The sequence below is a fragment of the Cornus florida genome, unplaced genomic scaffold (assembly GCF_030987335.1).
Source record: "Cornus florida cultivar Cherokee Brave unplaced genomic scaffold, ASM3098733v1 CherokeeBrave_3.0.0_Hap2_Chr02, whole genome shotgun sequence".
NCBI lineage: Eukaryota > Viridiplantae > Streptophyta > Magnoliopsida > Cornales > Cornaceae > Cornus > Cornus florida.
In genome coordinates this window covers 23949194-24021282 of record NW_026775572.1, presented here as the reverse complement: position 1 = coordinate 24021282, position 72089 = coordinate 23949194, and the positions used below count along the sequence as shown (strand labels likewise).

Here is a 72089-nt window from a genome sequence, read left to right as displayed (position 1 = left end):
CTTGCTAAAGGGATCTACAATAAGTGAGAACATTCACTTTAGAGGAAAGTTCAAAAGGTTTACTCAGACCTTTGATGTGAGTATTCAATCTGTTTATTGAATTATGCATCATCTTTTATTTATCTTTGCATAAAACTTGTCTCCATGTAATGAATCAAGATCTATGATTGCAAATCCCTCAAAAGGTTTTAAAAATTTGCACGTTTCCCAACACAGACTACCAAGCATCCGATCGTTGGGCCCTCTGTATTATCCTCAGATGAAGTTCAACCTATTGTGCTGAACAATAAACCCTCTGACAGTCTGACTGAAGCTTCCCCAAATAGTGCTCAGAATGTTAGGGGTTTTTCTCAAAACGCTGAAGGATCTCCTCCAGCCCAAGCTGACATTTTAGAAAAAAGGCTAAGAAAAAGACCTATGCCTGAGGGTGGTTCTGATCAAAGTGACTTCCCTCCTGCCCGAAGGGCCCGGACTATCCATTCCCCTCAGCTATCCATTCCGGATGGTGAATCAGCTAGAACCTCTGGCTCTTTACCAATAGTGACCCCATGGCATCCCTTGCTTACTCGTGAGGATGGGTCAATTATTGCCCCCACAGATTCTTTGTTCAAAGATCCGATCACACATTTACCTTCTAAAAGGGCTTGTGGACCCCAAAGACATTGAGGTTCAGAACAAAATGACCTTCAATGAAATGTACCAACGCTTCCCAGCAGCTATTGTTAAGGTAATTCTTCCTTTCCTTTTTACTTTTTATTTTTTATATACTGATTATTTGACATTTGTACTTATCAGCACACCTTTACCTTTGTGCAGACTCTATTTGGGATGTTCCCTTTCCAAAAGAGCATTGAGACTTTGAATAAGAAACTCAAGTCCCTTTCTGTCGCTCTTAAAAGATTTGTTGACTTAGAGAGGTTAACCGAACGTATCTAAGAGCCCCTATCCTAGTAAAACGAACATGGAGGGCTCTCATGCCACCATCAACTCTGCTTATGACATTCAACAGAGCGGAGCGCTCATTTAAGATCTTTTTTTCAGAATTAGAACAGGTCAACCGTTCAGCGATCAGAGTGCTCTGAAGGTCCTCCTTTTCTACCCTTAGTGCATTTCTTTCTGTCTGTGCGACATTCTTCTCTGTCTTCAGAACATTAACCTCGTCTAGGAGAGAATCTAGCTCAGCCATTAGAGCGTCCCTCTCATCCCTTAGAGCGTTCCTTTCAGCCCTCAGAGCATCCATTTCATATTTGACTCATTCAGCTTAACCAGACGGTTTTATTAACCGTTCTCCCCCTGAAGGCGAATCAAGCTCCTACGCGGGTCCAGATGAGTTAAATACCTCCCTGGATATTAACCCGCCGAACATTTACCAAGATCCACCCCTTACTCCTGCTGAAAACATTTTTGTTGAGTGCAATGAGATTGCAGCTTCAGGTGTCATCCTACATTTTTGTCCTCTGAATGTTCCTCCTATCACTACAATTGTTCCTTCGACACCTGTTGCCTCTGATAGAACTTTACCGACTGAGGAGATCATTCATCTTGACTATCCCTCTAGAAACAGTGATGCAGCCAATGATGGAGAGAGAAACAGCGAACCAGCTAGTAATGAGGGGGCAGGCAATGAATCCGGCTTAGGAGAGGATACTGCATACTAGCGTTCTGCTGACTTTTGTAGTTATTTTCCCTTTTGTTTCAATGTCAACTCATGTACTTCAAGAACTATTTTGTGATGAATGAAATGACAATTCTGTTTTGCAAAGCTTCTGTTCTTCAACCTGTACTTGAACGAGTTGATAGTTTAATTTTTCTATTTGGTTATTTGGTTTTCATTTCACAAATGTTTGGTGTTCGGCACGTGATGCCATTTGCCACTTTAAGTGCTTGGTGCTCGGCTAGAATGCCACTTGCTAATTTCTTCTTTTTCTCTTTTTATTTTTTATTTTTGCGCAAGTTTGGCGTTCAGCTCTTAGTGCCATTTGCCACTTACTTGGCTAAGGCACTAGGCTGGAATGCCACTTGCCACTTTTTATTTTTGCGCAAGTTTGGCGTTCGGCTCTTAATGCCATTTGCCACTTACTTGGTTAAGTGTTTGGCACTCGGTTAGAATGCCACTTGCCACTTTTTATTTTTGCGCAAAGTGTTTGGCGTTCGGCTAGAATGCCACTTGTCACTTTTTATTTTTGCGCAAGTGTTTGGTATTCGGCTCTTAGTGCCATTTGCCATTTTTTAATTTTGCGCAAGTTTAGCGTTCGGCTTTTAGTGCCATTTGCCACTTACTTGGCTAAGTGTTTCGCACTCGGTTAGAATGCCACTTGCCACTTGGCACTTTTTATTTTTGCGTAAGTATTTAGCGTTCGGCTCTTAGTACCATTTGCCACTTACTTGCCTAAGTGTTTGGCACTCGGCTAGAACGCCACTTGCCACTTTTTATTTTTACGCAAGTGTTTGGCGTTCGGCTCTTAATGCCATTTGCCACTTACTTGGCTAAATGCTTGACACTTGGCTAGAATGCCACTTGCTACTTTTTATTTTTTTATTTTTTAAAGAAAAATGTTCTTTGCTCAATTCAATGTTTGAAACCAACTGAATTCCTTTTATATACCTTTGCAAAGTATATACATTTGTAAGAGCGTAATTCTGAATCAATATTGCTTAAAATATAATTCAATCTTCTACTATAGTACCTTTTCAGAGACGTGGCATTCCACGGTTTGTTGACCACTTTTCTAGCCATAGTTTCTAACACGTATGCCCCTTTTTCTTATGGCTTCTGCCACTCTATATGGGTCTTCCCATGGTGACATCATCTTTTTGACAATCTCCACCTTCTTTTTTAGAATTAGGTTACTAGGTGCAAAGTCTCTATGCTTCACCCTTTTGTTATGGCTATTCACAAGTGTCTGCTAATAAGACTCGAGCCTTATTGCTGCTGCATTTCTTTCTCTTCTAGCAGATCGAGGTTAAACTTCAACATGCTATTGTTCTGCTCTTGATTGCTAAACTTTGAACAGTTGGAACTAAGTGCTCGACCGGTATTATTGCCTCGGTGCCGTACGCCGTAGAAAATGGTCTTTCCCCGGTCGGTCATCTCGGGGTTGTTCTATAAGCCCATAAAATGTTTGGAAGCTCGTCCAACCACTTCCCTTTTTCATCTTCAAGCTTCTTCTTGATATAAACAAAGATTGTTCTGTTCGTGATCTCAGCTTGACCATTTACCTGCGGATGACTGACCGCAGCCAACTTCTGATTAATTCCATACTCTTCTAGCAACTCCCTCACTTGCTTACTGTCGAGATTAGTCCCATTGTCCATAATGATCGACCTTGGTACGCCAAAGTGACAAATAATATTACTCTAGATGAACTGTCTTACTTGAGTTTGGGTCACACTAGGATATGGTTCTGCCTTTACTCATTTGGTAAAATAATCTGTCGCTAGCAGGACGTATTTGTTCCATGACCTCGCGGTCAACAGAGGGCTAACCACATCCATCCCCCATTGCGCGAAAAGCTATGGTTTGGCCATTACGTACAAGTCTTCAAGTGGTTGGTGAATCAATGGTCTGAACCTTTGGCATTTATCGCATCTTCTAGAGAATTCCTCTATATCTCGTGACATGTTCGGCCAAAAATATCCCTGTGTCATTGCTTTGTGTGCTAGAGATCTTATTCCAGAATGATTGCCACATACACCCTCATGTATAGTTCGCAAGATCTTCCTAGCTTCTGTGGGGGTGACACATTTCAAGTACGGTCCGGAGAAAGACCTTCTATATAACTGATTGTACACCATAGCATACTTTACAGCATTTGATCTAATTTTCCTCGCTTCATCTCTCCGCTCGGGCAACACACTATCCCATATGAAAGTCGTGATTGGATCAATCCAGCTCGACTCGTACGACATGACATTAACTTGCCGAAGGTCTAAAACGGACGGTTCATCAAAGATGGATGGTTGACACAACACATTAACCGGTAGAACCCTAGCCAATGTTTCTCCAGAACTTGATGCACTACAACCCAATCGATCGGCATCTTCGTTGTATTCTCTCGGCAATTGGATGAATTTGATCTGATCGAAGTCTTTCGCTTCGCGCAGAACGGCAGATCGGTATGCCTCCATTATCTCATCTTTGGTTCCATATTCCCCAGTCACCTGCCAAATGATTAGCTGTGAATCACTAAAAGCAACTAGATTTTAGACCTTTAATTCTTTGGCCAGCTTCAGTCCAGCCAACAATGCTTCGTATTCAGCCTCGTTATTGGTTGCGCTGAACTCAAGTCTGACCGCTTGACTCAGCGTGGTGCCCTCTGGCGTTTGCAGTTTGATCCCAACCCCTGCCCTCATTTGATTTGAAGAACCATCCACGAAGAGCTTCCATGAAGAACCTCTAAGGTCTTCTTCTATGTCTTCTACATCACATTCCAACAGGAAATCAGCCACCACTTGTCCTTTGATGGCCATTTTGGGTTCGTATGTTATGTCAAATGAGCTCAACTCTATGGCCCACTTTGTCATTCTTCCTGACAGATCTGGCTTATGCAGGATTATCCTTATAGGAAGGGCGGTCAGAATGACGATAGGATGGGATTCAAAGAAATGTCTGAGTTTCCTTTTTGCATTTACCAATGATAGGATCACTCGTTCGGCCTTTGAATATTTTCTTTCCGGATCTGCCATTGTTTTGCTAATATAGAACACTGGGAACTGCTTACCCTCTTTGCAGTGCACCAGAATGGCACTCATTGTAATGCTGGACACACCAAGGTATATAAAGAGCTTTTCACCTGGCTCGGGGGCAAATAAGACTGGAGGGTTCCGCATATATTCTTTCAGGTTAGTTAGTGCCTGTCATTGCTCATCCCCCCATGCTTGCCTTTCATGGCCTCGTATTATATCGAAAAATGGTTTACAACGATCTGACAGCTTAGAAATGAATCGACTTAGTGCGGCTATTCGATCTGTGAGTGCTTGTACTTCTTTGACCATTCTTGGTTTTGCATTTTTTGTCAAAGCTTCTGCTTGGGCTGGACTAACTTTAATTCCTCCGTTATTAACCACGTGTCCAAGGAATTGCCCAGAACCCACACTGAACGAGCACTTGGTTGGATTAAGCTTCATATCATACCTCCTCAACACTCCGAACACATCTTGCAAATGCTCCAGGTGACTGTCCTTCTTCTTACTCTTAACCACCATGTCATCAATATAGGCCTCTACAGTTTTCCTCATTTGATTTTTGAAAATCTTGCTGACCAGCCGTTAATAAGTAGCTCCAGCATTCTTTAGTCCGAATGGCATAACTTTGTATCAATAAATTCCTCGTTAAGTAACAAAAGAAGTTTTCTCTTCATCATCCGGGTCCATAGGGATTTGGTTGTAACCTGAGTAAACATCCAGGAAGGTTCATCGTTCATACCCAGTGGTGACATCTACCGTTTGATCAATCTTTGGCAACGAGAAGCTATCATTCGTGTACGCTTTGTTCAAATTTGTGAAGTCAATACAGACTTTCCATTTTCCGTTCTTCTTCTGCATAACGACTACATTTGAGAGCTAAACCGGGTACTGGACTTCTCTGATGAACCCTGCACCTAGCAATCGGTCAATCTCATAAGCTATGATTTGATTACATTCTGGGACGAACCTCCTCTACTTCTGTCTTACAGGTTTAGCATTCGGGTCTACATTGAGGGAATGATAAGACACGGATGGACTGATTCCTGGCATATCTGAATGGCTCCAAGCGAACACATCCGCGTTCTGAGACAGGAAATCAATTAACTGTTGTTTCTCCACCTCTGCAAGCCCCGAACCTATCCTTGCTGTTCTATCTGGGTTATGAGGATCTATCTGTACATCAATGAGTGGCTCTTCGATAAGAACCAAAGACTCATCCTCCCCCCCGATTGCTTTGGGAGGAGGTCCTTGTAATTGCTATCTCAGATTGTCAGACCGGGCTGGAGCTTTTCCCTTACCAGCAGCTTTTATTGTCACAGAGTAGCATTCATTGGCTGCGACCTGATCCCCATGGATGTCAATCACCTTATTCCCATCCAGGCTCAAACATCTCATCACCTGGTGCAGAGTTGATGGGATACCTTGGACCCTGTAGATCCATCATCTTCCCATCAAGAGATTATAAGACGGATGGATCTCAACGACTACAAAGCTCTCTGTCAGAATTCTTTCAGCAGCTTGTACTGGCAATTCTACCATACCAATGGGCTCTACCCGTTTTCGATCGAACCACATCAATGGATTTCCGATGGGTTTGAGCATTTTTGGCTTGATCTCGAGCCTGTCAAACGTTACTCTCGGCATGACATTTGCACTGCTCCCTGGATCAATCTGAACTCTCCGCACCAAGCATTCTGCCACTGTCAAACTGACTACTAGGATCTTCATGTGGGACCTATACAAGCAGCAGATCCGTTCTGGCAAATTTTATCTGAACCGATGTGCTCTGCTGTTATTGAGCATTTACGCTGCCTATCCTTCTCTTCATTTGCGCTTAGTGGAAGCGCATTCGAAGTAGTTATTCTGACTCCTCGGTTGGCTCAGATCGGCCGTGAATTGTATTTATCATCCAAATAGGCTGTGCGTTATGGTAGCTCAGCTTTTGATTCTTCTTCACTTGTTCTACCGGTCTGTTCTGCTCTACCGCCGGCCCTTGAATATATCCCGTAAACTCTCCCCTTGCTATAAGTATCTCCACTTGCCTCCTTAAGTTCCTGTATTTATTATTCTGATGACCAAAATCACTATGGAAAGCACAATGTTTAGTCTGATATCTCTGTTTAAGAGGTTGCCTAATTGGTAGTAGAGAGCGAAACTTATCTTTGTTCTCCTAGTATAACCTTGCTAAAGTGACTTTAAGTGGAGTAACCATCTCCTCTTCTCGAGGCCTTTTTTCTGCTTTCCATGAGGTCTGACGCTGTGGCGGAGCTTGTTTTTACAGAATCTTGGCTTTGGACTTTTCCTCCATTGAGATAATCAACGTTTTCCTTACATTAGCTGTTTCTTCTTCTTCCAAACGTATGAAACCATCAGCTCTCTCGTCTAGCTCGTCTATGGTCTTCGGCGTATTTACCACCAAACTTGTGTGGAACGGTGTCTCTCGGTTCATTGCTAGCTTGAATGCTTGAACTACCAATGATAGATGACATTCCATTACCATGCTCTTGATGAGGTTGAACCTGGTGAGGAAAGCTTGGAGACGCTTATCTTCGTGCTGCTTCATTGTGAACAAACTTGAGACATCTTTTGCCAGGCACTTGTTCCCATAGTACTGGCTTATGAATTTGTCACACAGGTCTTGGAAGCTAGCGGTTGAGCCTTTTGCCAAATTCTTGAACCAATTGAGCGGTGGCCCAGTTAAGCTTGTAGGAAAACACTTGCACATCAAGGGATAATTCTCCGTGTTCAGAGCCATTTTCAACTGAATGTGGTAAATGTAATCGATTGGGTCACTCGTTCCATCAAACAGAATGAAAATTGGCATTGAAAACTTCCTCGGATTCGGAGCGTTCAGGATCTCGTCAGTAAATGGTGAAGCAACCGTTCTTACTGACGAACGAAGGGCTTCATTTTCTCTTGGATGCTTTGAAAACGCCTTCTATTCAATAGACTCCCTGTCTACCTCTATACTTCTATGTGGCCACTGATGGTCGATAAAGAGGATCGTAAGATCGTTCCTTTATTAACTCCCTTTGTCATGATGGTGTAGCTTTGTTGCGACCATACTATATGGCTTCCTCTTACCTCAGCCTTTCTTGATATGGATCGAATGCCATTGCTTCTTCTCGCCTAATCTGCTCACGATGCGGATCCAGATGAATAGATTCTTCTCGATCCTCCACGTGACGAGCATTTGGCGGTAAATCGCTTGGCCTGATCTCTTCACGGTGAAGATCCACATGATCGTTGCTTTCCTACTCGCCTTAATGAGCAACATCGGGTTGCAAGGCTCTATTTCCTGCTGGAATTGGTCGTGGAATCGTCGGAGCCTCCCGATGCTCCATTCCAGCTCATAATTCTGCATTCTCTCTTCTCAAGGCTTTGATCATGCTCATCAATTCATCAAGCTTAATCTGCTGGCCATTCTCCTATGATTAGAACTCTCGCATTCTACCATCGTTCCCGATCAGAGCAGAGTCATCAACTGTGAATTCTTGACCGGATCTGACTTCTACTAATGCGAATGCACTAGATCTGACCTCAAACTAGCTGAATTCCGATCTCTTTCCACCGGATCTAATCTATAATCTGCTGATTCAATTCTTGCCGTGAACTCGTCAGATCTAATCTCAGTAAACAGATCGAGATTTTTCAGATCTGATTCCAATCTCCAAAGATTAACTCAAACCAACACTTTATAAGACCAACTATGATCTCGCCGATCTGAACCAGAGATCAAGCTTCTCCTTCACGAATCAGTTTTGATCAAATTAATCTCCTTCGCTTCCCACAGACGGCGCCATTGAAGATGGAAGAAAAATGTTCTCTACTTAGAAAGAATAATTCCACACTTCAAATTTTTTCCAACCCCCCTTCCCTCTATTTTCAGTCTATTTATAGATTGTTACAAATCTTCTAGAAGCTTCCTAACTAACTCCTTGCACTTGGCTGATCTCCTGGGCCCTTCTTGGTCATGGGTTCAATTTTTTTTATCCGAGATCGGGCTTTCAACATGATTTCCCGGTGCTGGGCCTGACTAATGAAGATTCGGTTCAAGATGGATGCTCTTGCCCGACCCGTTCTAAACAATCTGGATCGTACCCGACTCAGGTAATTTTTGGTATCCTCAAGTAGTTGCTGAATTTAATTTATGTGAGCATGATGATGGATCTCACTATATGATATCATCATGACGTTATGTGATGAGACTCACCACTCCTTTCACATAAATTAAATTTTATAATTACTGGATTCAGTCTCTAATCAGACTCTAATTACAAATAACTTTTTTCAAATATATATATATTAGTAAAAGGGTAATTGTTATATGAATAATACTTAGATCCTCACTAGTTAGGATTTATAATATCCTCACCTCTTATGTGGTCCAATAAAAATAAAATACGTCATCTTTTGTTAAACAGGTTAAAAAAATAAATGGATCCTAACCGAATGAGATAGGATAAAAAGGGTTTTTTTTTTTTTTTTTTTTTTTTTTTTTGGGGGGGGGGGGGGGGGGGGGGAGATTTGTAGTGTCTGTAAATTAAGGGGCTCAATCAAGAGTTTACTATATTTTTCTTAAAGGAACACGTTCATTTTCTTTAAATAGGCACTCAAAATAGTGAAGTATTCTGTTTGCATGAAATTAGCAGTCCAAGGAAGAGGCAGTCAGGAAAGTGTGGGTTCACAAAGCAGCCGAAGAGTAGGTGGTAATGTTGTGGTGGCACTGGTAAGGTGTTTCAATATCATATCAAAACTGAAGAACATAATCTCAGGAGAAATCATGTTTTTGAGTTTTGTGTTAATTTGTACGTGAATCCTTAATTCTAACACATAATCGTTCATGGAAAAACTCTTTTTTAGAAAAAGAATCCTAAATTTGTATATATATATATATATATATATATATATATATATATATATATATATATATCATACCTCCTTCAAATATTCTTGGCAATTGAATAATGATGTCCATGACTAGAAACTTGAGAGGAAGAAAATGGTGGAGAGAGAGGGAAGATGGCTAGTGCTGGAAAGAGAGAGAACTGTTGAACCCTAAAAAAAATAAAATAAATAAATAAATAAATAAACCCTTCTTATCCGATCTCATTCGGGTATGATCCGGTTTGTTTTCTCTTTCTTTATTTTTCGGACATGTTTAACAAAAAATTGACGTATTTTATTTTTATTGGATCACATAAGAGGTGAAGATATTGTAGATCCGGTTTATTTTCTCTTTCTTTATTTTTCAAACCTGTTTAACAAAAAAATGACGTATTTTATTTTTATTGGACCACATAAGAGGTGAAGATATTGTAGATCATCACTATTGATCTAAGTATTGTCCTTGTTATATTTCAATATTTGAATCCAGAAATTTTTCTTAATTTAACACTGAAGGTGTGTTCAAGATAGAATGTATAAACATTTATGAAAATTAAATACTTAAGTTATTTATATATTAAAATACTTGGTCACTTTTAATTTCCTGGTAAAAAAATATTATTAATAAAAAATACTTAAGTTATTTTTTTTTTTTTTACTTCGAGACAAATAACTCACACCACGCCCCTATCATGTTTATACAAAGAATTGACTTTTTAACCTTCAATTTTTTTTTTATTATTATTTTTCAGTAATTGTTTTAACCTTTTATTTTAGGAGATACAAAAAATACCACTAAACTGCAATTCTCTATGTTATTGTCATTTTGTATATTACCTAGATATACAACGTGTATAACTATACACAACATATTAGTAAAATCTGATTTTTTATGATTATTAAAAAAAAATTAGAGTTTGACCAAAATAATGACATGGACATAAAATTTATTTATTTATTTATTTGTCACAATTGCGTTACTATTTTTATATATCACTTTTTGTATATATAAGTGTCACTCTTGTGCACCTACGTGTACAAAAATAAAAAATAATAATACATAAGAATGATATTTACATGTACAAAAGTGATACCCGAAAACAATGAAAGTAATTTAGACAAATAAACAATATTTTTTCATTTTGGTGCCACAATTTTGATTACTATTTTTTTGAAATAGTAAATAAAGTTTAAACACTAGATATATATATATACACACATCTGTCGTTTTCATGACAACTTTTAAACCATCAACATGTTATTATTACCAAGATTGCCACTTTAGTAATATTCCTGTAGTTAAAGATTTTTTTCCCCGAACGGCTAAACTTACTCATCAAAGCAACGTATCATTTTTGAAAAGGAGTGTGTGATTCAACCTACCAAAAATTGGAAACATATCCGAAGAAGCACTTACTAAATAATGGCTTGGATGGAGATTTCTTGCCACACCAAATGTAGGTAGATTCTGTTAAAAATAGATAGATAAATAAATAAATGACCGTTGATGCTGTGAATAGTCATAGACCCAATAGTAGTAGTAGTTCAATTTTCCACACCCGTCTCTATTTTTCGTTCCTAATTGGCGGCGTGGCGGGGACAGCCGTGTGTGTGCGTCTTTGACCCGATTATCTCTCTTTCCACACAATAATAGTTGAATTGTTATGCGGTTTAAGACAACACATATTACCATCGTGCCCACTTATTTATCAAAATATTACTACTTGGTACGTAGTAAGACGGATTTTTAATTCTGTTTAGGTGTGCTAGATAAATAATAATAATAATAAATATATATATATATATATATATATTATTATAGTTTTATTTTATTAATGTTAACTATGCAAATTAATGAGGTCACGCGCTCACACATTCTATAATGATAAAATTGTTCTCTTGTGACTTAGAGTTTTATGTTAGAAACACAGAAATAATCTTTTCAAACGAAAATAAAATTGCATACATTTTGACTCTTTCATTAGAATTGTGACTTGAGTAAAATTGTGAGTATCCTGAAGAAAGCGTACAAAGATTGTAGTAATTTTACAAGATGCAGAACGAGTCGTGACATATGATATTATACCATACGTGCACGCATTCCTTAATGGGGTAAGTCATGACACTCTCGCAAAGCTAATATTTAAGGTGGGGAGAGGGAGAATGTATTTAAAATAAATTGATAATTTAATTTTGTTAATGTAAATAAATTTTATCATTTAACTTTATTAAATATTATGCAAAGAGAATTGTGTTATAAAGTGAGGGAAAATTAATAAGAGAGATACCAATAATTATGACGTTACTGGTAATCTAGAAAGTACGGACACTTTTATGAAAGAGTTGTACTCGTATCGAACACCGACACTTTTCGGATATTCTTCGAATACGTGTCCGACACTTCATATACTTATTCATAAATAAAAATTAATTTTATTATTTTGGACATTTAACCAATACTTCATATAAATTAAAGTTTTATAATACTATTATTATGTATAAAAATAAAAATTTATATTTATACGTAGTCGTGTTCATGCCGTACTCGTGTCTTACTTTTTTAAAATTAAATGTGTTAACACATTTGTGTTGTATCGTGTGTTGTATCGTGTGCTGTCCTTATAGGTGATACGTAGCTGGTAATTTATTTAATACAAAAAACAATGGAATGAAATAAAATATAAAAAACAAAATTAAATTAAATTAAAAAAGTAATTGATTTCATTTTCAATACTGCGACAGTGGTTGTAGACTTTGGGCGAGGAGAACCTTTGACCAAGCCCCCGTGCAACGACTACACCCTCCACCCCTCCCATCCCAAGCACCGTTGAATAGTAAGGAACTCTCTCTCTCTCTCTCCTGTCCCTCTTCAACGCCGGTACTTTGACCTCCATCAAAACCGGGTATAAACAAAAATATTCCCGGAAAATCGAAAGAAAGTGCCAAAGACTTTCATTCCGGTATTCTCTCGTCAACTGTCAACTGATGAGCTCTTGCTTCTGCTCTGGTTGGTGTTGTTCTCAATTGAATTGATGACCTCAGTGTTTCGTAGCTAGGGTTTTGGTTTTATCTTTTGGTTGTTTGTCTCCGGTGAAGTGTCGGATTAGTGTTTGAGTGAGTGAACGGTTGATGAGGAATTAGGTTTTTAGCTACGGTAGTGATGGATCGGAAGATTTCAGCTTCGGATTTCCTGTGGCTGATTTTGGTGTTTTATCGGTTAGTATGGGTCTCCGGTAATGCAGAAGGTCTGTACCGATTCTATCAGCCTCTTTGTTATGTGATTCTAAAGTGTTAACTAGAGTATTTCTTTAAATATCGATTTGGAGGAATAATTGCATATTGATTGGTGTTATGTGGTATTGACCATTTCTTTGAATATGAATTTGGTGTTTTATTGCTTTGAGTGTTGCATAATTGAGATCAGCAACAAGTGCTTTATGATTCTTTTAGTTTTGACTTTAAACTTGACTCGTGGAGTTTGAAGGAGCTAAGAATGATTATGTAGGAGACTTTTGCTGATTTACTTATTTACTATCTTTTAGTTGCACAAACACAAAATTAGAATTTAGTATGTAAGGTGTGTTTGGATGTTCAGTCATCTCATAAATGATGTTGAATTTTTTTGAATTTTGCTATTTCAATAAATCCTGAAATGGATTACATATAACTAGAAATATGGTGAAGTTTTCCTATTTTTCTTAGGAGCCCCACGTTTAGTGATGAAGTTCTACTTCAAACGATATAGAAAGTGTAATTGGGCTATACAAATTTAACGAGACATCTAGACACTCCTTAAGGATTTGAATTCTTGATTTATTCCATCTTATTTAAGCCAGGTTTATTAATTCGTGATTATAAAGGTATAAGTTTTTCTTGTATCCTTACGTGTGCTAGTGCAGTTTTCAACTATGTTTTGCTAAAATTTTTATGGATAAGTGTTTGATTGCTCCTAAATTTCTGAAATTTTCATGAAATCTGTGCCTTAATTGATTAAAAATGGCATAATTTTCCAATTTATCGTCTTTCAGCTATATTTCTCCACTTTTAATTATATAAAATTCAATTTGTTGATCCCGCATAATTCTATATCTAGCTGACAGGCTCACTACTAAATACCAAGATTTTTACTGAACAGCATCTGCCAAACCGGTTGTGCGTTTGGCCCCTTTGTTGCCCTATATGGGCCAGGCTGTTGTACAACTTATCACCCCTTTGATATCTATTAGTTGATGATAGTAACTGCTATTAACCAGCACTTGATGATTGCTTCATGCATGTGAAACAGGTGATGCCTTAAATGCACTGAAGACCACTTTAGCTGATCCTAACAATGTTCTGCAAAGTTGGGATCCTACACTGGTCAATCCTTGCACGTGGTTTCATGTTACATGCAACAGTGACAATAGTGTTACAAGAGTGTAAGTTGCCTACTTTCTGTGATGATTTTAGTTATTTACATGCTTGTTATGTACCTTATTACTTGGTGTTAGTGCTGCTTCCTGGTTTTCATTCTATAGTGGCGTGATAACAAAGTTTCCATATCTACACAGTGATCTTGGAAATGCGAATTTATCTGGTCAATTGGTTCCGCAGCTTGGTCAGCTTTTGAATTTGCAGTACTTGTAAGTTCTACTTTTGTGCGGTGGAAATGTTTCACTTGATCTATAATTTTGTTCTCTGTGTATTGATCTCGTGTTCTTTTTTCTTGTTTTCTTAATAACTTTTGTTCCCATTACCTCCAACACCTAATTTGCCAACATTCCTCTCTCTCTCTCTCTCTCTCTCTCTCTCTCTCTCTCTTCCCGGGTGACAGTAATATAGTTGCATGAGCGCCTTATTGTTTTTCACGTTATTAGATAGGCTTTCTCCTATGAACATGGGATGAACTCCAATAAGACTATTGGTTAAATTTTTGGAAATTAAGTTTAACTGTTGGGAGCATGTGGTTCGATAATCTGGGAGGACATTTTAGCTCAAATGTTCCATAAATTTTAATCTAATTCCACAATCTTCCAAGTTCCTTCTAAATCTGATGTTTCTATCTAAATTAAGGTTTCAGTCATAAACATGTTTCTCAAGTCCCAGAATCTGCTGGAGTCAATTGCATAGGGCGTCTATTCAAATTCACGGCTCTAAATGTAACAGATTTGGCTTGTACTCTTCTTCCATCTCTGTACTTGGTTGAAAACAGTAAAATATACTTATGATCATGATTTTGGGTCAAATACATTTTATTTTATTTTTAAATTACAATGTGGGTGACTAAAATTACCTTTGCTTCTGTAAATTCCGTCACTATCCTTTCCTTTAGATGAGCATATTTGCATGCTGGTGTCTACTGTAGTTTAGTTTCTGATTTATTTTTTTTAAAAATTTTATATTGCACTATAATCATCATATTGGGGACTGTGGTTTCATTTCCTTGATTTGTTTCTATGGATGTATTATCATTTATGCATACAGAAAATGGCAAATGTCAGTAACATGTTCTTTATAGACTACATGGTAATGACCTATACTTCTTGTTACTCATATTTTTCTGGTTATATATGATCAAATGATTGAATTGGTATGTTGGTCTGTTTTGAGTAAGTCAATTGAGATCACTTACTTCTTCATGTGCAAGGGCGTCAAATGTGCTGAAACTTTCCTATGTATTTGCCACAGCATTCTTCAATAAGTACTTTGTTAGTTTGATGTGACCATGTATTCAAGTTCATGTGCATTTTAAGATGGCATCCTCTAAGAATAAACCTCTAGAAGAAAATTCATAATTTTCTAGCTGTTTCTTGTATTAATTTTACTGTAAAAATGTCGGGCGATGGATGTAGCTCTCCTGTTATCTTGGTATTCATTTAGCCATTGTTACAGAAATTCCTATAAAAAATTATAATTTATTCAAGGCTCTAATATGGGATGTGCATGCGGTCTCTGACATACCTATATTTCCAAGGATTAACTTTCTATCTACAATCTACCTCTGCATGGTTGTATATGTTCCTTTTTCTTATTCCTGGTAGATAGGCATGGTTGTTCATGTTGTAGAAACAAAGTTTATTGATTTGTAGGTGCTATTATGATTTTCTCTCTCTCTCTTTTAAATGTACAGTCGGCTCCTGTTGCATATCTTTTTTGGTCTATAAGTAATTAACAACATGTTCGTGTGACAGGGAACTTTATAGCAATAACATAAGTGGAAAAGTTCCTAGCGAGCTTGGGAATTTGACAAACTTGGTGAGCTTGGATCTTTACCTGAACAAGTTAGATGGTTTCATCCCAGACACATTGGGCAAGCTCCAGAAACTACGTTTCTTGTATGATTACACACCCTTAAGCCTTTTACTTCTATTACTAATTTTATTTAACTTCTGCTTGTTCTTCCTTGTTTTTCAAAGTACATAGCTTATGTGTTATGCTACTGTTGCAAATAGATGCTTGTTCTTCCTCATATTTCAAAGTAGGTAGCATAACACAATCTGAATGTAAAGAGAACTGTTTACACTTACCTGTATTTGTCAAGAGTAGTATCTAGTACTAGTACATAGAGATTATCAGGAAGCTATTGCAAACCAACACTCGATGGGATTTACCTAAGATTTTTTCTTGGAAAATTGCTGTGAGTTAAAACAATTCTGGATTTTTGTTTTTACATTATATTTTTTAAACTTATTCGAATACATGTCTTGAAAAATATGACCAATCAAGTGGTCTAGGTTCATATAATAGCATTGATTTTCTGTCTGCACCTGCTGGATTTGGAGGTGCACAACATGGTATCTAGACATTCAAATGTTCAAAAAGTGTACGCTTGAGAGTTTGAAAAGGTACAACTTAGATATTTGTATTTTTAAAACACCCCTTATGTGTGGCCAAACATTTCTCAGGAGTGGGCCGAACACGTTCAAGTATTATCGGGAAGATCTCAGAATTTGAGTACTGGACCTCCTGCTATTACACATGTTTAACCAACTGCACCAAATTCAAGATCGAACTTTTGGAAAGGATGGAACTTTTTTCTTTTACATCATAAACTTTGCAATATTGTCATATGTCTTATAGTGCTTGAAGACAAATGGAACCAAGCAAGACATCTAAGACAGCTGCTTAATTTCCCATGGATCTATTTTCTGTGTTCTCTAATTTCTACTGCTTGCACTTGTTAGGACAAAAAAGTAAAGAAGTAAAGCATTGGATGCTTGACTTACCCCATATTCTACTTTATAGATGACGACAAATTTGTATATAAAACACACTGCAACTGCACATAGCACTCTGTTCAATGTTATATTTGTTTGTTACGTGTGTATGCTAGTTATTTGCTAATTAATTATGTCCTTGGAAGTTTTATTGATGAGTAACCATTGTTGTTTTTTGGAACGTAACGGTGTCTGTTCCATGTACTGTCTCCACAAGGACAGGAGGCTCAACAACAACACTCTGAAGGGAACTATTCCTATGTCTTTGACTACTATTCAATCACTCCAAGTCCTGTGAGTACTATTGATTTTTTATTTCTTAGTTAGTTTTCACACATAATAGTCTTGCAAGAATATGAATGACATTATAACCTGTTGCCATGTGGAATGCAGTGATCTGTCAAACAATAAATTAACAGGACAGATTCCAGTTAATGGTTCCTTTTCAGCATTTACTCCTATCAGGTTTGTTGCAAGTTGTACCTATTTCATGCTAATTGACTAGGTGACCCATCGAGATGTTATACTGACTGCCATGTTGACATTTTCCAGTTTTAATAATAATCTGTTGGAACCTCTTCCAGCTACTCCTCCACCCGCACTCACTCCAACAACCCCAGGTTCTCCAGGTTCGTTAAATTTCCTTTTAGGCTCCATCTAAATTGAAGGATTTGAAACGAATAAATTTAGGTTCCATTATTTGACATGTATAGCTTAAATTTGGATTTACTTTTAACAATATGCATTGATTGGTTTGAGATCCTTCCAGGCAAGGTTTTGAAATAACAAAGTTCAAGTAGGTATTTGAAATTCATGCCGGGGATCTAGTGACACAAAACTTATAATAAAATGATGGTATCTAAGGAAGCAAGGTTTTTTTTTTTTTATGAACACTCAATCACATATGATGGTATCTAAGGAAGCCCTAGATTGAGTAATTTGAAATTCTAATCTCTCCCAAAAGTTCTCTCTTTTGGATCATTAAAGGCTTTAAACTCTTACCTAGAGTGATTTTAACCCCATATTTATAGCCAATATAGGTTTCTATTGTTTTAGTAAGTTGAATCCTTGTAAAGTTCTATCTTAAGAGAGTTTCCTAGAATATGCAGTTAAGAGAGTTTCCTAGAATATGCAGGATTTGATTGATCAACACTCTCAAGTGTTGCTTTCATTGATCGATGCTCTCAGTATTTGAATCACGCAATTCAAATAATCTCGATCAATTGGCCATTCAATCGACACCCTGGTTGTTACTCGATTAATCAACCTATTAGTCGAGTCACTCTATTGTCTATTAAAAACATAGTTTTGAAAACTCTTTAAATTCCTTACCATTGAAAAGCCATTTTTTCAAAAACTCATTTAAAATAGTTAAAGATGGTGAGATGGTGTTTCTAGGGTTAGTGAGAGAAGATGGGGAGAAGAAGAAGATAAGAGAGATATATAATCATGGAATAGAAAACTCAACTTCAGATTCTACACCACTCCAATATTATATAGAAATAACATGATTACAAAATAGCCCTTAAGCCCACAGGACAATAAGACCCAAACTCTCTTACTATCTCACACTCCCCCTCAAGCTGGAGCATACAAATTGAACATGCCCAGCTTGAAACACAATCGCTGAAAGGTACCACGAGCCAACGGTTTCGTAAAGATATCACCAAGTTGGTCCTCAGAACAAATATAAGGAGTAACAATCTGCTTCCACAACAATAAATCACGAATAAAATGACAATCAACTTCAATATGCTTGGTGCACTCGTGAAGTACTTGATTGCTAGCAATAAAGATAGCAGCCTTATTGTCACAATGCATGTGCATGGGAGTGGGAACATCAATACCAATCTCCTGAAGAAGAGAGCGAATCCATAACATCTCTGAAGCGGTGTGAGCCATAGCACGATACTCAACCTCAGCACTAGAACGAGCAACTACAGACTGCTTTTTACTGTGCCAAGTAACAAGATTACCACCAACAAAAGTGCAATAACCAGATGTAGATCGCCTATCAGAGCGACTGCCAGCCCAATCAGCATCACTAACACCTTTCACGGATAAGGAGGAAGAGGGCTTATACAACAGTCCATCCCAAGGAACATTTTTCAGATAGCGCAAAAGTGAGGCTGACGAGGAGCATGCATATATTGACTAAACACCCTAACAGCATAAGTAATATCAGGACGAGTAACAGTAAGATAAATCAACTTCCTAACAAGGCGATGATATCGCCCAGCATCAACAAATAATATTCCTTGTTCACCATCAAGTTTGATTGTAGAGTCCATGGAGGTATCAACAGGTCGAGCACCTAAGAGACTGGTCTCGACAAAAGATCGAGCACATATTTTCGTTGAGAGAGAGAGAGATGCCCTGATGAGAACGAGCAACTTCAATCCCAAGGAAATAACATAGTACACCCAAGTCTTTTGTATGAAATTGTTGACCTAAATGTCGTTTCAACTCTGCAATACTGACGGAATCACTCCCAGAGATGATAAATATCATCAACGTAGACAATCAAAACAATAATGCCAGCAGAAGAGCGACGAATAAAGGCAGAGTGGTCAGAAACGGAGCACCGAAAACCAATAGCAATTACCATGGCACTAAATTTATCAAACCAAGCACGAGGTGATTGCTTCAGACTATAAAGAGCCTTCCGCAAGCGACAAACTAAGTGCTCTTTACCAGCAATAACATAACCAGGCGGTTGGTCCATGTAAACTTCCTCTTGTAGGTCGCTGTGAAGAAAAGCATTTTTTATATCAAGTTGATATAAAGGCCAAGAACAACAAACTGCCATAGAAAGAAGAACTCAAACAGAATTAAGACGAGTTACTGGAGAAAAAGTTTCCAAGTAATCCACTCCATAAGTCTGCGTATAACCTTTGGCAACCAACCGCGCCTTAAGGCGCTCAACAGAACCATCAGGAAGATATTTGACAATATAAACCCACCGATAGCCTACGGTTCGTTTCCTTGAAGGGAGAACGGTAAGCTCCCAGGTTTGATTCTTGCGAAAGGCATTCATTTCCTCATCCATAGCGTGTTTCCATCCCGACAACGATAATAAGACGTGGTAATAGAAATAGAGGACAAGGTAAAAGCAAAGGACTGCAAGGAGGAAGAAACACGATCATAGGACACAAAGTTAGTTATAGGATGTTGAGTACAAGTACGCTTATTGCGATGCAATGCAATGGGCAAATCATTAATAGTAGAATTGGATGTCGGAAGAACAAGAACCTCTGGTGGAGAAGATGGCATGTTCGGACCATAATAAACAATGGGCTAAGAACTAAAGCGCTGATAAACCTGCAATGGTGGATTAGACGGTGGAGTAGTAGAAGGTGGAGCAGATGGCATCGAAAGAATCGGGGAAGCTGAGGATGACTCCCCCTCACCAACATAAATGAGATCATGAGACAAACTCTGACTAGATGATGAAAAGAAAGCAGTTCGACTCAAAAAAGGTAATATCGGCACTCACAAAGTATCGACGAGACTCAGGACTGTAACACCGATATCCCTTTTGTGTGTAGGAATAGCCTAGAAAAACGCACATTTACAAGCACGAGGGAACAGTTTGTCACGACCAGGATCCAAGACATGAACAAAGGCTACACAACCAAAAACACGAGGAGTGATATGAAAGGATGAAAGGGTGAGACACCAGGATATAAAAGAGAAAAAGGAGTTCGATTATTTAAAACAACAGAAGGCATACGATTAATGAGATAACAAGCAGTAAGACCCGCATCGGCCCAAAAATGTTTGGGCACCTTCATATTAAATAACAAGGTGCGAGCAACATCCAACAGGTGATGATGCTTTCGTTCAGCAACACCATTCTGTTGAGAAGTGTGGGCACAACTAGTCTGGTGAATGATACCACGATCAGCACAAAAAGAATTCATGATATACTCTGCATATTCCAAGGCATTATCAGATTGAAATTTTTTAATGCGTTTACCAAACTGAGTAAGAATTTCGTTATAAAATTTAGCAACAATACGAGGTAACTCAGATGTCTCTTTCATAAAAAACAACCATGTCATTCGGGAATAATCATGAACAAATATAACAAAATAAAGAAATCCATTCAAATTGGTAGTTTGAGAAGGACCCCAAATGTCCGTATGGACTACATTAAAAGACTCGGTATGACGACTATGACTACGACTCGGAAAGGAACTACGGTGATGCTTGCCCAACTGACAAGCTTCACATTCTAAAATAGATACATCACTCAACCTAGGAATAGCTAATCGCAACTTTGCCAGTGACCGGTGACCTAAGCAAAAATGCCATTGAAGAGGGAGACTGTAGCACTCAAAGCTAATGATGAAATAGATGGCGATTCACCAGGATCCAAATAATATAGCTCGTCTTTCTCATTCCCCGAACCAATCACCTTCTTCGTCCTGAGGTCCTAAAAAATACAGGAAGTAGGGGAAAAGGTTATGGAACAATCTAATGTTTTAGTCAATTGACTTACAGAAAGTAAATTAAAAGGAAAATTAGGCACATAGAGGCTGGATGATAAAACAATGAATTGGTAGGGTGACAAACACCTTTCCTAAGGACAGGCCTAGATGAACCATCAGCTAGAACAATACGATGTTTGATAGGTGTTAAATTAGAAAAGAGAGATGATGTACTAGCTCCAGAGTTAATGATCCAAGACTGAGGGGATTGGGCCACATATGCAATATTATGTGAATTGGCTAAGGTAGCAGTGAAATTGGATAGAAGAGTAATTTGCAATGTCTGAATCAATTCACTAAGTTGAGTAGTGACTGCATCACGAGAGCCAGAATTAGAAGCTACATGTCCAGAAGTAGTACGAGGTTGTGGTTGTGTAGCACTATTGGTAGCCTGATGCACATAATCTGGTTTCCATATTTCATCCAACAATAAGGTTCAGTATGATTTGCACCACCATAGTTATGATAACCCTGTGGGCGGTTGTGTCGCGGGCGAGTGCGAGACACTGGCAGGTTACAACACTGGCGAGCTACGGTGCACAATCCCACATCGCCTGGGTAAGGGAAAGATGAAGTGCTTATATGTAGGTGTGTCACTCCAATTAGTATGAGGCCTTTTGGGGTAAAGTTCAAGAGTAAAACCGTGCGGGCTCAGTACCAAAGCGGATAATATCATATCATATGGTAGAGTGGGTCGTTACAAATGGTATCAGAGTCTGACCCAGCCGGAAGTGTGCCGATGGGAACGTCGGGCCTCCAAGGGGGGTGGATTGTGATAATCCTGTGGGCGGGTGCAAGACACTGGCAAGCTACCACACTGGCGAGTTACGGGTGCACAATCCGACATCGCCTGGGTAAGGGAAAGGTGAAGTGCTTATATGTAGGTGTGTCACTCCAATTGGTATGAGGCCTTTTGGGATAAAGCCCAATAGCAAAATCGTGCGGGCTCAGGCTTAAAGTGGACAATATCATACTATGTGGTGGAGTGGGTCGTTACAACAGTGATCGCACCTCCTATCCCCACGTCCATTAGAACGACCGCCACCACGAAAACCACGACCTCCACGAGAGCTACCATGACCTTCGCTGCTAGAGACTAAGGGAGAAGACTCTGAAGGAGTTACACTAGAGTTCTGCCCCAAAGATGACCTCAATAATCGAGAATAGACATTTGCAGCGGTAGGTAACTTCTCGCTAGCAAGAATCTGATCTTTAAAGCCACAAAGATCAGAATCCAAACCAGACAACAGTGAAGCAATCATAAACTCCTCCCAATGACACTTTTGTTGCTCCAAATCAGCAGTAAAGGGTTGATGTTGCAATAGTTGATCCCGTAATTTTTTAAGTATGCTATAATACTCAGATAGTGGTTTTCCGGATTGCGTAGTAGTAAAAATCTTATCATACAGCTCATAAACCCGAGAAACATTACTCTGAATGCTTTGAAAAAGACTCAGCAAGAGAATCCCAAATCTTTTTAGAGGAATCACAAAATTCAACTGTAGAGGCAATATTGGGTTCTATACTATGCCACAACCATCCCATAACAATAGAATCCTCACACATCCAGTCCTCAAGCTTCTCCGTGTCATCAGGATGATTCTCAGTTAAATACTTCAATTTCCGCCGCCCACGTAAATAACTTGAACAACATGGGCCCAAGCAAGATAATTAACCCCATTCAATTTTTTCGAAGTAATCGACTTAGGCATATCATCATCCTTTACTGGTTGGGGTTTATCATCAGCCATTGGTAGAATTTTAACCAAAAATACAAGGGTGTAACAAGATTGTAGATTCTGATGTAAACAGAGCCCAAGCTCACAATATTGCTGATTCAGATTCAAAACAGAGTTCAAAACAAAATTGAATCTGAATGGATGGTACTTACAGAATCAATATCTGGAGCAGGAAAAAAAAAAAAGAAAAAAAAAAAAAGAAAAAAAAAAAAAGAAAAAGAAAAGAAAAACACAGCATCTCGAAAAACCAGGTGACCAAAGAAGTTTCAGAAGGGATTAGGAGTAGATGAAATCAACACAAGCAACCAAAAAAAAAAAAAAAAACAAGTGACAACAAAAAAAAGTCAAAGCCAAACCTCCTCCTTGGCCAAGAACTGATCCAGAAAATGCAAATAACCAACCAACAATCACTGCAAAGCCTCTTCCAAGTCTAAACGAACTCCTCCAATCAACAAAACCAGCCAAAAAAACTCCAAACTCCACATCACAACAGTTTGGGCAAAAAACCAGAAAAAGTTTCAAAAATATGAAAGATCAGTCAAGCAGCTTTAAAACGAAAAAGAAACGCTGCCATAATTCTCAGAAAATTCAGGTGAGCCAGGAGGCATGGCTCTTGACCTGCAGATGATGACGTCAGCATGACATCAGCAAGATGTCAGTGTGACGGCAGCGTACGGACGCTGACTTCAACCTTCTCCAAATACAGGTAACTGAATAAGAATGAGGTCTAAGGTTTGATTTGGCTCTGATACCAAGATAAAGATGGTGAGATGGTGTTTCTAGGGTTAGTGAGAGAAGATGGGGAGAAGAAGAAGAAAAGAGAAATATATAATCGTGGAATAGAAAACTGAACTTGAGATTCTACAACACTCCAATATTATATAGAAATAGCATGATTACAAAATAACCTTTACGCCCACAGTACAATAAGACCCAAACTCTCTAACTATCTAACAAAAATAAAACTTTAATAAGCCTCTCTAAACCCAATCGAGGTTGATTTTGGTCTTACTAAGGTCAATTTACTTGTGCTCTGGATATGTGATTGAGAGTGCGGGTTTCTCGTTGTGTTCTTCATAAATCTCTGCCTGCATTGTCTTCAACAATGGTACTCATATGACTCAAGACTAACACTTTCGAATCCAAGTTTTGAGTAGGAAGCTGTCAACCTAATGAAGCACAAATACTTGGGGAATGTACCCGTATCGTTTCTGTGTTGAATATCGGCACTCCTCAAAAACTCACGAATAAGTGTCTGATACTTCCTAAACGTATCCATACTTTTATAATAATTTCTTTTAGTTCTAGCACATATTCGGTACTGTTCAGATACTTTCGCAACGCGTCTGATACTTCAGAATACATATTTTACAAGTTTGAACATTAACAAATAATTTAGTCCAAAATGTATCTATTCATATAACTCTCAATTCTCAACTTTTTTGTCATGTTTTTTATAAGAAAATGTTAGTAACGATATATAATAACATGACAGACAATTATTATTTAAATTTATCCTTATATGCATATATATAAAATTTTGAGAAAATTAGCACTAACTTTTCTCTATAAAAGACAAACAAGTTCCTATAAATTTTTCATAGGACCAATAAGTCATACTTTTGAAATCCTTTTCCATTTAAGTTGTAAACCACTCAACTTTTAACTAACTTATACCCTTACCAATTTACTATTTAAAATCTCCATTTTCAAAATCATTATTCTTTTTTTCAAAAAGGATAAAATTTGTATTCAAATTGTTTCAATAAAAAGGAATTATAAAATTTTATTATTATTTTAATAGAATTTTTTTTATTGTATGTTCAAAATGATTGTTGTAAAATTTCCAAAAGATTTTTGGAATTGAACTTTAATTAACTTAATTAAAATTAGATTATAATATCATATTCATTAATTAACTAAAACATAAAGGACGTAGAATAAAAAGAGTATTACACAGTAATTTTAGAATATAAATCATAATTATTATAGCACTTTAGTTCTATTTGATACGAGTATAAGTGAAAAATCGAGTGGTTTATAACTTAAATGGAAAAAGGATTTCAAAAGTAGGACTTATTGGTCCTATGAAAGATTTATAGGGATTATTTGTCTTTTACACGGAAAAGTAGAACTCATTGGTCCTATGAAAGATTTATAGGGATTATTTGTCTTTTACAAATTCTACATTTTTTTAACCATGTTTAGTTTGCTTCCGGTTGAAAATTTAAGTGGTAGTGGGAATGCACAAAAAGAATTAACTTATTGCATCTGTAATTGTCTAATGTCAAAACAGTAAGCAATAGTGCAACTGGAGCGATTGCTGGAGGAGTTGCGGCTGGTGCTGCGCTGCTGTTTGCTGCTCCTGCAATTGCGCTTGCTTGGTGGCGACGGAGGAAACCTCAAGATCATTTCTTTGATGTACCTGGTTAGTGGATTTAAATGGAAAATGGTTTAAATTGATATTGCAGTTCCATATATATTGCATTTTCACCCATTTACATCTCTTTGCAGCTGAGGAGGATCCAGAAGTCCATCTTGGACAGCTCAAGAGGTTTTCTTTGCGTGAACTACAAGTCGCAACAGATAATTTTGGCAACAAAAATATTCTTGGCAGAGGTGGGTTTGGTAAGGTTTACAAAGGACGCTTGGCTGATGGCACTCTAGTGGCGGTAAAAAGGCTAAAAGAGGAGCGTACTCAAGGTGGGGAGCTTCAGTTCCAAACAGAAGTAGAAATGATCAGCATGGCTGTGCATCGAAATCTACTTCGTTTACGTGGCTTTTGCATGACACCAACAGAACGATTACTTGTCTATCCTTATATGGCTAATGGAAGTGTTGCATCATGTTTAAGAGGTACTGCTTGTTGGTCCCTACGTGCTTCAGTAATTTTTTCAATTACTTGTAATAATAATAATAATTTTCAGTTTTTTTGGGCTCCTTGAGTTCTTAGTTTTTTTGGCTTCGGACTTTGTGTAGCTTTTGGGATGCGTTCCCCTTTTGAACGCTTTCTAATACATACATACCTGTCAAAAAAAAAAAAAAATTCAGTTGCTTTTATGCAATCTGCTTGGAGTTTCAGAAGTGATGTCAATTGTCAATGTCTAACTGAATTCCAGCATCAAATTTCATGCCTGTTTTATGTTGAAGAAATCAATACCTGGACTAATGTCTACATAAATGATATCTTATATAGGATTTTATCAAAGTCAGCTAATAATATTCTGAAACTTTGAAAACTGTGATTGGTCCAATATATGAACAAAATGTTGAAAATTTTAAAATTCATAATTCAGGACCTGTTCCCAAATTTGCTTAATATCTACAGTGTATTCATGAATAATTAATGTGTTATTGTAGATCGACCTGAATCGCAATCGCCACTTGAATGGGAAAAAAGGCAGCAAATTGCTCTTGGATCCGCTAGGGGCCTTGCATATTTGCACGATCATTGTGATCCTAAGATAATTCATCGTGATGTTAAAGCTGCTAATATTTTGTTGGATGAGGAGTTTGAAGCTGTTGTTGGAGACTTTGGGTTAGCTAAACTCATGGACTACAAGGACACACATGTTACCACCGCTGTACGTGGCACAATTGGTCATATAGCCCCCGAATACCTTTCCACTGGGAAGTCTTCAGAAAAAACTGATGTGTTTGGGTATGGGGTCATGCTTCTTGAGCTTATCACTGGACAGAGGGCTTTTGATCTTGCTCGGCTTGCCAGTGATGACGATGTCATGTTGCTTGATTGGGTAAGAATTCATCATCCTCCCATGATATGTTTGCATTTTCTAATTACCAATATTTTTACTTATCAAAAAAAAATATTTGTATTTTCTAATGTTAGATTGTCATTTTTGTATTAATATTTTAAGTTCGCCATAGTAGCCTTCTGCGAACTTGTCCGGTGTCACGAATTTTTAATGAAAAATTGGTTGGCTAGGGGGATGTGGAAAGCACATTAAAATGGATTGCCCATTTTTATGTTTATGCGAATCAAAATGAGTCTTCTAATGTTCATGTTGGCATTCAAACGCATCCCTAACAAGGGAGTTGAACTGAAGTGATTTGCAATCGATTCATCACCATCATCAATCACTGGTTTTGGTGGTCATGATTTTAAGTGGCAAATTTATATTTGCAAATGCTTTTAAAATCAAGAATGACCATTTAATATTTGAAATTTCAAATTATTGCCATTGGCATCTCTTATTCACTACCTAATAAATCTCCCCAACATTTCAGGTGAAAACACTACTGAAAGAAAAAAAATTGGAGACACTGGTTGACGGAGATATGCAGGGTCAATACGTTGTTGAAGAGGTGGAACAGCTGATCCAGGTGGCTCTGCTATGCACACAAGGCTCTCCAATGGAACGGCCCAAGATGTCAGATGTTGTCAGAATGCTCGAAGGCGATGGCTTAGCCGAGAGATGGGAAGAGTGGCAAAAGGAGGAGGTACTACGTCAAGAATACAACCATGCCCCTCACCCAAATACTGATTGGATCATCGCGGACTCCACATCCAACATCCGTCCAGATGAATTGTCCGGTCCCAGATGATCCTTCAACGGTTCTGCCGTCATATATAGAAATCTCTTGGACACTCACTTTGTATTTGTAGTGATATTTATCATCTTTGTGCATATGATTTTTCCTTTCTTTTTTGTCTCTCTCTTGTTTTTTTTCTTCTCAAAAAGTCCAATCTATATCATATGTTGGAGTTTTGATGATATTGTAATGTCCATAGGGTTACCGGTTGACACTCTGAATTTTCTGGTGGAAACAAAAGCACGGGAGGAAGGTCCGTGGAAGCACCAGTGTATGCTATTGTTATGTATCCAAGTAGTAAATGATTGTTACACTAATAAATGCATTTTTTTTTTTACCTGAGAGCAATAATAACTCTGTTTTATTTATATACCGATTCGATCCGAGCTCTTGGAATTGGAATAAGTTTGGCAGCGGATAACGAAATCTTGGTGATCTTGTCTATCTAATGAACGGGGAGTTTGCTTTAAAATAGTCCGCCCTGCACCTACCCCCGAGTATATGCTTCAACACTCATCACACAAGGGTAGATTAGAAACCTCTGGTAAAATGACTCCCCCAAACCCAGCAGCACTGCACCCACCCCCGAGTATATGCTTCAACACTCATCACACAAGGGTAGATTAGAAACCTCTGGTAAAATGACCCCCCCAAACCCAGCAGATAAAGTACATTACATAGTCCGTTTTAGGGATTGGCGACTTACCCATTCCGTGACTTTGGCACTGGATGTTCCCAAAATGGGTACTGTCGGGTCGGGTGAATTCAACATTGATCCCAAAATAGACTATCGGGTCGGGTGAATTCAATAATCAATAATAGACGCATATATGTATACACACACACACACACGGAAAGATAGAAGGGTATACTGTTAAAATTAACCAAGGGCTTGCTGAAAAAATAAGCATTATCTGAGTGACTTCTCATTGCAGAGCTCTTTGAAGTTGATTTGTTAGTTGCAAACTTTGAATTTTTTTGCTGGAAAACACTTCTTAACTACAAGTACTTCAAGGATGAGAGTACTAAAATACTACTTTAAAGCCATATATTTAATTTTTTAAAAAATAAGTGCTAATATTATTTAGAGTAAAAGGAAATGGTAAAACAGCTATGCGCATCAGTAAGCTCCCCATTTCTTGATATACAATATAACTTTTCAACCCTTAACCATCCAATACTAAGATACAAGTCTTGCCTTTTTAAAACAAGATTAAAAAGCTCTTAAATACATTAAATTCGATCATTAAAAGATCAGCGGGAATGCATGGGCATTTTTCAAATAAAAAACACAACTATGTTCCAGTTGTCCTATCTTAAACATATATATATATATATATATATATATATATATATATATATATTGTCTGTCACTTGTTTCTTGTGGAACACAAATTTCTGGATTGCAAACAAAGTTTAAAAATTCACCAATTATAGAAACAATAACCGCACTTCTGACCAAGCAACTAATAATCCAATGCATAACCTTTCAAAAAAAAGAAGAAGAGAATAATCCAATGCATATCCAGTTACAAAATATGGACTGCAGATTCAAATAAAAACACTATACTGATAGAGGATCAAACATTCTAATTCGGAAAACCTCATTTCTGACCTAAGACTTCTAAATGCACCGCAAGATCTAAATTCCAGTTTGTACATCAGGTGAATGGAAATGTAGAGGCAAAATATATTCCATGTACAGAAGTACATATCCTTCTTGAAGACGGCAATAAGCAGCTTCACTTTCTACCGCTGGCTCCAATTCTTGGTTTGCCCTTAACCTCAAACTCCTGCATCATATAAAGACCACATTAGCAAACAAAAACTTACACCGATGTTCCCAAGGGAAGAAAAACCAAAAAAAAAAAAAAAAACAGAAAATTTTCAGAAGAATTAAAGCTTGTGATTCTAAATATACACAAGGACATTACCTGGGGCAAGTGCAAGTAAATGTAGGTCTTTGCAGTTGATGGATTATGATTTTCTGCACCCTTACTCCAATCATAGCAAACCTATAATAAACAAAAGTTATATTACAAGCTTCGGTACAGCAAGTAACACTATGTAGACACACCAAGCAGATAATATAGGGAAAGCTACGTCCTTTTGCCAGGATAGCATATGTGATGAGAATTGGCCAAAACATGTTCAAAATCATGCCTGAGTGCTCAGAACTCCAGGATGGCATATGTGAAAAGAATTCTGAACTACACTGTTTCTCCCACTGATGCAACTAATAATGCTCCTTCCCCCACGATGCGAAAAAAAACATAAATTCATTCACCAAAAACATTTACAACTTTCATGCACTCTAAATTTCTGTATGTAGTTATGATGCACCAAAAACATTCACCCCAGCATTCACAAGGAGAAGACTGGATTCATGCCGAAGGTACCATAATACCTTAAAATGTTGCTTTAATAAAAAGGTACTCATCTGCTTTTCTTTTTTAAGCACAAATTAGTCGCTTCTGCCTAAAAAAGTAAATAAAAACTGTGTCAGTGTGCACACAAGCTCAGAGAGAGAGAGAGAGAGAGCAGAGGAAAGAAACAAGACAATGTAGTTTTATTAACCAAGACATATTGAGTAAGCAAATATGCTGCCATCATAGTTAAAAGCACTGCAAGGTATGGGTTGACTGCGCCTTGACATGGCCTGAATCATTCAAAGACAAATTAGACAAATAAATAATATATCGAAAGAAAACCACTGCAATTTCTTAGTTTGATATGGATGAACATAATGAAATACCATGCACAGCACTTGGGTAGAAACAAAGGTAAATTGCAGATTTTCAAAGCATTTCCTACAAGTCAACATGCACCCAAACTAATTTACTGCAGGGCTACCAACTATACCAACACTCAAAACATGTCAAATATTCAAACATGTGTGTCACGTGTCAAACACGCGCGCGTGTGTGTGTGTGTGTGAGAGAGAGAGAGAGAGAGAGAGAGAGACCAAGTGTGTAACGGACTGTTTCTATCAAGTGAAAATGGCAAAGTAGATGCAAATAAGAAATGGTATAAAAAGAGAAATACCATAGATATCGAATGTCAGTATAGGGCAGGGCAACTAAAAGCACCACTATATCAACCAGTGCCACAGGTTAACCTTCCAATGGGTGTCAAAAACTCAACCGACCAGTAGGCATCGAGAACTGAACCAAAATGAGAGACCGACCGAACTACATACTTCTGAGACTCAAACCAACTGTGTATTTAATATATTAGCGAGTCAGACAAACTATGTCCCATTATCATGTGGATAATATATGTGTCATATATGGTAAATGATAATTAGCATCTATACCTAGTCCCCATAGGGGTAAATGGGGATGTGAGCTTCTTGCCGCAGGCCAGGGGGAAAGCATCTATACATGAAATATCACACAACCCAAAAGACTATCTTGAGTCCGAACTGCATGCGTGCAGTTTTCCTAATGCCACCCATGACGACTTTGCTGCGTTTGTACTCAAGAAGATGGATTATGACCTAGTCAAACAATTGCTTGCAGAGTGATAAATTAAGCAAAATTTTCAACTCCACAAAAGTGATGGCAAAGAACCAAGAGAACAACAACAGATCAGAACAAACTAATAATAATCGCTAATGATACATGCAAACTGTAGCATGGAAACAAGGGAATGTATAAGCAGTAAGGCGAATGCAAACATCGAAGCCAGAAAAAGAGACATCTACATTGACATTATATAATTTTAGCTAAGGGAAAAGGAAAATCATATTCTTCATGTCTGCAAGGTTGGAAACACTCTGTATATCCCTACAAGTTCCAAGAAAATGATAGCAATAAGACTCCATGACTAATAAACAGAATTTCAGTGGAAGGGAAAAGCACGAAATGTCACTGAACAAGAACAGGAACGGGAACAGTTAACAAGGGGGAAAGGGAAAAAAAAAAAAAAAGATTGCAAACCAAAATATCATACTGCTACTCATGTGAACAGTGCATTATAAATATTAATTTGCCTTTCCAATATTACTAGATTGGAGCAGCGTTATCCTCTTTTTCTTCCATGAGATTCACGCTACAATTCATATGAGTTCTCATTGCTTTCAGTGCCTCTTCAAATAACTTTCCCCTGATATATAGGAACAAGTATGGGACTTCATGGAGTGATGTATATCAAAAATCGATTTTTGATCGGAACTAAATCCCACTGAAACAAAAGTGAACGTCTTTATGCTTTGGAAGTTGGAACACACATAAAAAAATTTCATTTTAAATCATAAAAATCAAATCACTGCCTAAATCTTTTCATATTAGAGTAGCATAATCACGAACACTCGTACAGAAAACTACTAATAAAAACCCAAGAACTTAAAAAAGAAAACGGTTATTTATGAACTCAGTTACAGTCCCATGTGAAATCTCTGAAAGCCTGAACCAAATATAAAAATATGGAACTGTGAGAACATTCAGGTATCCAGAGCAGTTTGTGTAATGTTCAAGTGTCGGAAGTAAAATCTTAAGCTACTTGATAATTAAACCAAGAAGAGAAGAATTTAAACTGTAAAGCAATTAACAAAATCCAAGACACCTTGAGTCTCTGTTTGCTATCTTTGTCCCAAAAGTTAAAAGCACCATCAGATCCTGCAGTTGCAAACGTCTGATGTACCTGAGACAAGGGACCATTGTAAGATCTTAAGCAACACAATAACAATATATATATATATATATATATATATATACGAACAAAATGTTTACCACCAAAGTACAGAATATACTAGATGTCTCACAGATTTAATTTTAGGAAGTAACAAATCCAAAACACTGGACATATAGTTTCATAAACAATCATCTAGAGTAAACAAGAATTCTTTGAAATGATCCTCCCACAAAAGTCCAAGCAGACATGGATATGTGGGTTCCAGTAATCTGGTTACGGACCTGAAAAAACCTCTAATTTGTAGGAGATTATAAATTGCTAAACCAATAAGATACAGGCGAGTGAGAATTTGCCAATTGCTAGACAAAATCCACTACCTTGATTTACCAAGGACGTTATCCAAATATATTCAAACTTTCACCTGGGTTCTGGAGAGATTTAACGCAGTAATATGTGATTCAATTCATAAAGAATAATGCAGTTGAATCAGAGAGGGCAAGTTTATCATTTATTAGTCCCACAAAATATATGGAAAACCCCACACTGGATGGATTGGATTTTGCATGAAAAACCCAAGAGATCCATGAGCTTGCTCTTCGTAAAAACCTAGATAAACACATTATTTTTCCAAAAAAAAAAAAACCAATATAAACACACGGCGTTTAACATACAGCCTAAAGCCCTAGATTACTTGAATAAGATTAATTTAAAAATGAACATCCATTCAGTAGAATATCAACAATGGATCTCTCATCTTACAATTTTTTACCATTAAAAAATATATATATAAACACACGGCATCTAACATACAGCCTAAAGTTCTTGATTACTGGAATAAGATTATTTTAAAATGAACATCCATTCAGTAGAATATCAACAATGGAACTCTCATCTTACAACTTTTTACCATTTCTAATCTACAACATTAGCTAAACAATATATATCAGGTTAAGAATACGTGAGGAATCAGTAATTGACACAACTCACACTTAAAAAAGTGCAGCCCTGTGCACAACGAATAGACACGACTCATAAATGATGAAATTCAGGAAAAGTGTTAAATAGCAAAAAGTATATAAATGAATTAACACAAGGAAATTTTTTTTGATAAGTAAATTAATACAAGGCATATCCTATGTTGAACCACAACATGTCGCTGACTCATCAATCTGGTTAGGTTCAAATATGTAAGCTGTCAGTCAATTGGCTGACATCCTACAATGGAACCAAAAATTTGCATATCCACGTAAGAAGTAGAAATAACAGACGTATGGCATTAATGGCTGGACCATTAAGTACTACCAATTTATTTATTTAGTTAGATGATTACAGATAATGAGCGATGGGACATTGCACAAGCAGTGCAAAATGCTGAGGATCTGGAGAGTCTCATGGATGAGTGATGAAAATGGGAATTACGAATTAGACAGGGCATGAACTTCTTATGCATGCACTAATACAATAATGCTGAAATAATTTTGAAATTTCCAACCCGACAACTTACATAGCAAACAATGATATAAACTAAGACTAAAATTAAATCTCTAATGATTAATAGAGAAGCAATGTACTCATAGTTAAGCCAAAAATATATATATAAAAGTGAACTTTACAGTCAACTATGCTGTGCCTTAATCATTTATAGTTGGAGTTCTAAAGTTGATATAAATAAAGGCAACCTTCCAGAAGAAGAGAACTATAAATAATTTTATGACACTGTAGACTTACAATCAAACGAGCAATATCTCACACTCAAACAGAAAAGACACAATAGCAATATAGAATCTTACAGGATGGAAGTTCAATGAGTTGATTGAGTAAATCTCATTGTCCTCTATGACATTTGAAAGTGAGGTTTTTACTCTCTTGTGAATCTTCAAGATGATGTATGCCAACCCTTCCCTTAATTGAGCCAACCTAGAGAGAAACAATACCAAAATTCAACAACATTAATAAATTGATCCAAACAAAAATAATTATAACTATAAGAAAAACAAAGAAAAAGGAACTGGTGACAACTCTTCACAAATAAAATATTCAAACACGTGGAAAAAAGTAAATAATATTTCTTCACACGTAAAATAAGTAAAGCGAAGTAAGAATTCAGTAATGCTTTTTTTGTGCCAGGAAACAAGAAAATCAAATGGAATTACAAACCAATACATATAAATGCATATACACACACACATAAGAAATTAGAATAACAAAGATATTTCATGTTACTGTCAAATGGGAAAGTAAAAATAATTTCACGACATTGAGAATAATTTTGGAATGAAGGACACCTCACAACGAGTTTAGGCTGCTTTGGCAGACAAATTTTCTTAGGGCTTGACCTTCCTTGAGGTTCGGCTTTATTATTCTCATATTAAACTTTTTAAAAAATAACTCTAACACCCTGTCAAAGTTAACCCCAGTTAACTTGGCTAACCGTAGCTATAAAATTACCAAACTGCCCACATCTGTAAAACAATTAAAAAAAAAAAAATTGAGAAGTAAAATTGTATAAAAGCTCTCAACATGGGAGCGGATCCCAAGAGAAATACCCAAGGCCTCAAAGGACCTCAAGCCTTCAGAGAGGCCAAAAAATCAACAGTCTCCTCTAAAGATCTATAATCTCTCCCTAAAACCCAACAAAAAAGAGTGGAAAGAATAGAGAATTTAAGCATAGAAATCGACATCTCCTTCTCATCAAAATATTTCCTATTCCTCTCAAGCCAAATACACCACCAACACAAAGAGGCATAGCCCTCCAAGCATCCTGAATGTGAGCCCCCACATAACAACCACTCCAAGCCTCAATCAACCCTCTAACGGATCCAGGCATAACCCAGAGAAACCCAAACAAGCCAATCATAAAATCCCAGCAGTCTCTAGCCATGGTGCAATGTAAGAGAAGGTGATCCACTGTTTCCTCATCACAAAAACACATATAGCAACGATTGAACACATGATTTCTCCTTCTCAAGTTATCATGGGTTAAGATCTTTCCCAGAATAGAGATCCACGCAAAGAAGGCCACCTTGAGAGGAGCCTTTGAGCGCCAAACAGACTTCCAAGGAAAGTGAACTCTAGGCTCATCCGTGAGGCACCTGAAAAGGACCTAACCTCGAAACGCTCCTGAGAGTTGGCAGCCCAAATCCAACTATCATAATCCCCAGCCACAATCCTCTGGCGATACAACAACTCCAATAAACGAATGGCATCCTCAATCTCCCAGTCCTGAAACAATCGCCTGAATCGAACATCCCATACCAGTCTCCCGCTATCAAGATGATAACAATTGACCACCATGGCCTGCCTATCCGTAGCAATCCTAAAATGCTGTGGAAACGCGAGAGCGAGAGGAAAATCCCCACACCAAACATCCTCCCAAAAACTAATCCTCCTACCATCCTTGAGTCGAAAACGAACATGTTTGGAAAAGTCATCCCACCCCTTCCGAATGAACTTCGAAACCCCCACACCCCGAGGACCACGCACTTCCAGAGAACTCCACCCTCCTCTATTCTCTCCAAATCGACTCGCCACGACCCTCCTCTAAAGCCAGTGTCTCTCCACTCCAAACCTCCACAACCATTTCCCAAGAAGAGCCTTATTAAAAGGTACCAATCTTTTAAGACACAATCCTCCATTCCGAATCAGCCTGCAAACATGCTCCCATCGAACCAAATGAAACTTGAACTCTCCACCCCCCCCCCCCCCCCCCCCGGGGCCGAAAATTTCGCTGCAATCTCTCAATCCTCTCCGCAACAGAAGAGGGAATCTGAAAAAGAGAGATAAAATAAGTGGGAAGGCATGAGAGGGTGCTCTTAATCAGAGTGACCCGACCAACTCAGCATGATGTAAGCAACCCAATGTACAAAACCATTTTTTTTTAAATTGGTAAGAAACACACACACACCAACTCACACACACTACATACACACCCACTTTGTCCTTTTGGGGATTCGAACCCTCATCATCCATTTTGGGAGATAGAGGAGATACCACTAGTTCACAAGGCCTTGGTGTATAAAACCATCTCTGTGCACTCAACCACCACCACGGCACCACCCCACTCGCCACCCTCTCTCCGTGTTTCTCTCATGATTTCTATGTACACAAACTTTTGGGGCTTTGATATACACACAAGTAACTATATTATATATGCATGTAATTTTACACGGATCGGTGGCACTGTCAAATGGGTTCAGTGAATGTTGACCCTTTCGAAGCTTTGTAGTGCATTAATGAGAGGTCAAGTAGGGATAGAGAATGTAGTGTACATGAGGGCATTGCGTCTCCACACACCCAAACCCCCAAAATCATCCACACCCTCCACAAGAAAACTCCAAATTATGCTTCGCAAATCTTGTCGCCGTCGCAAATCAAGCCCAAAATCACCCACACAATCCCAATCCCAACCCATCACCTTGGACTTGAGCTGAGACAGTGATTTGGCGATGATGGTGGTCAGCATGGTCGCCGATTGGGTCATCTTAAAAGAACCCATAAGGGGTTAAGCTGTCTTTGATGTAGGTTTCGAAGGTGGCATTGTTTTGGTGGGTTTTGTCATCATCGGAGGTATCGAGAAAGACATTGATGAGAGGTGGAAGGGGGATGGTGGTGGTTAGGTCGGCGATCATGCTGGCGGTAGCAGCGATTCCTTATGGGTCTGAATCTGAGACTCATTTTGTGTTTGTATTTCAGTTTGGGCTTGCTTACTCAGTCTGTGTTTTTATTGGTGGTTTATTTACTTGATTTGTTGATGGTGCTAGAATTAGTATATATGTGTAATAATTGTGATAATGGTGGTTTATTTACTTGATTTGTTGGTGGTGCAAGAATTACTATATATGTTTAATAATTGTGATTAAACTTCTATTGACAAACCTGAGGGAAGGCCAGAGTAATTCACCCATTTTCTTATTATTAGCTCTATAAAAGTATCCCAAACACCTTATGAGCTGTTCAAGTTATCTAAGTTTCCGCCGCAATTTAATTTCTTATAGTACTAAAGCACTCAATGCATACTGGTGTACACCTTGGCGTTTTATACACTTTTTTATGTGACATATTAACGCATCTACAGAAACTTACAACCATTTGCTCAAAACATATTAGATATTATATAAGATTATGGAATTGCTGAGTCCTAAAGGTCATAAATTGATTTCACATCATCTGTAAAGACCAAAGCACTGGCAATGCCACCTGTAAGCAGTGAACGAAACCAAAGCCGCAATTATATGCAGCATGCACCATCTTCCCAAGGAAAAATTTTCCCTACTGCTGAGGATGGAAGCAACAAATAGGATATGCAAAAATAAAACTAATGGTCCATTTGGTTGGAGGGATGCAAAAATGGATGGAAGGGAGAGCGGGAAGGGCGGATGAGGCATCCTAGGAAAGGAAAGGTGTCTCCCTCACTTTTTGTTTGGTTGCATGGATGGGATGGTAGAAAAGATAGATGGGGGTGACACCTGTTTTTTTGTTTGGTTGGAAGGAAAGGAAGAAGAGTTTTTATGTTTTTTTACCAATGCAGCCTCATTATTGTTGTTTGTGAGAGAATTTCAGTGGGGCTTAACAAGTGGTTTTGCAAATAATTGAAGGTTAAAATTGGTATTACATGCTTGTAAGATAGTTTTTCTTTCCTTCCTCTCTTCTGCACATTTTGGACCAGGAACTAAAAAAAACATGGGCTAGAAGGGACGTTCTCTCTCTTCCCTTCCTTCCAACCAAACAAGGGAAGCTTCTTATCCCTCCTCGTTTCCATCCTTCCTTCAAACCAAACATAACATACATACTGAGAGAATTCAAAAAACTAAAGGTACTCAATCTATCATTTCTGTAGCACCAAAATCAGTCCCCAGTCCAAAACAGTGTTGAAAGCACAATCCCCAAGTTCCCTATCCACCAATTCAATACCACTTCATCTACGCTATTATCTACAATCAAGCAGTTTGCCATGATAAATAGGTTAATCTTTCAAGGTAGAATGCAGCTACGAGAATTTTTTCAAGTGCCCGTCATCCAGCTACAGTCATAGAAAAGCATAAAGCTAGACCTTCGAACAAAATCAATAGAAACACAACAATAATAATGTTAGTAACTGAAAACTTACCAAAAATCCTTGCTGATCGGGAAAGGCTGCAACACACCTTGTCTGATACTTCAAGGGTGAAGTGATTCTCTTGTACTCAGTCTGTTGCATTCAAAAAGTAATTAACCTTGTTCAAATAATTAAAAACTGCAGATAAGAACCATAGATACAGAAACTCCTGGCTAAAATTGCTAAATATGTTCGCATTTGAACCTTGGAATTTTAAAAAAATAATAATAAAAATATATATATATAAAAAAAATAGGAGCAATCCTTCAACTCGATGGCAAGTACTAGGTTTCAACCATTTAAGTTGCAAGCCTAACCAGAGACATAAGGAGTAAAACCTAAAAGCAGAGTTGGTCATGCTGACACAAACAACTCACAATTGTGTGGTTGGTGGAGACAGATTCGCAAGAAAAGAGACTAATGCAACAACTTGCAAGTTACAACCACCAAAGATGCTGAGATTTAAATATTCAAAGAGAATACAGAAGATAAGGGACTTGCCATCTCATGCAAAAAGACAAAAAAATATAACCACTTTAAATGTTAACACCAATCAAATAGACCGCATTCTTATCTTAGCCATTTATACCATACATCATAGTCAATAAACTAAAAGGCAGAGAAGCATCTAAAGATTTTCTCATAAAAAATAATAATTAAAAAAAAAAGTTCAAATTTAATTTATTTTCCGGAAGAGCTTACACTTCTTTGATTACTGTAAGTTCTAACAGTTGCCCCTTCACAGTAGTTATGATTGGTTACAGCAGCTAAAAGGACTCTGCATAACATACTCATGGACTGGTATCAGAATTGATGAAGGAATTACTAGAGAATCATCATGCTTACGAGTTTTGTTGAGACCAAATGGAATTTTAATTCGATTCTCTTCTATTATCTTATGGTTGGACTAAATCCTCCCTTGTAGTCTAAAAGCAAACAACTAAGACAGCTTATTATTGAGATCGAGGCTGCCTTCATTACAAAAAATTGTGTGCCTATACTGGAAGCCTTAGGTACAACTGCAATTACGAGGTTTTATTTATAGGAGTCAATTAACTACAACATCTTGTGCTTTAAGCACCACTATTTTGATTACTAGAAGTTAATTCCAAACCAATGCATCATGTGCAAAACTAACTTTGGATTCCATGACGGGTGGGTTTTCCTGTCTATTAAAAAAGTGTTACTTTTATGGAAGTTTATATCTGCCTAATAAAAGAAGAGAAATGTCAGAGGATGACTCTTTCAATCATTATTGGTCCTATTTGAAGTTATAATCTTACCCAGAAAGAATGTCCAGTTTGAAATTTTGCTCACTATGAATAGCATTCAAGAAAAGGTCAAAACTCATAAGTGGTTTTGCCTCAGTTTTCAATAGCTCTTGTCCGGTCAATATATAAATTTCAAGACTACTCACTACTGTGTCTGTAAATTTTTCATTATCTAGGTATACTTCCTGCACACAATCGCTAGAGCTCATATATTAAACTGACTTAAAAGAAGTTGTTCGGAGAATAACTTGACATGAAAATCAATTTAAATGACTGGAATCATCCAATATGCAATATATGTATATATATATGTGTGTGTGTATATATATATATATATATGTATAATATAATAAAAAATTGAGATCCTGTCTATATATAAATTGTTGATAGTCTTGAGACCACGAACATTCAGTGAATCGCTATTGGTAGAAAGGTAAAGGATAGTAACGACGAGATAATGATTCAAACTAGAAAATTTTAAGTCTATAGTTCGACCAGATTATTATGACTTCAAGCTCACAACCTAGATCCCATATCATTCAAAATTATCACAAATTCAAGATCACATACTAGATCCCATATCATTCAAATTGGATATTAAGTCCACATTCTCAAACGAAAGTTCATGTTGAATATTGCAACCCACTAGCAATAAGCTGCTATTTATGCTACTGCAATGCCTGATGATTTGGCAAGTCTAGAACTACCTTGAGACGTTGTAAAATGACTTCAATCATTTATGAGATAGAATAAAAATAATACCCGAGGGTTATTCAAGTTGAAAACTATAAGCTTTCTGTCTGCAGTGCCAACAATCATCAGAGGGTGTTTCACTGTTAGTGCATAGCAGCGCTCGGGAAGTTGTTAAACATGAGATGGATTCGACTGTCTCAAATCCCAATACCTCAAAAAAGGTAGCACATAAAATCTCAGCACCCAGATGTGTGAGTACAACATGTCATACAAATAAGGAATCAAGTGCAGGGGAAATTACAGCGTGTGAATGGAGTATATATTTAAAACATGGGGTGAACAGGTAACAAGAAAAAATGGATAATAGATATAGAATTAAGATCACAGGTGCCAAGGTTAATTAGAAGTCACAAATAATATACTAAATGAGGATAACCATAAAATAGCTGGTATGTTGAGAGCCTCTCCAAAGCTCCACCGCGCTTCTTTGAGAGCTCATCGAGAATAAATTAAAAATGGCCCAAAGAGGGCCTCTAACAAGAGGGGGAAAAAAAGGTAAAAGAAAGTGCAAATCTCACTTAAGTCACTTTGCATGATTATAGAGGCACCTAGTCTACAAAATTCCACTTATTTTACTGAATCCAAACACCATAAAATTGTTCCAAAAAATTATTCCCATAAACACATGGTTAACTTATCGTGCCTGAAGCATGCATGACATATTTTCCTGTACATAAGGACACAAAAGAAAGGTCCCCAAACCAGAACCTATTCACAAACCAAAGCTGTCTTGAACTACTCAGGTTCTTTACCTAGATTGCATCCAATTATGCTACATCATAAACAAAACAATTCACCAAAAAATAAACCAAATGTGATCAGTTGATGACAGCATGTATAGTTCATGATGATTCACCAGTAAATGCCAGTGAAATATATTTGGAAAGCAAAGGATAACAGAGACAAAAATGACAGATTAAAACATGGGTACTCAAAAATCATGACCAAAAAAAATGTTTGAGTTCATGAGTATTTACAGCGTACTAACACTACAACTGATTACTGTGAGACTTATAAAAAGGTATCATGACATGGCCTCAACTATTTAATTTCATATTCTTAAACAACTTACTTGATAAGCCTAATTAACATAACTTCCAATTGTTTTTCATGTTTTGCATGCATTTTTTGTCATAAAAGTAATGTAAAGTAAAAATCTCTAACATCCACACCACTTAAAATTAAATATATAATCCTCATCAATATAAATTATCTTCATAAAATTCAACAGAAATTAATAAAGGCCCAAATTCATAGGCTTCTGGGACTAAAAAAAGGTGCATCATTTTCAAGAGCTTGTGGACAAAAATAGAGATAGAGAGAGACTCTGATAGCCAGTCCGTCAATCTCATGTCCATTACACTCTGTTCATATCACCATAACTGTTATGACAAACGCAACGAATCCAAGTTGAATCAAGAATCACAACAGAAAAATAAACACGCCACACAAAGAACACAAAGATTTATACATGGTTCGGCAACAGTTTACGTCCACGGTTGGAATCCGGTGAAAGTTTTCACTATGTGTAAAATCGGAGATTACAAGTTTTCAGCCGCTCGCTCTGTTTCTGTACAAATTTTAGAATCTCTCTCTTACCCCACTCCAAACCCTAAGCGGCCTTATATAATGGGCTACAAGAGACTAATTAGGGTCCACGACCCATGAGCAAAAACCGGGTCAAAATTTTTCCTTTGGTGGGCTTGGGCCCACACAAAGCTCATCCAACGGGTCGTCGAGTCGCGTTGCGACCTGACACCAAATTCGGGCCACAATATCACAATAACCATTACCGTTACGACATACCTACTGCATTACTTATCTCTCAAAACAATTTTAAAAAGGAAAAGTAAATTTTTCTTGCCTCAGAGTCTTATCCCAACTTCTTGTAACTAAGACATTGATATCTGGGAGCCATGCTATCTCCTTTACGGGTGCATCGTGCATGCCTACAATCACTGGTTGGCCACCAGATAACAACAGCAACATCTTCACTTGCTTGTAACATCCTCCAGAGAAGACAGTTGTCCCGTCATCCTTCCAAGTTGAGCACAAAACCTTCAAAAAGATTAACTATCAAAAACAATTTTCTAGACATCAAAAAGTCTATTCCAAAATTAATGAAAATTTGATATATATTACCGGTTGGTCATGCAACATTGATGCTTTGGGCGCACTGCCAACAGTAGTCCCACTCCGCATTATCTCCCAACATCGTACCTATGGAGATTTAAAACAAGATGGAATTGGATATTAGTTTATTAATTCAAACAAAACCTACATTGTAGCAGAAATAGACAGAATGAAAGAAATGAAAAAGTTGTAGCATCTTCTTTAGAGAGAACAAGTAAAAAGTGTCCCTGTAATATGTACTACAATTTCTTAAAAGAACCATATCGTTGGTTGCAGCCCAAGGCAACAAACATTCTTGGGACTCAGCAGTTTAAGTTTCTCTAAAAACTGAAAAACCCAAAACCACATCTCTCTTAAGATTCACTTGACAGAGGATTCAGTTTTCTCATGTCCCCATACAACTGAGAATTAAGAAATTCCAAGTTTTCAATCTTGTTTCTATTCCAACATTCTTGAAGAAACCAAACAAATTGGCTTAAGATCATGTACATTAAAATGGAATTCATATCAATAAATATTCAAGAAGGTTAACATTATAACCCAAAAAAAAACCAAAATTCAAGGAAACGAACCAGATTATCCCATGAAGTTGCAACCAGATGATTGGCCTTGGGACTGAAACTAAGGCTCAAAACAGAATCACTTGGAGGTTGTATCACCTCCACGTGTATACAATAAAAATTACCAAAGCAGAATAAACACAAAGATACATCACCCGCATATGAATGAACACATAAAGATACAAAAATGTACATATTATACTAGTAGAAATATAAAAAGAAGAAAAAGGAGAGAAATGAGAGTATTGTGTAAAGGCTTGAATGAGATATTCACTCATTCACATCTCTAGTATTTATAGATAAAAAGAAAGGAAATTAAATCAAATCTAAATCAAATCACAGCATATTCTATGTCATATTATATAGCATATTCTATAGCATAATTAAATCTCTGTTAATACAGTAAGTCATTCCATAAATCGTGGCTATCATATCTGCTAACACTCCCCCTCAAGTTGGTGCGTGGATATCTGAAATGCCCAACTTGGTCAATGCATTCTCAAACACAATCTTGCTGACGCGTGGATATTTGAAATGCCCAACTTGGACAATGCATTCTCAAACACAATCTTGCTTACGCCTTTTGTAAGAATGTCTGCAATTTGCTGAGAGCTTGTAACAAATGGAGCGCAAATCTGACTAGCGATGATTTTCTCTCCAATGAAGTGTCGATTAACAAATCAAAAATGTCTCCTCAGACCATAAACAATTAACAATGTCCCTTGGACCATAAACAACCAATCATGTCTCCTCAGACCGTAAACAACCAACAATGTCTCCTCAGTCCATTTTCTTTCATACACATGTTTAAAACATGTAGATGGAAGAATCAACAATGTCTCCTCAGACCATTTCCCTTCATACATATATTTAAACAATGTAGATGAAAGAATCAACAATGTCTCCTCAGACCATAAAAAGAAACAACCGTCTCCTCAGACCAATTCTGAATAGGTGGTGCCAAACTCGCAACACCCTCATTGAGGTCAGACTACCTTGCCTACCCGACAACTCCCAGTTGGCGATGTCACCTTAGACCATTCCCGAATGGGTGGTGCCGAACTTGCAATGCCCTCATTGCAGTCGAACCACCCTGGCTCTGATACCGAGTATAAATATAAAAAGAAGAAAAATGAGAGAAATGAGAGTATTGTGTAAAGACTTGAATGAGATATTCAATCATTCACATCTTTAGTATTTATAGATAAAAATAACGGAAATTAAATCAAATTTAAATCAAATCACAGAATATTCTATGGCATATTATATAGCATGATCAAATCTCTACTAATACGGTAAGTCATTCCATAAATCGTGGCTATCATATCTGCTAACAATACTCATATACGCGCGCGTGTGTGTATATATATTTATCTTTTTTACAAATATACATGCACACACACACACCAAGAACGCAATAAATTCAACTTCAAATTGAGTGAAAATTACCTCAAACGATTTATTTGGATTCTGATTTGCAGCAACGCCAAAAGTAGCCATTGAAGCTACCTATGTATAAATTTCGAGAACTAAATATAAAGAAAACAATTGATTGTGATTAAACAGGTACATTATCGCAAATTAAATATAATATAAACATACTGACCAATAAAGAAATAGAGAGAGAGAGAGAGAGACTATACCACAGCAAAAGTGACGAAGTAATAAACCCTATCCCAAATCCTAAAAAGCGTGAGTGAGAGAGAGATTCAAACAGAAGAAGAGGGAAGAACTATATATATATGGTTTATATGTCCTACGCAAAAGCATTAGAAAAACACTTTTGTTAGCGTTATTAAGACACTAAGGCGTTGTTTGGCAACGCAATTTCGTGTTGCCAACTCATTTACTAAATGAGCTTGAAAAATGAGATTGAGCTCAGCTCGTTTACTCAACGAACAATCCCGAACCGAACTTTTAACGAGTTGAGCTGAGCTGTTCATGAACAGTTAGGATCCTTTTATTGTACGTCAAAAGAATAAGAGAAAAAATATATATATAGTTTGACTTTTTAAGAGTTTGGATAGTGGGAAAAGGAAATTTTGATGGAAAATGAACTTTTCATGACCACCAAAATTTCCCTTAAAATTTTCCTACAAAAAATACGAGAAAATTTTGTATTCTTGAGAAAGTTATGTGAGCTAACAATTATGAATTGTGTTTATCAATTACGTTTTATAATAATAATATAATAATCTACATCTCTTTTCTTGGTTGCTCTTTCATTGCGAGTGAATATGATTCATTTAACCAATAAGAAACTTCAAACTATTGCCATGATCCTGTTGGATGTTGAACAAGTCGCACTTCAGTTGGTCAAGAAAGAAATCTGGACAAAAAACACTCCACCTAATGGGTTAATCTTTTGGGTTGGATAGCCCCAACCCAACAATTCGTGCAACAATCAATCTCGTGATAGTTTAAGGAGTTTTTTTTCTTCCTTTTTTTCTTCTCTCTCTCAATTGTTATATATCCAAGTATTGGGTTGTTTTTGCTTTGGATTGTAATTTGATTTTTTTTTTATTTTTCGCTGTTTAGACATTTGGCTATGCTGTCATATTTGTTTGCTAATCAAACCACAACAGCCAACTGGAACAAAAACAACCCATACATATAACTAAAACTGAAATATTAAGATGGACAAAAAAGATAAGATTAATAGAGTAATCAACATGTGGTTGAGAAACTAAAAGTGACCAATACTGGTAAAAAAAAATAAAAAATATACTTGGGTAATATTATCATATACAATGGAGGCTAATGAATGCATCTTAAGGTAAACTTATTTGCTTCTTTTTTCTTTTCTTTTGTCATATTTGTTTGCTTGTCAAACTTATAGATAACCATATTATATAAAGTGGAATGTTGGGTTTTGAAAAAAAAAACACGCATGCACATAACGCAACATGTGAGAGAAACTAAAAGTAATGTATACTGGTAATAAAACAAAATAAAGTAGACTTGGGTAATATTATTAAATTCAATGGATGCTAATGAAATGTATCCTAAGGTAAACTTATTTGCAAAGAAGGAAAGAAATAAACCGCTATTAGAAATAATTTTAAAAAGTTAAATATAATAGTTATATGGCTTATAATAGAAAAATAATAATTCACGTGGCTAGCCTAACACACTCTTCAATATTGCAAAAGCAAATAAGCAACAAGAAAAACATTTCACAACAGTGGAAGGATAAAACAATATAAAGACATGCTTAAGCATCTTCCGTTTGATTCACACAAATCTTTTATACATCAGTAGAAGAAAACGTATTATTTCCAATATCCATAAACTAAGGATTCATCATACCATTGTGCCACCCATTATAAATCAATACTTACATATATATATCATTACTCCAAAACATCATAAATACTTCTGGCAACAAGAAAGTCATAAAACTCAGATAGTGGTGATGTCAACTGACTTACAATGTATAGTTTTTCAACATTGAAAGACATCAAAGAGAGTAACATTCTAATGACATAGTTCTAGATATCAAGGATCTGACAGCTAACCAGCTCCGCCGAACCAGCACTCCTAGTGGCAATGACCCTCCAGACATTTGTTTCAGGTCCTGCTACTGATTCAGGAAGTTCATGGGAGGATTCATCCAAAAGGGTTGATGAAGTAGATGGGAAAGAACCTGAGTTATTTTGTCTATCTGCCTGCATGACTGAAATGTTGTTGCTGACATCTTTGGTGATCACGTGAAGCTTCCCAAGAAAACCAGCAAGTAGATATGGAGACTCTGAATCAGCAAAGTCCCGGATGGGGACATCTCCAGCAGCTACTTTCCAGGAATCATCTTCGTAATCATACACTTTGATCTTGGCACTATCCAAAGAACTAGAAGGATCTAATGCATACAAGTTGCCGTCAACAATGACACTCAATTTGGTTCCCGCCTGTCTTGCAGGCCAACCTTCTCCCATGCCGGTTGGCATTTCAACCCATGAATTTGTTTCAGGATCATAAACCTCTCCTCCAACATCAACAAAAAATGGCCAGCAATATAAACTCTGAGGCACATATAATTTCCCCTTGTACGATGTCATTCCTGTTGCAATGGGCTTAAGCAAATCAGCCAGAAAAGCAGTTGGTAGCACCTGAGCTTTTGAAAATGGCATGCTTGGGACATCGGACCACAAACCAGTATGAGGATCAAATACTTCAGCAGATTGAAGGGGAGTCAATCCACCACGACCCCTACTAACCCCTCCAACAACATATAGCTTGTTGCTTAAGACACCGGTCTTGCAATAGGCTCTACTTACAGACATGGAACTCACTTCACTCCACAAGTTTAGAATCGGATCATACCGCCAGACACAGCTCATTGCTGACGCTCTAGAAAATCCTCCTAACACATAGAGACAGCCATCAACAGCCCCAATAGCACAACCACAAAATGGCATTCGGTCCAATGCATCCTTCCTTCCAAGCCAGCCCCTTATGGCATCTGCAATTTTGATACTCGATCCCACCATATTCCACATCCGAAGGCCTGATAAGCCCCTTTTAGATCCATCTTCTGCAGTAACATTAGGCATTGGTGGCAACCTTTGCCATTTCCTGGACAGTGGGTCCAAAGCATACCACATAAGTTTATCATCATCAACCTTCGTCAATATATAAAGCCACTCTTCAGCTGTTCCAAGTTCTTTTCTTATCTTATAAAGCTCGAGACTCGTTATGGCAGCCTTCCAACTCCGTGACACTGATTTCACATCCAAGTAGCAAATTCTAGGAAGCCTGGCAAGAATCTGGATTGATAACTCATCAGGAAGGCTGGGAATTAGTCGTGGCTTTTCATCAAAATAGTTTGATGTCCTTTGCCTCTTACAGGTTTCACTCTGGGAAACCTCATAAAATTCACCCGTCCTGCCCCTGGTACTATTAAGGCTGAATATAGCCCCCATCAGAATATTTTTAACTTTTCCTAAAACAGAGGAAAACAAGTAGCATCCAGTCGTTCAAGTCAAATTCTTGTGTCTAGTTCATGTTCATCAGTAGACCATTCAGTACACCAACAATCAAGCTGAGTTCAAAACAACAAGGAAAGGAAATTATAAAGTAATCATCACGAGTGTCAATCTCACTGAATTGCAATTATAAGTTATAACCACTAAGCCAGAGAAATTTGAATATATTCAAAAATTATCGCAATTAGTTAAATAACCTGACATAGCTTACAGCCATCCTTTCACCCAATTTTAGAGAGAAAGAGACAGCTTCCATGTTTTCCCTTTCAAATTCAATAATGTCATCCATGTTGGTAATCCGATATAATTATAGACTTACAAATATTAAAAATATAAACCTTCAGCATATAATATCAACATTGATATGCATCTTCCAGAAGATATTCAAAATAAAACCATCAACCTCCCTTTATGCATTCTAGAACATTCAAAAAGTACTTCTAAGATTTCCACTTCAGAGAACACTTAAGATAAACAAGTCATACTAAAAGTAGTCGAAATTGAAAAAAAAAAAAAAAAAGTAACGTAAAGTAGACAATAAAACTCCACAGTCCACATAAATGGAAGATGCATAGTTACTAAGAAAAATATTATGCAGAACTAATCCAAGTCGATTGATTATACAGGAGGTGCCTCATGTTAAACAATGTAAAACAGTCACAGATTGTAGTAAAGAAACCAACAAAAGAGGCAAATACAAAAATAAAAATAAAAATGACCACCGTCCATTATGGTCAAAAGCTTCAAATTTACAAAATTAAACAAACTTACTACTATATGCCCACCTAAAGAAACTTGCACACTCTTCATATCTCACACATCATCAGGCACACAGAAAGCAAATAGAAAATATTTTGCTCGGACTCTAATAAATGTCTTTGAAGTTTGAACAATTCTGAACGGATATAGAATAAAACAGACTGCAAAAGTAGCAGTATGCTTTGTTTGATTAATGAGACCATAATTTGCAATCCAAATACAAAAATAAATAAATAAATACACCTTAACTTGCCAAGCTACAGATATTAGAGGCCTTCGATGGGTCAGATTTTCATATCCTACAAGCCAAACAACATAACAAATGAAATTTGAAAACCAATTTAGTGTTCTTTTATTTATTTTTTTCCCCACTTTTCTTGACAATTAAAAGAAAAATCAGCTAAAACATCAGTAATCGATCAATTAAATTAACAATTAAAAGCAAGAAATAACTGAAGCACACACATGAATCATTTAAATAAAACAAAAATAATGAATAAGAATGCAAAATAACCAGAAACCAATCCTATATATCTCAACAGAATAGATCTAAAAATATCAATTAAAGAACAGAAAATTTTCAAGTTGGACACAACCCGACAATGAAAAGTCCAGTTGACTGACAAGTCTTCTCTGCTTTAACCCAACCATATAATAAACTCACTACACTTAATCTAAATCTCCGTACAAAAAATTTTCCCAGGAAAATCTGTACTCCCTAGAAAGAAATAGCGACCATAGCCAACGAATTACTAAATAACCTAACAATTCAGACAATTGCTCACCAAAAACTAAGCAAAAGCACATCGATTTCCATATACAATCAAAACCACACAAATCCCAGTAAAATGAAGCTAATTGTCAAAGAAACAAACGATTAGACATAACAAAAACGAATCAAATTCATGATACGCGAATGAAAATTCAATTACAATAAAGGAATTGCAGAACTACCTCAGCGAGGTTAGGGTTTTGAGGCAAAGAGGTAGCGAATGGATTGGGAATATATATGGAACGAGAGAGGGTGTTTCTCATTGATTTTGGGGATTTTTCTACAACTATCAGACGTACGCAACTTTCCACTTCCAGCCTTTTGCGACTTTTGCTTGGTTATTTACACACACACTGTGTCTGTCCTCAATTGAAAAACGACGTTGAAAGTAAATCGGATTACTTTAAATAATGACTTTTGGTGGACTGTCTTGCAAAATTTAAATGACTCTTGCTAGACTTGTGATTTGTGACATCTTAACCACTGATCAATTGGATGGAATTCTTTTTTAAAAAACGCCTAATTTTTTTATTTGGGCTCTCCCCACTTGCTGGCGTACTCTTGTCTACGTATCATGTGACGTACATCAATTGGGTCATGTTTTATTTATTTAAAAATTAAAATACCATTTATTTGTGTTAGAAACCAATAGGCTTAGTGTTATTAACTTATTACATGGGTTAAAAAAAAAAAAAATTATACTTTTTGCTTTAAAAAATTTGTAACATTTTTTTACTAAATAAATTTTTATATTTTTGCTTTAAAAAACAATAAATATAACATAACATTACCGAACATACGCTCTATTAATATTGAACATACTCCACACATAAACTTCGCTTCCATTTCGCATCAAAAAAAAAAAAAAAAAAAAAAAAAAAATGGAAAAAAACTGTTGTCAAACATAATTTTGGATTCCTCAAGACACTTAGTCAAAGCAAAATTCCAAATTGAGTTTGGTACTTACAAACACACGGGTGTATGATTTTTCAAACCGCTAAAAATGGGTTACAACGTGGAGTGCCATTTTGAAGGATTAGAGTTAGCGGTTTTCTTTTTGCAGATGTTTTACCTGAAGTCAATGTTATCAAAATTGAGTGTCTACTGACAATCAAAAGACCTTTTTTATAAATGGTATTGGGTACAAGAACTGATAATCCCTAAATTATAACGACTTATTAGTAAATAATTAAATAGTTGATTAAATTATATTTCATTTTTTTGGTTTTTATTTTGTAATTTTGAATATTTAGTGTGTTGCTACACGTAATCACTTTGTTTAGCATAATTGAATCAATAAAATTTGAATTGTCAAGCAAAATTATTTCAGAGTTTGAATTCATTTATCTTCAATCTAATTTCAAGATTTGAATGTAAAAATGCACGTCATATCTTTCTCTCTCAACACAATTTTAAAGATGCTTTACTTGGTTGTTATGAAAAAAATATTATAATAATAATAATAAAATTGAAACTAGGGAGAGAGAGAAAAAGAAAGACATTTGATGCATGCCAATGCTTTTAAAATATAAAAAAATTGCATAATAAAGTTGAAGCTTGTTTGTCTAGTGCTTTTGTTTCGTATTTTTTGCTTTTGCTAACGTGCTGTACCGAAGAAAAAGTACAAAACATGTTTGATAATATTTGTTGCGCTTTTGAATAATACAAAAGAGCTTCCAAAATTAAAGTCAAAATCGGAAGCATCAAAATGATTTTTTTTTGACTCCCACACTGTAACAAAACACTTTTCATTTAAAAAAAAAAAAAATTCTAAAATAACATTTTTAACTAATTATTTAAATTTTAAACTTGCAACACTTTTTACTGAATATACTTTCATGTTTATGCTTCTAAAAATTTTGTAACAAATTTATATTACCAAACAAGTTTTGAAATAATGTTAAACATACTCAAAAAACAAAAATATTACTTCTACTCCGAATCAAAGCAAAAACACAAAACAATTGTAGTTGCCAAACGGCCAGTGTAAGGAAGTTAATTTATGTAAAAATACTAGTCTCACATCTCTCTCTCTCTCTGTGTTGATTTTTATGGAATTATACTATAAAAAATTACGTATTATGCGTGAATTTTAAAAATTATATAGCCAATTTTTTTAAGGGCAATACAAACCCAATTTTGTTACACTATGTGCGTTATTGCACCCGCAACTACAATAACCATGACTATCAAGCACCACAAATGTCGCATAAGTTGATAAGATAGGTAATGGGCTTTCAGTTTGGGCTGGGATAAATGGGTAAAATAGGGTCCAGGCCTGTTTTGGTGTGAGTTCCGACCACCGTTTCCAAAGTTCCAGTTTCACGCAGAAGAAGTCGATCAAAGCAGCGACGACGGAGCCTCTAAAAACGGCGTTTGGACCATTCGACCGTCTGTGAACCCCTCGTTTTAATCCCTGCCGAAACAACTCTATCTCTCTCTCTATATATATATATGAAAGCTCATTCGAGTTTGAAGTCTGTATTTCTGCTAATCGTCTTCGTATTTCTGGTAAGCAGTCAATCTCATCTCGTGGGTTTTATTAGATTATCTATTTCCTTCTGTGGTCTTTTTCCAATCTCCTACACAAATTTGTATCACAGTTTCGAATTTGGAGTTCAATAATTATGTCTTCTGTTATTGTATAGAGCTGGTTTATTTAATCTGTGATGTGTTACTTCTTTCCTTTTGGTACTTAGGGTTCAGAGGAATGCAATATCATTGCTGATTCTTGGACCCCTCGATCGTTGGCGTAGTAGAATGACAAATTGGATACTTTAGGTTTAATTTCTCGGAAGTTCGATCCATCAGTGATGTTGGGATTATTTGCATCATATTCAATGCGTTCATTGATGGTATTATGCTCTATTCCAAATTTTGTGAAATGAGAACTCCAGGTTTATTAGAAGGTTTATTTATGGGGTTGGAATGTGAAAACACCCATTCATAATGCATAATCTTGAATGACTAAATGAACTCCTGCATTTGCTTAGGGCAATGCGTCTCCCAATAACTTTTTCCAGTTTGAAACTACCCAACTGGTTTTTAAGGATAAAGGAGTCATCATATAGTGAGAAATGGCAAGAGGTATTTTCCCACTACAATGGAATGATGAAAGCTGGAGTTCAACTGACAGACCCTTCATTGTTTCCTCCCATTCTTAAAGCATGCTTAGAATTGTCCTGTAGACATGGATTGTCAATTCATGCTTGTTTGGTAAAACGGGGATTCGAATCATTCACTTCTATTGGAAATTCTGTCATGGACTTTTATGTGAAATCTGACGCCTTGGATTCTGCAATGCGTGTTTTCAGTTACATGAGGAACAGAGACTCTGTTTCATGGAATATAATAATTCATGGGCACCTGGACCTGGGTGATTCTGTGGAAGGATTGTTGTTGTTTAAGCAAGGTAGGGTTGCCGGATTTGAACCGAACACTGCAACTTTAGTGCTTGTAATTCAGGCATGTCGTAGTGTCAGAGCTATCCGTGAAGGATTGAAAATACATGGTTATATAATTCGGAGTGGGTTTTGGGCTATTACTTCAGTTCAGAATTCCCTTTTAAGTATGTATGCTTACATTGAAATGGAGTTTGCAAGTAAATTGTTTGATGAGATGTATGACAGAGATGTGATTTCTTGGAGTGTGATGATCGGGGGTTATGTGCAGAGTGAGGAAGATCAAATTGCTTTCTGGTTATTCAGAGAGATGGTATATAACTTTGGAGCTGAAGTTGATGCACAAACAATGGTAAGTGTACTGAAGGCCTCCAATAATTTACGGGATATTAGTATGGGAAGATTAGTCCATGGATTTGTAATTCGAAGAGGTTTCAATAATGATTTGTTTGTTGGAAACTCTTTAGTTGATATGTATTTCAAGTGCAATGATGCTGGTTCTGCCTTTAAAACTTTCAATGAGATGCCTAGAAGAAATATTGTTTCATGGAATTCTCTCTTATCTGGTTTTGTCGGTAATGAGAAGCATTCAGAAGCTCCAATGATATATGCTTCAATGAGGAAGGCGGGATTCGAGGCTGATGCAGTGACTCTGGTTAATCTTCTTCAAACATGCAAGCATTTTGTAGATACCTCTCAGTGCAAGTCCATCCATGCCACAGTAATTCGGCGGGGATACGAACTAAATGAATTGGTGATGAATTCCTTAATCAATGCTTATGCAAAGTGCAACATCATTATGCTTGCATGGAGGTTATTCAATCAAATGAAGAGAAGGGATACAGTTACATGGAGTACAATGATAGCGGCGTTTGCCTATTGTGGCATGCCTGATGAAGCTATTGCAGTCTTTCAACAAATGTATTGGGTACATGAAAAGCCCAACATGGTTACCATGTTAAATCTTCTTGAGGCATGTTCTGTTTCTGCTGAACTAAAACGATCGAAATGGGCTCATGGCATTGCAATTCGAAGAGGCTTGGCAGCAGAGGTAGCAGTTGGAACCGCAATTCTAGATATGTACTCCAAATGTGGGGCAGTAGAAGCCTCAAGGAAGGCCTTTGACCAAATTCCCAAAAAAAACATTGTGTCATGGAGTGCCATGATTGGTGCGTATGGTATGAATGGGTTTGCAAGCGATGCCCTAGCTTTGCTTGCTGAAATGAAAAGTCATGGTCTAAAACCAAATCCAGTAACAATGCTCTCAGTTTTATCTGCATGTAGTCATGGTGGGTTGGTGGAGGAGGGCCTCGCTTTTTTTGAAGAGTTGGTTCAAGATCGTGGGACAGAACTGGGATTAGAACATTACTCGTGCATGGTGGACTTGTTTGGACGGGCTGGGAAACTTGATAATGCAATGGATTTTATCAAAAAAATGCCTGAAAGATTGAAGCCAGGTGCAAGTGCATGGGGAGCACTTTTGAGTGCTTGTAGAAGCCATGGGAACAGTGAGCTTGGTGCAGGAGCCGTTTCTCGTGTTCTTGAACTGGAGCCATCAAACTCGGCAGGGTATCTGCTTGCATCAAGCATGTATGCTGCTGCAGGATTATGGAATGATGCTTCAAGGATGAGATGGTTGGTGAAGGAGAAAAGGGTAGGAGTGGTGGCTGGTTACAGCCTGGTGAATGTTGATAATAAGCCATGTAGATTTGTTGCAGGAGATAAATATCATCCATTGAGTGATGACATTTGCCTTACTGTTGAGCAGCTGCATTCGTGTATGAAGTTGGATGAGAGGAACATTGAGGCTGCTTTCGCATGGTAGATATATTGTCAGCATTGTGGTTCAATTATTTACATATCCCTCTGTTGAAAAGATTGGTAAAACCATCACTATTGCTTGCATGATCTGAGTACATGAGGTTGACATTGCTTGAAAAGTTTGATCGCACCTCCTTATGGCTTCGTGGTATATTTGGTGCATTCCTTGAAGTTTAATAAGATTGTTGTATTCTCTCTCCACTCGGCATTTCAGAGGGAGTAAAATTATGCCCGTATCTGTCTCTGAATAACATCCAAAGAGAAACAGAAAGTGTAGTACAGAGAGATTGATATGGGGATTTGCTTTGCTTATCTTTCTAGTAACCAAAGCCCTAACACTACTGGCAATTTAAGTTCAGGTACCCCAAGAATCAGATTTCGTTATTTATTTTATTTTTTCTGATTTTCCTATACCAATACTCCATTAATTTTCCCATTTTCTAACTATTTCTTTTTTGCTTCTGATTTTTGTGCTTTATTACACTAGTATGAATATTTCTGATGTAAAGTTTAGTTTTCTAAAAAAATTCTTCAATAGCTGCTAAATTTCTTCAATATTACACAAACTGCTCTGGATGCTGAATGTTCTCAGAGTTATCATATTCTTATGTTTGGTCAGAGATCTCGTATGGGAATGTAACTTTGTTCATATTTAACTGTTTTCTTTTATAAGTTTTTACTAGTTTTCTGTACAGTTCATGATAATGCTACTCTATTAATAAAAAGATTTTGGGAGCAATTTGGATGTTTATGATTTAAAATGAATTCTTTTATGTGTGTTCCAACTTCCAAAGCATAAAGATGTTCACTTTCGTTTCAGTAGGATTTAGTGCCGATCAAGAATGGATTTTTGATGTACATCACTTCATGAAGTCCCATACTTGTTCCTATATATCAGGGGGAAGTTATTTGAAGAGGCACTGAAAGCAACGCGAACTCATATGAATTGTAATGTGAATGTTATGGAATTAGTTCATTCTATTCCGATGTCCAAACACTTTGCATTATAAATCACTATTAACTGCCTTGGTAATATTAATAGATTGGAGCAGCATTGTCCTATTTTTCCTGCAGTTATCTATAAAGTCATGAGTAGCAGTACTATATTTTGGTTTGCAATCTTTTTTTCCCTTTTCCCCCCACAATCACATGCTCACTGTTCCTGTTCTTGTTGGGTGACATTTCGTGCTTTTCCCTTCCGCTGAAATTCTGTTTATTAGACATAGAGTCTTATTGCATTATATTCTTGGAACTTGTAGAGGTATGCACTGTGTTTTCATCTACCTTGCAGACATGAAGAATATGATTTTGGCTAAAGTTACATAATGTCAATGTAGATGTCTCTTTTTCTGGCTTCGATGTTTGCATTCACCTTACTGCCTATGCATACCCTTGTTTCCGTGCTACAGTTTGCATGTATCATTTGCTAATGTCTATTTATTTTCTCACTGATTATTATTATTTTTTTCTGATCTGCCGTGTTGTTCTTTGGTTCTTTGCCATCACTTTTGTGGAGTTTAAATTTTTTTATCACTCTGCAAGCAAATGTTTGACTAGGTTATAATTTATCTTTGTAAGTATAAACACAGCAAAGCCGTCATGGGTGGCATTAGGAAAACTGCACGCATGTAGTTCATACTCAAGATAGTCTTTTGGGTTGTGTGATATTTCAGGTATAGATGCTATTTCCCTCCCTCCCTCTTGGCAAGAAGCTCACACCCATTTGCCCCTATGGGGACTAGGTATAGTGCTAATTATCATGCACCATATATGGCACATATATTATCCACATGATAATGGGACATAATTACTCTCAACTTGCTAATATATTAAATACACAACAGTTGGTCTCGGTCTCAGAAGTATGTAGTTCGGTCGGTCTCTCATTTTGGTTCTGTTCTTGATGGCTACTGGTTGGTTGATCTTTGGCTCTGAGTCAATGTATGTTGGTTTAGTTTTTGACACCTATTGGAAGGTTAATCAGTGACACCAGTTGATATAGTTGTGCTTTTAGTTGCCCTCACCCGAACACACCATATTGAAATTAGTTATCTATGGTATTTCTCTTCTTTATACTATTTCTTATTTCCATCTACTTTGCCAATTTCACTTGATAGAAACAGTCTGCTACATACCCGCTCTCTCTCACTCTCTCCGTATTTACTGTGTGTATAGGGGGATGAAAAGAGTTCCGACCACCGTTTCCAAAGTCCCAGTTTCACGCAGAAGTCGTCGATCAAAGAAACGACGACGACGACGACTGAGCCTCTCAAAACGGCTTGGTACTCTTCAACTCACACTCTCTCTAGATGTATAAAAGTATGTGTTATATATTTATAAAATGTTGTCTCTCTCTTATAGGGAGTGTGAGTCCACTGGTTGAGAAGTACTGGCTTCAACGGTATGATTTGTTCTCGAGATACGACGAGGGCATCAAATAGGACGAAGAAGGATGGTTTTACGTTATGCCTGAAGTGATTGCCGTCAGGCACGCCCACCGGAGTGCCGTCAGGCAACGCCATTCAATTCGCTAAAATGTAAGTTCTATGTTTCAGACCATTCGGTATTGGTAGCAAAAATGCATTTTTATTTCGAATGAACACAATTTTTTTTAAGCATGTGAAGTGAAGATGGGGAATGAAATTGATTGGTTTCAGGAATGTGCTAATTTTGAGAGAAATCGAGTGCTAAAATGCATGAACATTTCGGACCAATGCCATACAGGGATCATCCGATTTGTAAGGAAATGATTTGAGAGTGTACTGTTGATAAGTAGTTATGTACTCTAACTACACTCACGATGGTTTCATAGCATCGAATTGAAGTCATTTGAACAAAAATTAGTTTGAAACATGAACTGCTGATTCCAATTCTAACTCCAAGGTACCAATTTCATGCTGCCAAACAAATAGTCCGATTAGTTGTGTATCTATAGCTGATTGTTTTGTTACTTTTGAATTATTCTTTTATGTGATTTCACATGGCTCTGCGATCCAATAGTCCTTTCGCTCTCTAGCTTGCTGACAAAGCTAGAATCATTAGCATCATGTATTATGTAAAAGAAAGAAAATAATAATGCATAATTCTGATTCCATTATACAAAGTGAGATAAACATTTCATGAACCCCTAAATGTATTAGCTTTATTGTAAATTCTTATATGTCTCACAATATGTGTCAGTCATAGAGCTTTACATAAAATGTCTGAAGGAGATTTCCATTATTTCACAATACATTAACGTGATGTATGTAATATGATACAAAAGAGAAGTGTGTGTGTGTGTGTGTGTAGTATATAGGTGGCCATTGCTTGTTGAAATATTGGCAGTTGGAATTAACAAACGTGATAATGCATTTTCAAGTATAATGTGAAGTTAGTTTTAGTCCATTCTTGCTTCAGCACCTTAAGTAGGTGGGAAAAATAGTTTTTGGTAGGCAAGTATGCTCACAAACACATACCACCACCGTGAACCCTCAAGCTCACCTTTGGAAAGGTGGATGACGTACCAGGCTTTTGGTGGTGGCAGTAAAATAATTGCTTATATATATGTATGTGGGTGATCCTTTCTGACTTTCAGTAAATCTTTATAATTTACTCATTTACATGGAGAATTGAAAGTTTTTTTTTCATTGTTCTCTGTGTACTCTTAGGTGTTGTCATGTTGTTACTATCGACATTGATCCTTGAAAAGTTGAACTGGCAGTTAACAATGCAAAGATATATGGTGTCGAAGATTATATTGATTTCATTATCGGAGACTTTTTCCAACTTGGACCTTCCCTGAAGGTAATGTTTTTCTTTTTGTAGATGCCATAAATTTTGGAATAGTACTTTGCTTGTACATCTGTAGTTTCTAATCCATATTGCCATTTAATGGGCATGCGGTCAATTTATTGGTTGGGGCCCGTTATTGTTAGGGAGTTCTACATTCATATGGTGCACATATATTTCAATTATTATAAAAGCTGATAATGTGTTGCCATGAGTCTTAGGACCTTAATGAGTGTTATATTATGGGTTAATTTTGGGATTATTTTTATTGCCTCGGTGTTGGTTTCAGTTATGATGTGTAGCAGTGTAACTTATTTAGTTGGGATCTTCTTGACAAATAATATCAATCGATGACACTGAAAGTCACTGAAAGTCCCCGTTACTCAACTGTCTTGCTATCACATAATTTTCTCAAACTAAATTATGAAAAGACAATTAAAGTTGGCCTAAGGAAGAATAAACAAAAGGAAAAGGAAAGGAAGAAAGAAGACAAGAAATGAAAGATTAGCTGACTATATAATATCAATGTGTTGGGAATCTAAACTGTTGTAAAAACAAGTACTATATTGTTCCCTAATTTATTCAATTTCCAATTAAAAAATTATTTTGGTATTTCCTACATAATGTGAAGCAAGAACATTTTTTTGACAAATGATGAAGATTATGAGATTAAATGGAAAGATCTAACCTCGAGTGATGTTCTAAATTGCTCTCTGAACCCAATGATGTTATGCATTAAGTTGTTGTTTTCCCTTGGATCTTACTTAGCATGCTAAACTTAGATTTTTATAAAACTTAGGAATCTACCTCGAGATACATTTTTCTCTTCATTTCACCAGGCACTTTGACCTGTAAATTCAAAGGGCTTCCTGAATTTTCTTCAAGTATTTAGAATACAGATGGGCAGAGGTTACATTAGAAGACAGTGACTTATTTTACAATTATTATATTGTTTTTATTTTTATTTTTTTATAAATATGTGAAAACTCTCTCTTTCATTACCTGACTCGAATGAACCCATTGACTCGAGATTAAATCTCCTTTTACTTTTATGCTATATGTTTCTATTCCTTCTTTTTTTTTTTTTTTTTTGGAATTTAATTTTGTTTTGTTTTGGTCGGGAGATGTAGCATTCTCGCACCACCGTGGGAGGGTCCCTCACATAAATCATTTGGCAATTTTACCCTCAATTTACCGAAGCCCATGGATGTGTATGCGCAGATGCTTTTGTTTATCCATTAATTATTCGAGTTAGGAGAAAATGTCTTATTTCAGATGTTATAGCAAGCTAAATACATGGATCTACACAAACTGGAGAGATCTTTTCAGTACTTAACCTAAATGGTATTCAAACAGGTCATGGAGCTCTCTCTCTTGTCCACATGGGTGAAGATGTGGGTGTAATTGATCTTATTTTGTCGTTATGCATTTTCTAATGTTTGCAGTAATTTAAGCTTTCTAAAGAATGTTGTTGGTTCCAAATTCAATTTGAGGTTATTCTCTCTCCTCTTGATCTCAGTGAGATTCAAAGTTGTCATTCTCTTTTCTCTTCATTCCAGTCTTGAAAGAAAATTGGGAATTTGGTTTTAGCCAAGTCAAGTCTGAGCTTGTCTAAAACCATCAGAGTTGAATTTGGACACGGTTGGTTGAGCTCTAGACCAGATTGAGCTCAGCTTAACCTTGGTAACTGGGTGCCAAGCTAGGCCTGGAAAACTTAGCTCAGCCCATCTGCTATCCTATTATTGGTATGATTGTCATTGCGGTGTGCATTTGATGGCATCATTCGGTACTACTTGAGTCCTACCTCAACAACTTGCATTGTGCATTTGATGTCATATGTCAGCGCTAATGCATATATGTACAGTCAAGATCGTTCTTTATTTTTCGGAATTCTAATCGCGCTATATGTGCAGGTATTCATTGTTTCAAGTTGCACAAAATATAACATCTACCATCATTATGGTCTTACCTCGAAACATGAACATACACCAAGTGGAAGAACTTTCTTGGCTGTCTTCCCCTCCTCTAAATGTTGAGGTATTAGTTCCACTATTTTATACATCTGCATGTGATGGTTAATATCTGAACTTGCATAAGGTCCTTTACATGTTGAAGCTGGTTTGATACATGCAGATTGAAGAAAGTTACATTCAGAGCAATTTAAAGGGCATGACTGTCTATTTTGGTGAAGCTGCATTTGAGCAACTTCGATTATTCTAAACTTTCTCAAGCTGAAGCCTTCTGTTGATTGACTCAACATGTCTCCACATACTCTGTAAGGGTTAGAAGAGAAAGGGCAGGAGGATGTGGAGGTGAGTGACCTCGAACACCTTAACTGTTTGATAATAGAAAGAATTAGCTGAAGGGTTGGTTGGTTTTGGTTGTGAAACTTGAAGGTGCATTTGTTGAATATCTATGGGTTGATTTTATTTTCCTCAGTTGAACCAAGTCCTGTATATTCAATGAAATCCAATAGGTGGAGTTATGTAAATTAATTACTGGATTGAGTTAATCCGAGGGAGTGTTTTTTTTAGGATGCCACTAGATTAATCTTGTTTTTGAAAATTCCCTATTATCATTCTAATCACAAATTTGGAACATTCACAAATAAGATTCTATTTATTGTAATGTGCAATTGTGAAACATTAGGGTGATGCTGCAAAATTTGAAATTTTATAGTTTGGATTGGCAGTTTATCCTTGTTTTAGGTCCTATACCACTGAAAAGAGGGAAGGGGTGGAAGAAAAAAAAAAATCTGACCGAATGAGAAAAATGATTTATTTTTCCCCGTCAGACCCTCCCATAAAAGGATTCAGTTTTACCACATTTTCTATTCCTTATGAACTACCTATAAAAATTCCAAAGAATGTTTGATGTGTATAAAAAACCTGACACGGAGATTTGATACCAAAATAAAAAATAAAAAATTCTTTCTAGTTTTAACTTGAGCAATCAAGTATGAAATCTTTCTGCTGTTTTATTTATCACGCAACTCAAGCATACAAAACTGTGTTAGCCAAAAGGTTAAAATGGATTTGGGGTACATTGTTTCTTTTTCCAATTCCTAATAGATGTATTTCCTCCCTTCAATATAGAGTAGTCATTTCTGTTCCAAAACGTTTTTGTCAGAAAACAGTATATAATTTAATATGGAGGCATTTGGGGTTTGACAGTAATTAGTTTACTTAACATTTTTATATTTCAGAAAAACTATATTTTGAAAATCTTGCGTCCCTGCAACGGCTCATGTTGATGGATTTGTGGCTGATAGGTTGTTGGATGCATTACTTCAAAGTTAAAAAATTGTTTGATTTGCACGAAAACTAATTTATTTGAAAAGAGGGTTAGGAGTACCCTAAGCTTCTATGTTATTCAAACGTGACACCCATCTGTTTGATGCTTTATCAATCATCACTTTAGTCCTTTAACTCAATTGAACTACAGAACTGAAAATGTGCGTGTGTGAAGTGCGCGCGCGCGCGCGAGAGAGAGAGAGAGAGAGAGAGAGAGAGAGAGAGAGAGTCTATTGGATGCAGCCCAGTACTGGCATAGATGAATTAGGTATAAACTAGCTTTACATGTTAAAACCATCAAAGAATATATACCAAACCTAACATCAGAAGAATGCACGAGCACCGGAAATGCAGTCAACAATCTTAAAAGATTGGGGACACTTGGTATTTACAAAGAGAAACAAAGAATACAAGATGAGCTGAAATTACTCCACTTGAGACCTAGGACTATTTTGGACCAAAGACACAATAACAGTCACATCATCAAGCTTGCCACCAGTATATCCTACGTATCCAGCCGCCTGGGCTGCATCTGCAAATGGACTCCTGGCAGATGTAGATTTCCCCACCTCTTGCGCTCTCATGGCTAAGACTTCTGCTATTTCCTGAAATTTGAAATGTGGACAACAAAGAAAAGCAGAAAGTAAATAAAAATACCACACAGCGCTGAGAAAGAAATGCAAGGGTTGTGAATATTATAACAAGCTACTATTTGCGAGTTCGGATTACTGTGGGCCTAGGCAGAACTCAGATGAGTGCCCTGTAGGCAGAGCCTGGGGATAGAAGTCCTGGTTGCAAGTTCTATTCATGTAACTTTGCAAAAAAAACACAGGCATGCAAAACGAATCAATCGATTCACTGAATGGTATTTTTGTTTCAAGCTTTTGGAAGCTCAAACTGAAGTACAATGCCAAGTAACAACTACATGCATCTAATAAATGCTTTCAGAGTAAGACACCCATTATTAAAAAATGCAGAGAAAAATAAATGGTGGGTCAACAATGCATAACCGCCGCATTTCTCCCTGTTATACCTTCTGCAGTGATTCATGATTAGAAAGAAGCTAAGAAATTATGGAGAAGACTGCCTCAGGACCGAGTACCTCAGGTTTTAAACTAGCTTGCAATGATTTGGAGACAATGGAAGTTATTTCTTGCTCATATAAATTGTCAAAAAGGCCATCAGTGGCAGTGACTATCACGTCGCCTTCATCCAAATCTATTCTGTATCCCTGAAAATGTTTTAGACGTTATGAAAACAACCATTTTTAATCGCTTGTAATACTAAACAGAGACGAAATAACTACACTTGTACAGCCTACATCAAATTCCCATAGATTTCTCAACTAGTATCAATTTCTGGAAGATACAGCAAGTCACTGGTCATGTATAGGTTCTAACATGACATACCTCCACAAATTTGGAGGGACCATTGCCACTTTCAATATGCAAAGGGAAGTTGAAGTCATGAAGCATTGGAGAAGACCTTCTATGAACAGCACCATTTCTTATTATGATAAATCCCGAGTCTCCGATATTGGCCACATTAAGAGCCTGTTGGATATCAAAATCGTCAGTCAACAAGAGAGGTGAAATGTGGCCATAAAAGCCGCCGTCTTCAAAGCAATACATCATTAGCTTTTAGGTTGTCAAGTTATATGCCGGAAATAAAATCCAGGACAATTCTTATGAATAAATCGACTTTTCTCAGTAACAGATACTCTCCGAATTATTTTTAATAATAAGTTTTTTTTTTTCTTTTTTCTTTTTTTTTTTTCTGGAAAAGGTAAGCAAAAGTTTTATAATATCTGATCATTAAATAATCTCCCAAACTAACTCAAGATTACAGAAGTTTGGGTACACACAAGCATATGTCTTTTTGTATTTTCTTTATGTAGCTCTTCATTCAGAAGTGGACAATTGTTAGCAATTTAATATCTCATGAAGTTCATATCTGCCATATAAAAAGCTTCACAGTTAAAAATACGAGATACACCATTTATTGTAGAAGTAAAATTGAAAAGAAAATAAGTAGAATATTTCAGACTGTACTTTCCAGTAATTCAGAGATTGAAAAGACAGTGGTGTGGCAGACATGGTGTTCTGAAAAAAATAAAAAATAAAAAACCCTGGATTCTGTCCAATGACCTACTCCGGGAAACATTCCTTTTCTTATGTTGCTACTCCTCCCTTCCAATTTACTCATCATAGCAACTTTTCTATCATGGACAAGTTCTTGTGTGTTTTATATTTTATATTTTATCAAAGTAACTCCTGACCTAGAAGCTAAAGACATTTAAAACTAAGTTGGTAGTCTAATATTTAACCTCTTCTATGTTCTGCCAAGGACCACCAAGAAGATTTAGTTGGCACTTTATTATGTAGAAGCTTAAAAGCAAAATAACGCCAAAAAATTATAACCACATTCAAAAATTGTTTTAACATTGTAATCATTTACCAAAAGAAGCATCTTGGTAAGATATAGCTATACCTGACCATCAAAGTAAGCAACCAAAGCTGTTGATGATCCAGGAGACTGTGCTCCCACAGCACTTCGATTTAGAACCTCCTCAGGGTTGGTTATCGGAACGCTATTGCAATCTATGACAATCTTTTCACAGATCTCCATGAGTTCTTGGGCATAAATCCCTGGAGTAGTCCCTGAACAATAATATGGAACATACTAAATTTAACTCAGATGTGTTTGCATAAAACCATGAAGGCCAAGGCCTTAATTTGAAAAGAAGAGAAAATGAAGAGACAGATTCTTTTCAGAAAGCAGAAATTTTTATAGCCCACACAGAGTTCTAAAAGCCATTGCAGGGAAATTCACTAATTAAAAATGGGTCATCTGTTAATATGTTAAACAACAAAATTTGCAAACTTTTGGCAAAACCATCTGAAAAGAAAAGGAAATAAAAATTTGTAAGCTGACATGCCCTATGACAAGCGCCATATAAGCAAAGGAATACCTTCTAGTGACCATTGACTAACTCCATCAGCCACACCTAACCAGTTCGGATGAGCAACAAAATAGGCATCCTCTGCACCTGTCAATGCCTGGCATTTATTATTATTTTTTCAATTACTTACCAGCAATATTTAATTTATGGAAACAGATGAAGTTAAATGCCAGAAGCTACCAACTTTGTCATGATTAAAATATAACATTATTTCTGCCCTCAAAAGAGGAAAAATACTTCCAAAATACTATCTAGAGTATTTTCCATTTAATAAGTTGAAATGATCTGTATGATACTAACTAATTGTTGCTTAACCAACAAAATCAGTAACTGGCATGTCCTAAACTACAAAATTCTAAACACTTCCTAGTATAAAATATGGTATCAAATTTAAATGCGAACAAAATTGACTCGGTTAATCTGTAACTGATAGTCACAAGAGTCCATTTGTTTCCTTCTTACTTGAAAGCTATAAATAAATAAATAAAACTAGACCAGCCCAGTATTTGACTTGGGACAATTTCAATCCTAACATTAACTCATTTCTCAGCTTAGATGTGCACCACTCTAAATTCCCTATATATTACTCCCTCCGTCCCAATTTAGTTGTCCATCTTTTCTTTTTGAGTTGACCCAAAATACATGTCCACTTACTAAATTCAAACAAAATATTTCACATCGTTCCTTATATACCCTTGGAGTTTTAAACTTAATTATATATGTATTCACACTTAAAATAATAATAAGGTAATTTTGAAAGGGGACAATGCATTAATTGCATGTCCCCTTAAAAAGTTCTACTCCCCAAAAGGGACATCTATTATGGGACAAAGGGAGTATACAACAAAACAATTATCTATTAGTTCAAAACATTACATATAATAAGAAAAGGTAACATCAATAATTGGAAGATACCTTAGAGGGATGCGACAATACAGCAGCACCGGAGGATAGGAAAAATCCTGCTGTTAAAGCTTCCTCACTGTTTAGCAAAAGATACATAAATATGAGGATTAATTATCCTTTCTAAGCAACATGCCAACATCCAGAAATTTTGCTGACTGGTTTTCTCACCAAATATCTCTGCTTTTTATTTCAAGAAGTCGACCATTTAAGGAAAAAAATTCATCATCTTTGGTATACCGAGGAAGTGTCAAACACAATATTCAGGAAGTGGAAAAAAAAAAAAGAAAAAGAATAGAGATAAAGAACAATCATGTTTAAAAATGTTAAAATAACCATGGTGACAAGTAAAACTTATTAAGAAATAAGAATTAAATATGCAAATCTTTAATAAGTAATGATACAAGAACATTGAAAAAACAGCAGATTGGTGGAAATAATGGCATTGGCAATGCCATTTCTTATTTATGCATTTACTTTGAGTTCCTATTATGCCCCAATTCTTGTTACTGGTATTTGCAAATGACACTTCTCCCTTAAGATTTATGTGTCAATTTGAGTACCACATCTGAAGAGAAAAAATAATATTGAAGGGGATCCTGATCCAAGTTCCATCCCTAATTATTCAACCAAAAAGGTTTTGTGATAAGCAAGACTAAAATTGAATATAAATGGATGTAATTTTAACATAAGAAAATATGCAGTTAGAATGAGAAATTTAAGGCCAGGAGATACAGAAAGTTAGATATTATGACATTGGACCACTCAATCAGTCATCCATAGAGAGGGTGAGAATCAAGTTGGGTGCTACCCATATAATAAAAATAGGATGAATGGGGTGGAGAAGTGTCGTACCCATTGAGTTCAGAAGTAAAGGTTTTACAAAAAACAGAAGAGAAGCCAACCATGTCTTACCATGTTCAATGTTGGGAAACTAAGAAAATATGTTCAGAAAATGAAAGGAGCCAAAATTCGGGTGTTAAGATTAGTGTGTGAAAAGAGGGACAAAAACACACACAAACACAGTTATATTCAAGTTAAAGGCAGCAATAGAGAGGAAGGACAAACAAGCTTAAGTCAAAATTGTGAGAAAAGACACAGCCAAGGATTTGGAGGAACAAATTTCTCCTCATAAAGCTGAATGGAGAAAAAATAAAAGTTAATTTTCCCAGCCAAAGTAGTTATATTTACTAGACAAAAAATGCTCAGATACACAAGGTAGGAGATAAAATAAGATACATAAAGAATGTTACTTCCTATGTGTAATGGAGTTTAGCAACTCAAATGTAAGTCCAAAATGTAAAACATGTCACTAAATTGAGATGCTTAATATTCAGTGATGCAAAATGTTGAAATTTTCCAGAAAAAAATGGTGGGCGCAGGGAGAGGGGATTAGCAAAATACCCATCCACAACAGCTTCAGCAATATTTAACTCTGCTGCTTCATGCACTGATACTTCTGAAATATCATTGCTATGTGCATCACCCTCAGTTCTTTCTGGTTCTGAGATTGAGTTAGGGGAACTGTCATTGAACTATACAAAACATGAACACGAAAAAGTGTTTAGCGGCTTTAATGTGGAAGAACTAAATCACATTATAATCTGAAAACCAAATACCTCATGCTTAATGTCAAGTTTGTTAACATTATGTGAGACATTAATCTTCTAAATGGATAAACACTGCAGAATTTCTACCAAAAGCTGTATAAAAGCAGCACTTTGCAATAAGAAAACGTAAAATGAGCTTGGCAGCTCCTAGAATCATCTGATAGGAAATATGGTTTGCAAGTTCGGGACAGGAAATTTAAAACAATCACAAGGACATACATCAACAGTAAGCATTGAGCCCCTACACAAGTACACACACGCATAACACAAGTACACACACGCATAACTTGCACTGGTTATGGATGAATGGACCAGCCACACAAATATAAAATAGGATATGTCAAGCACATAGTGAGCATACTCAAGAATAGATCATCTAACAGATCATCTAACATATATGCTTTGCTAATGATATAGCTTCGGCTGACTAAAATCAAAAGTGCTTCAAGAGTGCTGCATAATGTTCGGTAAGAGCCCACCGACAATATCATAATTTCTTGTGCTTTAGGCATACTTCTGTTTATATAAGGTGTTAATACAACGAGTCCTATCAAAAATATCACTACACGATGTCCTTCATTGTAAAAGGGTGTTGCACAATTGACCAACAAAAAGTGAGTTTAGCTAACCATTATGGAGCTTCCAATTGAATGAACTTCAATAGCTTCTTCAGATGTCTCATAACTTGCTACCTCGTCAAGAATTGGTTCAGCCTCTAATGGGATGGTAACAGGCATTGCCTCAATTAGTTCTGTCTCATTACTATCTTCATCAGTCAAATGTTCCATTCTAGTCTCCACAGTCTGATCCATTGCATTCACAGACACACGCCTAACTTCATCATTTATGTGTTTTTCCAAACCTTCAGGCAATCCATAACTATTGGGTTCTTCAAAAACTGAGTCGGGCTTGCAAGAGGCAGGCAATCTTTCATCCTCAATCTTCTCTTCAATTACTTCCTCAATGACATCGCTTTTTTTGACATTTGAACTGTTTTCAATAATAGAAACACTAATCTCATCCTCAGTGTGTACACTTTTTTCAAAACCAAGAACAGAATCAGAGCACGAAGTACCACCAATGACTTCAGAAACAGGTAGTTCAATTTGTTGGGTATCTTCCAACAATTGTTCTTTGATAATGAATTTTCTCTCATGCTCTCCATCCAAAACATTCACAACTTTGAACTCTTCTCTATCGTCACTCACCAGACTTTCTTCAACCATTTTCGGTTCTTCCAATTCAACATTTGTTGCAACCTCGCTTGCATCTCCGAATCGAAACACAAAACTACCATCCGAACACTCTGCAAAAAAACACCCACCAGACAGAGTATCGAGAATTCGAGATTAAATATAACACCAATCGAATAATTTACAGAATTAGGCATGAATTCATTTGATAAAAAACGTGAATTAGAGATAGTTGGGAGTGTACCTGTGGTTGAGATGATATCAAAGTCCGACGAAGAGGGTGTTGATGAAATGGGTTTTGAGAGCAGGGCGTTTCTTCTTCTTCTTAATGGGGGATGAGATGGAATAATTGGGAACGCAGATTTGGGTTTTTGGGGTGACTGACACCGAACCAAGAGAGAAAAGTTGGCGACAGAACGAGTGTCGAGGAAGGTACAGTAGAGATCAACCATTTGTACCGGCAAGCGATGAAGAAGGGTTGTTTGGTTCTCGTGTCCCAATGGCATAGGGTTGTACTTGGGTTGTGAAATTAAATTCGAAAGAGAGACGATGTAAATGTTGTTGAGAGTGAAGATCGAGAATGGAGTGAGGACCATCAACGGATAAGATTGGATTTTTAATCCACTTGGAGAAAACTGCAAATTTAAAGTAATTTTTTTTTTACACCTATATATATATATATATAAACAGTCTTTAGTTATTAAGTGGTCATGATGTAATGTGGGTCAATAACAAGGTGAGGAGGAGGAATAAAAATCCAATAGTACATTCATTCACTTTTTGTTTATTTGATTTTTTTTTTTTTTTTTTTTTTTTTTTTTTTTTTGTGCAATTCAGAAAGCATTGCATAATGCTTATTGATGACGAGACACCAAAAGAGAACCTCCAATCGAAAAATCTAGCAGGTATATTCGATGTGTTGACTTCGCACTTCACACGATCACATTACTAATATTTTACTAACATTTGCTATTTATATATTCTTAAACATTATCATGCATTTTTTAATTTTCTTTTTAATATAGGTACATCTTCAGCAATATATTAAAATACAATGTCACATGTGTAAATTTTTTTTTTTTTTTTTTTTTTTATCTCCAGTGATATGTTAAAATATACTACAAATGTATAAAATTATTTTATCACATCTATCATATTTTCTTTTTCCCCCCTATTTTTCATTTCATTAACAAGGCATGATACTGATTGATTATTATTGAGGATATTTTTTTTCACAAAAAGTATAAAATAACTGTTGAAACTAAAAATATATAATCCAATTTATATATATATAAATGACACATCAAATTTTAAAAAATATATAAATGACACATCAAATTTTAAAATATATATATACACACACAACACGATTAGAGATACTCTTAGCATAGAAATTAATTATTTGGACACGTGTCTTTCAACAGATTTCATAATAGTACGAGTTTTTTTATTTTATTTTTTTCGGGTTATAACACAAATATTGAAGGTCTTGTGTTGGCGGTGGTTTTTTTGTTATAACATTGTAAGACTATTAGTACAAATGGTAGTAACTCTTTTACTGTAGTTGCTTTTTTTTTTTTTTTTTTTAAGTTTTTGACTATTTGGTAGTGTCTTAAAAATTAGGGATGCCAACGGGGCGGGTTTGGAGTGGGTTTCCCTAAATCCCGCCCCGCCCTTTTTAATTTTTGTCAAGTCCATGCCCGCTCTGAGACCCGCGACGGGTTGGATTTTCATGTCTAGCCCCGCCCCGTTGGAAAATACTGTGCCCCCGTGCCCGCCCCGCTAACAAATTTTTTTCTCTCACTTTTTGAAACTTAAGCTCCTGCTATACGTGGAAAGACTGGAAATGACACAACATAAATGAAATTATGTATCCCAACAAAAATAAAAAAATAACATGCACATAACATAATTCAGAGAACATAATAAATAAAAATAAAAGTTTAATATAACTAAATCACAAGAAGTTCTAAACTCTAACTTCCACTACAATTAAAACAAAAACAAATTTAATATCAAGTTTACATCCCAAATTAGGATTGTAAGAGATGGGTAACTGGGTAAGTCGCTAAAATAAGTTATTAATATTATATATATATATTAAATATAGTTATATGCTTAGTGGGGCGGGGTCCCTATGATATGTATACTGAACTCTTACCCGCGCCGTGACCTTCGACGGGTACAAAATTTGTACCCATGCCCGCTCCAACGGTATAAAAAGTGTTCCCATATCCGTTATTAACAGGGCGGAACAGGGCGGGTCCCCGGTGGGGCGGTAAAAATTGATATCCCTATTAAAAATAGGAGTGCAACTTATACGGATTTCAAACTCGGATGGATTTAAAATATAACTTGAGCCCAACACATGGTATAAAGTTAAACCTATGCTTAACTCTAACCTTATCCTCAACCCAAGCCCAACCCATCATTATACTTTTAAATTCGGGTTTGTACTTTGGGCTTAGATTCCAAGTAAAAATTTAGGGTTAATTCGAGTTGCTCATGTGGCTAATCTTTACACCGAAAATTTAATATGATCTTGAATTAGTTTTAAATTAAATTACTCTTAAATAATAAAAGTTTAAAGACTTTTTGTAAATTTTTAATAAATTACAAACAAATTTTTAAAAATTTAATTTTTTTAAATGTTAATATACAATAAGTTAAGATTTAACAAAAGACGGTGAAAAATAAAAAAAATGATCATAATTTAAATATTATATATAATGTATTTAAAAGTAAAAATATATATGAAAATAATATTAGAATTCGGGTTCGGGTTCGGGTTGCTATCACTTTAACCCAAGCCCAATCCTAATTAAGTTCAGGTTGAGATTTTTCAATCCAAGTCCAATCTTAATTATAAAAATACTAGTTCAAGCTTGTAAAAAATCGGATTGAGCTCGATTTGGGTTCAGATTACCCAACCCAAATTACACCCGTACTTAAAAATACGTTTATATAATTAACTAAGTTGTTCGGTCAAGATCTAGCAAGTATTTACCAAAATACAGGCTTGCATACAACATAGTCCTTGGGTACCCTGCTGTGCAAGCCCAAAGGAGCATTTTAAAACTATTTCCTTCGCATTCTCAATTTTTAGTATAGATTTGGAGGGAAATTAAATCGTGGCAAGAATTTTTTCCCTTTTCAAATCAATGAAAAATTAAAAAGTTAATTCACCAAAGCAAATGAACTTATAATACAATTAAAAAGTTATTTCACTTGTTTTGGTAGATTATTTGTAGCCACGTTGGCAATTCATATATCATCATTTCTAATAATCATAAATAAATAGATTCAATAATAATCGGTTCAAAAAATTTATCCAAGCATATTGTGTCCATGTAAGTAACCGCCCCATCTAATCAGCATTAAGAAGATGAAAACTGTATCAATATAACTTTTTTAGAAATTGTTTTGGGATGATAAGGGATTCAAGATTTTGATGACAAATATAGAAGGGTTGGATATTGGAGTTAAAAAGTACAAAACCACACACACACATATATATATACACTGGGGATATATAGACACATACAATATTAGGATCCGTGTGCTATGAATTTCAATATATTTTTTTCCCTGACTATGGTGGGGACGGACATGTTAGAG

General features: G+C 36.5%; 4 protein-coding genes and 1 pseudogene across 8 annotated transcripts; 2 read left to right on the top strand and 3 right to left on the bottom strand.

Moving 5' to 3' along the window:
- Window positions 1-12328: 12328 nt before the first annotated feature.
- On the top strand, window positions 12329-27923 carry LOC132294301 (BRASSINOSTEROID INSENSITIVE 1-associated receptor kinase 1). Its single transcript, XM_059792108.1, has 11 exons — window positions 12329-12818; window positions 13859-13991; window positions 14124-14195; window positions 15744-15887; window positions 16992-17063; window positions 17163-17234; window positions 17322-17398; window positions 25298-25429; window positions 25516-25857; window positions 26362-26756; window positions 27250-27923. Exons 1-11 carry the CDS (start codon window positions 12734-12736, stop codon window positions 27565-27567), a joined length of 1842 nt encoding a protein of 613 aa, XP_059648091.1. The 5' UTR covers window positions 12329-12733; the 3' UTR covers window positions 27568-27923.
- Window positions 27924-29007: 1084 nt separating this feature from the next.
- LOC132295863 (protein RAE1-like) lies at window positions 29008-42510 on the bottom strand (annotated as a pseudogene).
- Window positions 42511-46324: 3814 nt separating this feature from the next.
- Window positions 46325-49896, bottom strand: LOC132294300 (F-box/kelch-repeat protein At1g22040). The gene is made up of 2 exons (XM_059792107.1): window positions 49700-49896; window positions 46325-48042 (listed from the first exon to the last, which is right to left on the bottom strand). The coding sequence occupies exon 2, from the start codon at window positions 47921-47923 to the stop codon at window positions 46493-46495; it is 1431 nt and encodes a 476-aa protein (XP_059648090.1). The 5' UTR covers window positions 47924-48042; window positions 49700-49896; the 3' UTR covers window positions 46325-46492.
- Window positions 49897-51788: 1892 nt separating this feature from the next.
- Window positions 51789-61661, top strand: LOC132294298 (pentatricopeptide repeat-containing protein At2g17210). Of its 5 annotated transcripts, none has more exons than XM_059792102.1 (8): window positions 51789-52028; window positions 52217-55098; window positions 56915-57021; window positions 57101-57276; window positions 57397-57622; window positions 58390-58525; window positions 60424-60547; window positions 60644-61661. In XM_059792102.1, the coding sequence occupies exon 2, from the start codon at window positions 52515-52517 to the stop codon at window positions 54741-54743; it is 2229 nt and encodes a 742-aa protein (XP_059648085.1). In that variant the 5' UTR covers window positions 51789-52028; window positions 52217-52514; the 3' UTR covers window positions 54744-55098; window positions 56915-57021; window positions 57101-57276; window positions 57397-57622; window positions 58390-58525; window positions 60424-60547; window positions 60644-61661. The 5 variants fall into 5 exon arrangements, with proteins under 5 accessions (XP_059648085.1, XP_059648084.1, XP_059648087.1 ...); XM_059792101.1 differs by lacking the exon at window positions 57397-57622 and adding an exon at window positions 56413-56481 and having other exon boundaries at window positions 60644-61598; XM_059792104.1 differs by lacking the exon at window positions 57397-57622 and having other exon boundaries at window positions 60626-61660.
- A 375-nt stretch (window positions 61662-62036) lies between these two features.
- LOC132294299 (probable protein phosphatase 2C 62) lies at window positions 62037-69082 on the bottom strand. The gene is made up of 9 exons (XM_059792106.1): window positions 68716-69082; window positions 67908-68584; window positions 67073-67203; window positions 65681-65747; window positions 64775-64862; window positions 64294-64463; window positions 63213-63356; window positions 62906-63034; window positions 62037-62408 (listed from the first exon to the last, which is right to left on the bottom strand). Exons 1-9 carry the CDS (start codon window positions 69065-69067, stop codon window positions 62229-62231), a joined length of 1938 nt encoding a protein of 645 aa, XP_059648089.1. The 5' UTR covers window positions 69068-69082; the 3' UTR covers window positions 62037-62228.
- Between the last annotated feature and the right edge of the window lie 3007 nt (window positions 69083-72089).

Excerpts from the sequence above, each read along its gene's own strand:
- LOC132294301 (XM_059792108.1), top strand. The coding sequence starts at position 12,734 with ATGGATCGGAAGATTTCAGCTTCGGATTTCCTGTGGCTGATTTTGGTG. Across the intron at positions 15,888-16,991 it reads CTCCAGAAACTACGTTTCTT|GAGGCTCAACAACAACACTC; the intron begins GTATGATTACAC and ends CCACAAGGACAG. Across the intron at positions 17,399-25,297 it reads AACAACCCCAGGTTCTCCAG|TAAGCAATAGTGCAACTGGA; the intron begins GTTCGTTAAATT and ends ATGTCAAAACAG.
- LOC132294300 (XM_059792107.1), bottom strand. The coding sequence starts at position 47,923 with ATGGGGGCTATATTCAGCCTTAATAGTACCAGGGGCAGGACGGGTGAA.
- LOC132294298 (XM_059792102.1), top strand. The coding sequence starts at position 52,515 with ATGCGTCTCCCAATAACTTTTTCCAGTTTGAAACTACCCAACTGGTTT.
- LOC132294299 (XM_059792106.1), bottom strand. The coding sequence starts at position 69,067 with ATGGTCCTCACTCCATTCTCGATCTTCACTCTCAACAACATTTACATC. Across the intron at positions 64,464-64,774 it reads TAGTCAATGGTCACTAGAAG|GGACTACTCCAGGGATTTAT; the intron begins GTATTCCTTTGC and ends ATTATTGTTCAG. Across the intron at positions 63,357-64,293 it reads TTGCTTACTTTGATGGTCAG|GCTCTTAATGTGGCCAATAT; the intron begins GTATAGCTATAT and ends GATATCCAACAG.